Source organism: Pogona vitticeps, chromosome 4, assembly GCF_051106095.1.
Source record: "Pogona vitticeps strain Pit_001003342236 chromosome 4, PviZW2.1, whole genome shotgun sequence".
NCBI classification, from domain to species: Eukaryota; Metazoa; Chordata; class Lepidosauria; order Squamata; family Agamidae; genus Pogona; species Pogona vitticeps.
In genome coordinates, this window is record NC_135786.1 from 82,597,288 (window position 1) to 82,654,024 (window position 56,737).

Sequence of the window (56,737 nt, forward strand, 5' to 3'; positions counted from 1 at the left end):
TAGAGATCGTAGACCCTAGAGATCGTAGACTTGCAGAAATCCAAGTTATCTTGCGTAGACAGAACTCGATTTCTTTTGATGCTGTTTTTCCCCCCTTTCTTTCTCTAGGGCGAATTAGAGGGTGGCTAAAAAGTAAGAATGGAAAAACCCAGAATTTGTGTACCTGTGTATGACCCTCTCACCAAAGAAAGGGTGGCAATAAATACACCAGTAAAGACCTGTATATAATAATACTTCAGGTTTATTAGGTTATTCTGTTAATAATGCTGTCTCATTTCACGTTACACAACTATGTACACCGTGTAGCTATTATATCACATGTTTCTGAGGATGTACACTGTAAGAAATATCATGCAGGGAAAAAAATTGTGTCAGGCTTTAACAAGCCACAATACTTTGGTTTTGGTAGTCGAACAAAAACGTTGTACTCTTTACAACTGCAGATTTTTTTCCTGTGAATAATGGGGTGGGTGGATTGAAAATACACGGGGGGGGAGTTTTATTTATCTAGTTTATTTAAAATATTTTTATCCCACCATTCTGCTAAAAAAGGATCCAAGGGACCTTACATGATTAAAAATACAATATTAAAATTTATAATCAGTAAATTATTCAAATATTTTTAATTACATAAAGATTATATTTAAAATGTTAGATAAAAACATTACTAAAACAGGTTTAAAATACAAACCATCCCATTTTAAAACCTCTTAGATAGCTAGTCACTGAGGACAGGGTTACTGAAGAGAAAGGTCTTCACCTGCTTGTGGAAGGACAGCAAAAATATGGCCAGCCTGCCCTCCTGTGGGAGGGATTTCCAGAGTCTGGAATCGGTAACAAAGAAGTCCCTCTCCCATGTCCTGAACAAGTGTACCTGTAAATGTGATGGGACTGAGAGAAAGGCCTCCCCTGATGATAAACATTCAGGTAGACTTATAAAGGGAAAAGCAGTCTTTGAGATAGCTTGGACCCAAGCCGTTTAGGGCTTTATATGTTAAAGTCAACACTTACAATTATGCCCAGAAACACATTGGGAGGTTATGTGATCCTTGTAACCAGCTCCAGTTAACAATCTGGCTGCAGTGTTTTAGACCTGCTGAAGTTTCCAAATGCTTTCTAAACGCAGCCCCATGTGGAGCGTGTTACAATAACTCAGACAGGATATAACTAAGGCATGTACAGTATCACTATAGCCAAGTGACATCTCTCCAAGAATGGGCACTGGCACACTAGTTTTAACTGTGCAAAGGCACTCCTAGCTATTGCTGAAACCTAGGCATCCAGGCCCAGAGACAAATCCAGGAGCACGCCCAAGCTGCGCACCTGTGTTTTTAGAGGATGTGTAACCCCACCCAGCACAGTCTGAATCTCTTATTTCTTGATCTGTCTTTCAACTGATCAGGAGCACCTCTGGCTTGTCTGGATTAAGAGTCAATTCATTCACCTTCATCCAAGTCCATTACTGTTCACCAGACGCTGATATAGAACTGAAACAGCTTCCTCAGATTTAGATGATTATTAGAGATAGAGTTGGATGTCATCCACACACTGGTAGCACCAAACCTTAGAATTCTGAACAACCTCTTCCAGTGGTTTCATATAGGCGTTATACTGCACAGGGGACAAAACAGAGCTCTGAGGGGTACCAAAGGCCAACAGGAAGGGCCAGAGCTGCCATAAAACAGTGCCTCTAAGATCCATCCCAAAGGGACAGTCCAGAAGGATACCATGGTCAATGGTATTGAAAGCCACTGACAGATCTAGCAGAACCCAGGGACACACTCTCCCTACTCAGTTCCCAGCCCAGATCATTCACCAAGGCAACTAAAGCAGTCTCGGTTCCATAAGCAGGCCTGAAGCCAGACTGAAATTGATCTAGATGATCATCTCATCCAGGAACCCCTGGACTGAGGCAGCCATGACCCATTCTATCACCTTACACAAGAATGGAACGCTAGAGACTGACCAGTAATTATCTAATACCATGGGATCCAAGGAGAGCTTTTTTCAAAAATGGTCTTAGTACTGCTCCCTTTATGTGTGCAGGGATCCTACTCTGCGGCAAGAAGGCATTCACCATTCCTCCTACCCCACTCAACAAAGCTCTCTCTGGCAACTTTTGAGCCAGGAAGGGCAAGGGTCCAACAAACGTGTTGTAGCCTTCACCTCTCTGAGGGTACTGTTCATATCATCAGGCTGCAAAAATGCAAACTTATTAACACAGGATAAACAGGGCCCATAGTTAGATTTCCGGGACCCATATCAAGTACAGAATCCAAGTCAGAACAAAGGATTAGAACAATGGTCCAAACCGTTCGCGATCGGTGGGCTTCCTCATGGGTGTACTCCTCACCGTGCAGATGGTTCCATAACAAGGGTATCTGGCCCAGTCGCCCTCCGGTGATGGACTGTTGAACGAGGAGACCTGCCGGACCACCTTCTTCCAGCGACCTTGTCCTTGCGGATATACCACTACTGTCCATTCTAGGGAGTCCACTTGTATCTCTTTTCCTTTGGAGAAGTCAGGATTAGGCAACAATCCTTCTGTCTTCAGATTGGGGAAATCTTCCAATAGTCCTCTCATTCTATCATATTTGGCTTCTTTCTCCCTCTCTCTTTCTCCTTTTTCCTCTCTTCTCTCTGACATTCCCAGTATTCTAAATTGTCTCCTCCCACTCAGGCCTTTTACATCTTCCTCTCATAAAGGTAAAATTAACTTCTCCTCTCCTTCTCTCTCTTTCTCCTCTACCAAGCAAATCTCAATCCTTTCCTCTTTTTCCTTCAGTTCCATCTTTGTCTCTTCCTCTATGTTCACCCCTTTGTTTTCTAATGTCTCTCCTATTCTCTCCACTTCATCTCACGGGGGTGTCTTTTGTTGAGGGACAGCTCACTCTCCACTTTCTTTACTCTATCTCTCTTTCACATCCCCACACTCTGGCCCTTGACATACACACCTCAAGCTACTCTGTTTGGTCCTTCTTCCTGTTGAAAACAAGAAAAAAACAAACAAACAATCCCCTTTCTTGCCCCTCCCGCTCCTCCCACTTCAGAAGGAAGTGTTTAATTTCCCAATACAGTATTGTGAGATTCTGAAACTGTCTTCTTAAGCTACTTAACAGTGTTGTGAAATATTTAATTGTAACAATTAAATACTGTAACAATATTCTGGAAATTTAAAGCCACAAGCTCCACCTTAGTTCAGCAATCACAGGTGCTGGAAACAAACCAAAATGGAGCAATCCTACACCTACCAAAAAAAGAAAAAAAGAAAAAAAAAGAAAAAAGACAGTAGCCCTTAACAGGTACCCAAAAAAGGTGCCAGTAGGAACGGGCTGGTTCCCTTTAGTAGTCGCATCCTGTAGTCGCTGAAAAAGGAGCAAACCAAGCCCTTCCTGCTGCGGACTAAACAGCTGCACAAATGGCTGTCTAATTGTACCCTTAATACCTGGTACAATTATCTCGAATTTCAGATGGCACAGAGACTAATAAACTCACTCCAAAACGCTCAAGTAATGCCTTTAAGTAATTTAGAACCAAATGTACGGAAATATATATACAGTGCTAGTTCCTACTACAATGGAAATTATTGTACAGTACTCCTTCCCTTGCCTGGAACAGACACTATAATACAATATCTCTCACGGATCAATCCTACAATGTTCTGGGGAGCTTACTCAGTCCAGGATCGCGGAGGTTACCAATGAAAAGGCGCCCTATTTGCGCGCATGTGAATGGAGCAGCGCCAACGCGTCTGCGTCCGGCTGGAGTGTTGGCTTCCCACGTGCGTTATTGGTGGCGCTTCATGTAACGAGGATTACACCAGAAGTTTATTGGGGCATGTACTTATCAGTAGACCCTATTGTGTGAAACTCATGAGAAACTGCGCATAGGGTTGCCACTTCAGTTGTTCCAAGCCAGGAATGAAATCCCAGCAAAAATATATCTCCTGAAAAATAGAACCCAGATTATAAACTCTTTTCACAATCCGGTACCCTAAACCTGGACTTCTGCAGAACAGCGAGGCATGTGGTCTTCCTATGGCGGTAGAAAGACAGACGCAGCTCCTAAGGAAGCCGGGAGAGATGGAGCACTCTATATTTTTCTCTCTCTGTGGTCTCTCTCTCTTTCCGACTTCATTTTAGCACCTGCAGCAGCAGCAACCAGGGCGAAGGAAGAAGGAGCAAAGGGCTGCTGCTGGCGCGCCTGAGAGGCAAGGTTAAGCAGCTTTCTGGGTTAGTTCGGTTCTTTTTCTCCTTCTTTCTCTTTTCAGGGAGGGGGAAAGTGGCTTGGTCTTTCAGAGAACCACTTGCAGCCGATCTTAGCAGGTGATACCTTGTGATCCTCTTCGCAAACCCCAGCCTTGCAGCTTATCGAGGAGATCGGAGCCAAAAATAACGGTTTGTAATAATAATGATAATGATAATGATAACGTGGCGCTGTAATCTAGGAATGCAAGATCAAATGTTCAGAGAAGTGACGGCTGAAATCTGGAGAACCCGTTGTGTGGCATGGTATCCTTGAGATAAGGATGCTCGTGGTGGTATATAATGTTGAGCTCAGAAAACAGCTATATCTTTGAAATGAGATAGGGAAAATTTAACTGCTCTGTTGTAAGTGAAGTGCTTCAGCATCTCTGCTGTGATTGTGGGGTTCCTATTCGCATCCGTATACAGTATGCTGTAATGTCATATGTTTTTCACTGCAGTCATGCAAGCTGGATGCATCAACTTTCTCAGTTGGTCAGAAAATACTGTAGATTTCCACATGAGTTGTAGAGTTCCTGGTTCAGTGAGAATTGTTTCTTCGTGCAGATCTTCCTCTTTTAAAGCCAGTTCCTTTTAGAGGCAGTAGTGGTGGGAAGTTGCACCAAGTGCATCTTGGTTTCCTGCCGTATATTGCTGTGCGTGATATGAGGAATGGAAAATTCCAGTGGAAGTAATCAAAATACATTTGAAAGAAGAATACATTTAGGTGAATATCTACAGCTATAAAACATTCTCCTTTTGGTATATTTTTCTATGGAGAAAGATTATTTACTCAGACCTTTCTTTGTATGCTTTGAAATTCGCTAAAATCTTTGTCTGGAGAAAAGAAGCTTTGTGAGCTTTGAAAAAAAACCTTTTATATCGTGCTTATTCTAAAATGTCCTTCAATATATGCAGCTAACTCAAGTGAGAGTGTTAATTCTCTGGAAAAGCTGGCCTGGGGGTGGCGGGGGGGGGGAGGCTGACACATTTAAAGGGGGGCACAGACTGAATAATGTGGGAAGGGGATTTTCTATTCATCTGTTCAAGTTTTAACCTTGTTGGCCAGGGTGAAAAGAAAAGCTTGAGAATGGCTGCTCTAGAATAGCCTGTCTCCTCAGTTTTTGTTTTTATAATTTTGAGAACTGTTTATTGGTGCTTTACATGGCAACCCTCTATATTTCCTCAGAATTAGGTTCTGTTGTGTTCAGTTGAGGGTTGCAGCCTTCATTAGTTTTTGTAGAAAAAGTTAAGGGCAGGGAGCTAAATGCTTTTTTCACAACATCCACTGCAAACTGGCCTCTTTCAGTTTGGACTCTGCAAGGAAATTAATCTACCAACACAACTTCTAAAGGCATGAAAGTGTATAATTCAATACTTGTTCTCATTGGCAGACAGTATTCAGCGTCACATGGAAGTATTTTGACTTAATATCCCTTAACAATGCTGTGGGAAAGAAGGAGCCATGTCAGAAGACGCAGCTAGTGAAACACCGCTTTCCTTGAAGACAGTAGCTTTAAGAGTATTTGATTTTCCTCTTTCCTGGTATTATTCTCTAATCAAGGTTGGTATTGCATCTCTTTATTCCTGTGTAATACTTTGAGAAGACTGTTTATGCTTCAACATCTAACAGGGTTTTACACAATCAGCTACTATATATACATATTTCATTAAAGTGAAATGTTTGTACATAAAATTTTTGCATTGGCAGTTCTAACCATTACAAAACAGAGCATGTGTTCTAAGCATGTATTGCTAAAATCCACACCCTATTTTCTTATCAGCAAATGTTGTGGAATGCTTTAGCCAGTGTTTCTGATTTATTTCCACTCAATTTATGAATTTCAGTTTTGCTCCTTACATATGCGCTAACTTAAAGCAAGAATATGGAGGCATCATTTCATTTTTGATTATGATTAGTGAAATGGGGAAGGTTGAAGTAATTTAGAGCAGGCGTGTTTGGTGCAGGACCAAATGCCACATCTGTATCTAAAGCAGAGTAGGGTGGAGTCCTGACTGCTAAGAATATAGCTGCATTTAAAGAAAAGAGGGAATATTCAATTGTTATGATCATTTGGAGAGAGGACTGAATTTAGCCAGACAAATGGCTTCTGTTTCATTTGCCTCAATGGAAATTGTACTCACAATGAAATGACTCAGAAAAGCAGGTTCTGCTCACCCCTGACATAAGAAAAGGAATCCATAGGTGTCCAAAATATTAATTGAGAAAGTAAATATTAATGTGTTCAGATATGCATGTTGGGCTTTGATTGTTGAGGCTTTCTTTGTAAACAAAACTCATGTATAGTATTCTCACAGTACAGTACTATTTATCAGCAACAGGCAAATCACATGCAGCAGTAGAATGCTGTGTGATGGCGGATGACTATGCAGCATGCAGGAAAGATACTAAATCAGCTGGAAATCTTTTATATCCAGCACTCCAAGTTGCTTGTGCAGACAGGATCTTGATCTGGGGGTCCACAAATATAGCCCCTGCACTTCCCAGCTGTGCTCATAGAGACCAGCCCCCATCCTCAGCTGGGTAGGAAAAAGTGTATCAGTGGACACTATCAAATTATACAGTCTTACTTTAATGTATCAAATATATTAATTAAAACCATATGTGTACTGAGAACTATTTAAAATAATGTGATCACTAACTCAATTGTAATATGTTTGTTCATAATGTTCAAATATTATATGGCAACATATATCATGCTATGTTATATGCTGCCATACAATAATGCAAAGATATACCTAAGGATGTGTCTAAAATATGTTTACCATGTTATGTAAATGGATACGTGAAATACGCCCAGTTATGGAGCAGAGTTTGTGCATTTGAACCAAGTGCAGTAACATGCCTGCAGTGTGTGGGGAGCACCTGAGGTTTCACATTAAAACATCAAACACTGTTTTTAGAAATACATTCACTACCTAGATATCAGAAGAGTATCTGTGGTAGACTTATGAAGCAAAAGAGGACAAAGTCTTAAACATTGTTTTGTAGGCTTTTTTGCTTCTTATTCATGAAGTACACCGAAAAGGAAACAGGTGACCCTGACAGAAGATAAGAACAAAGTTAATAAGATATTTATTGAATGTTATCTAAATGTCAAGTTGTGTGTCTGTTTAGTAGTTCCAATGTGTGGGTTTTTACTAACAGGCTCTTATACAAGTAGTGACATAGAAGCAGTGAGTGAAAATCACAATTCTATTCATCTCACAATTGTGAGTTTTTAAAATTTGCATATTTTATTCATAAAATATATGCTATCTATATTATTATAGTAATACAGTGGTGCCTCGCTTAACGAGCGCACCGTATAACGAAGAATCCGTATAGCGATCCCTTTTTGGGGATCGCTATACGGAGCTGCCCCAATCGCCGCACTCGCTTTGCGACGATCGGGGCATCCGGCGGCCATTTTGGAGCTGCCGATCAGCTGATCGGCAGCTCCAAAATGGCCGCCGGATGACCCGAAATGGCCCCGTCAGTGTTTTCGCGCCCTCCCCTTGCTTACCGAGGTCGCGAAAACTCTGCGGGGGGCCATTTCGGGTCATCCGCGGCTATTAAAATGGCTGCGGACGACCCGAAATGCCCCCCCGCAGCGTTTTCGCGACCTCGGTAAGCAAGGGGAGGGCGCGAAAACACTGATAGGGGGCCATTTCGGGTCATCCGGCGGCCATTTTGGAGCCGCCGATCAGCTGATCGGCGGCTCCAAAATGGCCGCCGGACCACGAAAACATCGCTGGAGGGGTACGTTTTGGCGCCTGTTGGAACGCATTAAACTAAGTTTAATGCGTTCCAATAGGCTTTTCCTGCCCCGTAAAGCGATGTTTTCGCATAGCGAAGGTTAATTCGGAACGGATTAACCTCGCTATACGGGGCACCACTGTACTTTTAAATAACTGTTTTACAACATAAATTTACATTTACTATAAACATAGTAAAATCTCAGTTGTAACCTCAAACAGAAATTATGAAATCTCATCTGTCAAACTGAACTGAAGCAAAAGTACTTGATGTCTGAGGATAAAAACCTTATAAATGTGGTATATATTGTGTTTCTGATCATTGAACTTGTGTCAAAACCTAAGATTTCACAATGCATCACAGATGCTAGATTCTAGAAGATAGTGTCTTCTTGTCATGGCCTACAAAATGTGTACATGGAGACATACCCAATTAATGTTATAATTATGTAGCTACTGTTTTCCTGAAAATAAGTCCTGCCCCCCAAAATAAGCCCTGCCCCCAGTTAAGTGAAACCCCTGCCTCCACCACAGACTCATTGTGCAGCAACCAAAAGAAGATGACATGACTGTATTTGAATAAATGTAGATGGTTGTACATGAAAAAAAAAATAAAACATCACCTGAAAATAAGCCCTAATGCGTTTTTTGGAGCAAAAATTAATATGACCCTGTCTTATTTTCGGGAAACATGGTATCTGAATTTTGTAATGGGTTCACTGGATATTTATGTATGTAGTATGCAAACAAGAAGGCTATTCTGCTACTAGTCCTTTCTTGAAACTTCTTAGGCATTTATGCTGGAACTGCACACATTCTTCTTTTTACAGATGTCTTTTGTTTTAGAAACTCCATCCACTCAGCCGGTAATCTGTAGGGAAAGACAATGTTCAGAGATGAAACGGCTTTCTAATCTCTTCTTCTTGGGCCCTTTCCAGCTGAAAGTAGCTTTCCTTAAGCTGTAGTTAGCCTTCTTCAGCTATGGGAAAGATGTACTCTTTAAGTCATACTCTTTGTCTTGTTACTCATTTATAATAATTTTTGAGAGGAGGAACTCTGCCTATTCCAGTATGGTTTCTCATTTAAGCTTATAAAATTAAATCATTGCCAAGCTGGCTGGGAATCATGCCAGCTGTAGTCCACCAGATCTATCACATTGTGATAGGCTGAGGTAAACTAGGACATTTTGATTTGGTATAAAGTGTAGAGCAGGGGTGAGCAATTAATTTCTATAGGGGGCCACATGAAAAATCTGAATTGTGTTCGGGGGCCGAACCAACTTTACTTAAAAATAAAAGATAAGCAACTGATCAACTTTAGACAAAAAGCTATAAATGGTTTTGATGTTCAACTTGTTCAGTGAGAGAAATCCAGTCTGTCTTGGGCTTGAACAAGTGCTTGAACATCGGACTGGAGTGATGACTGGCGGGCCGGACAGGAGAGGCTCGCAGGCTGTATGTGGCCCTCGGGCTGTACTTTGCCCAGGTCTGGTGTAGAGAAAGGTCTTTTATTATGGTCTGCCAGTTTCTGTAATTAGAGTGCTAAACTGTTCTCTGCAATATGTGCATTACCCAGCTGTTCAGATTTGCAGGTGCAATTTGTTTTCTGTTTTGATCAAAATGTAAAAGTCACTCGTTCAGTATGATGGCTAAAAGAAGGGGCAATACTTGCTTATCAAACATGGTATGCAGAGATACCATTTTCTGGCCATATATTGAATTTGTTGTTCTTACAAAAATTCTCTGCTCTTTTTGAAAAAACAAATGTTTGTTTAACATGAGGCATTGTATATGGCTTTGATATTTCCCATGTAAATTTAAAATGTGTACCCTCCCTGACTGATTGGCTGCTGAGTGTTTTTTTAATGGATTGTTGTACAGTACAGTATCTTACAGCATTGAATTTGTTTTGGTGTTGCTTACTTTTTAGTATTGTATTTGATTCTTTTAGTATTGTATACCCGCTGTTGTTAGCTTAAATACTGTATTTAATTGTCTTTTTAAAACATTTTATTAGTTTTTTAAACCAACTACATTCAATTCATGCTTGTTAAACATCGTGTTACATGGGTTGCTTATAATTATTTGGTTTTTGCGTCTTGATGTCTTCTTACTTGTTTCTTCAAAATCTCTGCATTTTTTAAACATTTAAGCCGTTCATGTGTATATTTTAGTATACAATATTGCCTGCTATCATAATATTGCTCTCAGAGTATAAAATGTTCTCAAAATCCTCTAAAAACATACCTAATAAAAGTAATTCCGGTTCCAAATCTATATAATTTTGAGGTGATTTAACCGACGAACGTTGTATTTTATACCAATAATTACTGAGTAGGTTCCTAACACCATAATAGATGTTATCTAAAGCACTTTATACAGATTTTCTTTATATAATTGTTTAGCCATTTCTATCTCCACATTTTCTATCACGTCTATATCAATATCATAGCTAATGTATATTCATTAAGTACTATTTGTTTTGTCCCGTCCTATATCTAGCTTCAATTTACCTTAAAAATCACAGTGGTACGCAAGCGGGATCTGAAAGCCTTAGGAATGGACTGAAACAGATGGGAAACCTTGATATCTGAGCCTTCAGTCTGGAGGCAGGAGGTGCATCATAGCCTCTCCCAATTTGAAGAGACCCTTGTCCAGCAGGCCGAGGCAAAGAGGCAGTCCCGAAAGCAGCAAAATCAGGGAGCTGGACAGGGGACAGATTGTATTATCTTCAGTGTGGAAGGGATTATCCCTCTTGAATTGGCCTTCTTGGCCACACTAGACTTTTCCAAATCCTCTACACAGAGCACGTAACCATAGTCTCTCGAGACTGAAGGGTGCCTAATCTAAATGCCTTTACCCTGATTTGTTGTTGTTTAGTCGTTAAGTTGTGTCCAACTCTTTGTGACCCCATGGACCATGGCACGGCAGGCCCTCCTGTCTTCCACTGCCTCCCAGAGTTGGGTCATATTCATGTTGGTAGCTTTGGTGACACTGCCCAACCATCTCGTCCTCTGTTGTCCCCTTCTCCTCTTGCCTTCACACTTCCCCAACATCAGGGTCTTTTCCAGGGAGTCTTCTCTTCTCATGAGATGGCCAAAGTATTGGAGCCTCAGCTTCAGGATCTGTCCTTCCAGTGAGCACTCGGGGTTGATTTCCTTCAAAATGGATAGGTTTGTTTTCTTTGCAGTCCAGGGGACTTTCAAGAGTCTCCTCCAGCACCAAAATTCAAAAGCATCAATTCTTTGGTGGTCAGCCTTCTTTGTGGTCCAGCTCTCACTTCCATACATCACTACAGGAAAAACCATAGCTTTGACTATGTGGACCTTTGTCGGCAAGGTGATGTCTCTACTTTTTAAGATGCTGTCTAGGTTTGTCATCACTTTCCTCCCAAGAAAGCAGCGTCTTTTAATTTTGTGGCTGCTGTCACCATCTGCAGTGATCATGGAGTCCAAGAAGGTAAAATCTGTCACTGCCTCCATATCTTCCCGTTCTGTTTGCCAGGAGGTGATGGGACCAGTGGCCATGATCTTAGTTTTTTTGATGTTGAGCTTCAGACCATTTCATTAAGAGGTTCTTTAATTCCTCCTCACTTTCTGCCATCAGAGTGGTATCATCTGCACATTGGAGGTTGTTGATATTTCTTCTAGCAATCTTAATTCTGGCTTGGGATTCATCCAGTCCTGCCTTCCGCATGATGTATTCTGCATATAAGTTAAATAAGCAGGGAGACAATATACAGCCTTGTCGTACTCCTTTCCCAATTTTGAACCAATCAGTTGTTCCATATCCAGTTCTAACTGTTGCTTCCTATCCCACATATAGATTTCTCAGGAGATAAGGTGCTCAGGCACTTCCATTTCTTTAAGAGCTTGCCATTGTTTGCTGTGGTTGACACAGTCAAAGGTTTTACGTAGTCAATGAAGCAGAAGTAGATGTTTTTCTGGAACTCTCTGGTGTTCTCCATAATCCAGTGCATATTAGCAATTTGGTCTCTAGTTCCTCTGCCCCTTCGAAATCCAGCTTGTACTTCTGGGAGTTCTCGGTCCACGTACTGCTGAAGCCTATCTTGTAGGATTTTGAGCATAACCTTGCTAGTGTGTGAAATGTGTACAATTGTATGGTAGTTGGAGCATTCTTTGGCACTACCCTTCTTTGGGATTGGGATGTAGACTGATCTTTTCCAATCCTCTGGCCACTGCTGAGTTTTCCAAGCTTGCTGGCATATTGAGTGTAGCACCTTAACAGTGTCATCTTTTAAGATTTTAAATATTTCCATTGGAATGCCATTGCCTCTACTGGCCTTGTTGTTAGCCGTGCTTTCTAAGGCCCTCTTGACTTCACTCTCCAGGATGTCTAGCTCAAGCTCAGCAACCACACTATCTGGGTTGTCCGGGATGTCCAGATCTTTCTAGTATAATTCTTCTGTGTATTCTTGCCACCTCTTTCTAAGTAACTCCTTCTCTTTTTTTGACTTTTCCCAATTCTTGTTTCTGTCTCTCTAAACATTCTGCTGTCCATTGTGTCATCTGAAAACATTTTATACACTTGATCCAATATATCTTTATGTACTTGATCTATCTCCAATATATCTTTATGCACTTGATCTAGCTCCAATAGATCTTCCAGGCTACTTTTAATTAATTCTGCTGATTTTCTTCCCTTAACACAGCTAAAATTCTCCTTCACTCTAGGGTTAGAATTAAATCACCTAGATTTTCTCCTCTGATTTCCTCCAGCCCTTCTTTTGGTTGGCATACATCATCCAACACCCTCACATTTCCTTGTTCATTATTCCCTGTCTCCTGTTGAATATAGTTCTTCTTTAGTTGCTCTTTGAATGAGTTGACAGCCCTGTTCACTCAATGTTTATATTAGACTTTCCAAAGTTAATTGTTTATGTTTTAGTCAGTTCTCGGGGGTGGGGGAAGAAAGTTAAAACAGAGTTCCACGTTTGAGTATTCAAGGTCATGTTCCTGGCTTTTTGCCAACATGTAGATAGCCATAACAAACAGTTTAACTCCCAGCGTTGTTTGGCTAAAATAATTTTAAGAGGAAAATTTATTAAGTTCAATGTGAAAGTAATACCAAACTTCCTTCCTTGAAGTATAATTAAGTGTTTAATTAATGTCCAATTTATTTTCTTTGTGTCTCTTTGCATCTCTTTCCCCTTCTCCAGATCCACCACTGTTCTATTTAGTGGTGGGGCTAAGAGACGCTTATTTCTGTTAAAGGAATTATTCCGTCCAGGGATAATCATAGAGCAGTATAGTTAAGATTTTGTATCTCACCCAGTGCTAACTACAGTGTTAAATTGGCTTTTGCCGGCTGCCGACAACCTGCAAGCAAGCTGGTTCAGCTGCTTGTTTCCACCCGCTGGTTGATTAGGGAGTTTCCTGGATCAAACGTCAGTAACCGCCATCCCCCCGTGATCAACAAGTTTCTCCCCCATTTCACCACCTCTTCGGGGTGGTTTTAACCCCCTGGGGGGTCCCAAACAGGTTGGAATTCAGCCTGGGGGATGGAGCTCTCTCGTCCTGCTGCTGTCTTGTCACAGCGTCAAGCTGGAACTATATTTTAATTGTTGTAACCTGCCTTGAGTCCTTTTTTAAGGAGACAGGTGGAATATAAATATTATAAATAAATAAATAAATAAATAAATAAATAAATAAATAAATAAATAAATAAATAAATAAATAAATAAATAAATAAAGTTGGAAAACTAAACACAAAAAATCCCAAAACTAAACACATAATGTAAAACACCTAATGCAGTCTACTTGTTCATATATTTTTTAAGGTTAAGATCTCGCCAGGTCTGAAGAAGTTGTTTGTAGTGACAGCGGTGGGTGCAATATCTGTGCTTTTTCTTGCCCATCAATTCAAAAGAAAGCGTGGAAAGAAATCCAGGAAACTCTCTCCATGGGAACCAAGCCATCTGGTGTTAGATCACATGAAAACCTCTGCATCAGAGAAAGGCAAGTGACGTATGCAAGGATGGATCCTATTCTAAGAGTGCAATCCTATACACACAACTTGGAAACTGTACACATGTGCAGGAGTGAACTGCACATGTTAGAGGAGGCAAGAAGATTAGTTGAAGGGGGAATCAGTTATAAGTAATCATGTTGAGACTGGGATGGAGTGTTATAGGCTTGAAAACTCACTGTGGCATCTTAAAGTATAATGAGTTTTATTGGCACACATTTTTGTGGGCTATAGCCTGAAGATGTGGTCTACAGTCCAAAAGCTTGATAATCTTTAAGATGCCATAAGATTCTTTTTGTTCTTGTTGCAGTGGAGGTACCTACACCCTTTGAAATTTATTGTTGTCGTTTCATCTTACATACTGCCCCATAATGCTAGAGCAGTCTCTGGGTGGTTTACAACATAATTATACAAGGAACACTTTGTCCCCCATCAAGTTGAGTACTCATTTTACCTACCTCAGAAGGATGGAAGGATGAGTCAGCCTCAACCTGAACCCATCGGGATCAAGCTCTGGTTGTCAGCAGAGGCTTGACTGCAGTACCACAGTCTAATCACTGCATCATGGGGCTTGCTGTGCCAATTTATAGACTTTGATGCCATTTTGGGTAGAAAGATGGGTATATAAGAAAAATCACCCAGAACAGTATAATATACCACTTAAAAGAGGGAGAAAGATCCTATTTGGGTATGGTGATAACTTTACAAATTATGATTGCCATGAAGTGCATGGAGTTGATGAATAATAATAATTAGCAGCTTGAAATTCCTGGGCCGGATACTTCATATTAAGTGCTTGCTAGTTCCTCCATTGTCGATCTAAATCCAGAGAGGGTTTGTGACAGTGGGAATTAACAAAGCTGCACCTTAGTGTGCAAGCCATTCCATCATTTCCCTTCACTTCAACATAGTTCTCCATTAATACATGTGGCCAAGCGGGCTATTTTATGCACACCTTTCGTGTGTCCGTTTTCTACTTAACTGTGGCTTACTCCTTTTCTAAACTGGTGCTTTAACCAGCACGGAACTTAAAATACGTGGCGAGCTGAAGGTACATTTTTTTGTTGATTCCAAGGTGCACGACCAGAGCAGGTGTTTGAAAATACCTATTTTAGATGCATTTTGTTTTATATATGTAAATAATTTCTATCATTTATTGTGTAACTTTTAAGTTTCAATTGTATTTTCAGATTCCAGTTGTTCCAGCAGCAGACAAAACCTATCACTATCACTAAGTTCAGCCAAAGAAAAAGGTTTTCAGTCTTACATCAATGCAAATGGAGGTCTCTGCAGTAAATATTCGGGTTCAGCGCAGAGTTTGGCCTCAGTAAGTGAGATTTATGAAGCACAATGATAATGTACTTTGTATTCGCGAAGGCTTTCATGGCAGGGATCTAATGGTTGTTGTGGGTTTTTCGGGCTCTTTGGCCGTGTTCTACAGAGTGCTGTCCTCTGAAGATGCCGGCCACAGAGACTGGCGAAACGTTAGGAAGAATTTAACCTTCAGAACACAGCCAAAGAGCCCGAAAAACCCACAACAACCATAATGTACTTTCCTTCTCTTTCTTTCTTTATAGCTACTCACAGATGTCAAGTCTGGCATACTAAACCTTCTTCAGAATTGATGCCATTCCCTCACTGTCTTTCTGAGGAATCTTGGTGCTTTCTGCCAGACCATTTCATCTCTATCCTGCCATGTTTTAAAAGAGCTAGTATGTGATGGCTTTTCAAACACTGAATGCAATAATCATCCACCAGCTTTTCTGTGTGTACTGGCAACATGCTTTTGCTTCAGCTGCTAGCAAAGTAAACTCTAAAGCAGTTGATATACATTGCTTTACCATGCATTTCATTCTTCTCATGGACGATTCTGACAATTTCTCTTCAAAAATTCCACAAACCGGACAATTAGGAGACCGTTTTCTTGTGGTGAGCCTCACATATGGCGAGTATATTATAGATGACCAAGGACTGGAGGTGACACATGGAAGAGGAAATAAGCATTACACGTACAAGAGGATGGGTGCCTAAATATGTGGAAGACAGACATGAGGGGAGTAGCAGAGGAAATATGTGCCCAAATAGAGGGGAGAGACTGGGCAGCACTGATGAGGTTTTATAATGGAATTTACCACGAGAACCATTATCTAGTGTGTTCTAGCCACAATCAGTGCTTAAGATTGTATGTGATTTTTGTTATGTTTTTATTAGTTAAAACAAGTAACACTGCTAAATTATGATAACAACGAAAACTACTGAATTATATTTTTTTTCCAGTTAGGACTAACTAATCAGACAAAGGAAAGAGTTACAGTATCAGTAGATATGTAATTAACAAGTGCCTTGTGCTTACCTGTACATTTTTAAAAATCAGGTTCAAAGTGCCACATCATGTCCTAGCTGTGTTTGTGCCAATTCCAATTCTTGGGACAAAGGAGATGAAAACGATATGAAGCTAATCAATATCCCAGTAACTACTCCAGAAAACTTATACTTGATGGGTAAATGAGCGGTCTTTCTTTAATGTATTACTTTCTTGCCAATATTTTAAAACATTTAGAACAAACGATTCTAGGGTATTGTACAATAACTGCTAACACCTTCTGCTACCCACCCAAGTATGATAGCCCTTGTTTTTAACACCAGAAAGTAACCAAAAGTATTTAGTGTCTTTTATAGGTCATGTAAGCTCAGTCCTAAAACTGTGTTCTCCATTCACTAACCCATAGGCAGATATTAGGAACGATCAAAGCACAGCATTTTATATTTCTGTGGGTAGCAAAGGCATTTGTTTCTGTAAGCAGTTATTGTAGTTCATTGATTATCCAGAGGTTCTGGATAATCTTTTCCTGGTGAATGTTAGAAGCACGTGGAATAGTTCTATAGTACATGGAACAATTAAACTGGAAGTAATCAATGGCCACTCCTATCTTATCCCCTTTGCATAGCTCTTGTGCACGTCAGTGAACTACTGACACCTAGAGAAGAGGCATGTTTTAGAAATGCTCCTGGAAAGTAAAAAGGGCTCCAAATAGCTTCAGCACAAAAGCCAAGACACATAACTACCAGGACAGGCAAATTCAAAAATTTGATGAAGTTTGATGTGTTTGTTTTTGAAAAATGTAAAAGCATTGTGATCGTTTCAGGGATGGAGCTGTTTGAAGAAGCCTTGAGGAGATGGGAGCAGGCCCTGACCTTTCGCAACAGGCAGGTTGAAGACGAAGCCGACTGTAGTGTCATCAGACTTGGAGCTGGTGATGCTATTGCGGAAGAAAACGTTGAGGTGAGTAAAGGACAGTAGTGTATTTGGATGACAGTTTTTACCAAAGTACTTTCAGAGTTTTCTAGAAAGAGCACAACCGATTTTGGTTTCCATCAAAATAGCTGTTATTACACAGAAGAGCTTTCTCCAAGTATGTATTGTCCTTTATCATTCCCTCCCCCCCCCCACCATTATTCTAGTGACTACTCAGGTGTTAGCCTGAACTCATGGAGGGCTAAATGTGTGGTGGGATAGAAGGCGCACATGTAAGCCAGGTCTTCCCAGTGTCTCTCTGCATCCAGAAATAACTTAGGCCTTTGCATAATCTATAGAAACTCTGTAAGCACATTCAACTGAATTTGGTTACAGACTCTTCTGCAGGGCCCTCACGCTCAATGTGTTACTTTAAGAGCTGAGGATGGGGCTTATGTGTATGCCAACTGCCCAATATATATATGTTTATATGGAAGTTCCATAGGGTTCCATATGGATCTAAAGTCTGTATATATCTAGGATAGCACTTTCTAGTTTCCCCAAAGAGAGCTCCTAGAAGTAAACATGGTAGCACAGTCTTAAGAGCTTAGTTGCTATTAGCCATATGTCCTTTTCCAGATCCTGCTCTTCTTGTGTGTGGCATTATTGAAAGGATTCATAACTGGAGGATTTCTTGTTGACCTTTGCACATCTCAGGAGCACCGTTAGCTTCCCAAACTATTAGCAAAAGAATCCATTTACATGGTGCATTTTTTTCCTTTCCAGGATGTCATTAGTGCTGAATTCATTCATAAGCTTGAATCTTTGCTCCAAAGAGCTTATCGACTTCAGGAAGAATTTGAAGCTTCTCTTGGGGCATCTGATCCGGCTGCCTTTCCCAATGATATTGGTGAGTATTCTGTGTGTGTGTGTGTGTGTGTGTGTGTGTGTTGTTGTTGTTGTTGTTACGTTCCATGGTTCCATGTTTCTGGACAGTATACATGGTGCCTGAGGCGTCAATAAGCAAAACTGGATGACAAGAAATAATTCATATTTTGATTTTTTCCCTCACACAAACATCTGACACAACAGAATTTATTTAATTCCCACAGACTGTGGTAACACAAGAAGATGTAAAATCATTTGCTGTACAAGTGTATAGATGTTCAAACTGAACTTCTGTCATGAGTTTCTGATCAGACCACCTTAGATGTTTCTACTAGAAGCCATTGTTTGTTTGTTTGCTTACTTTGTTGGTTGTAGGAAAGCTTTCTTCCCACAGGGGACCCAAGGTGGCTCACAACAATTAAAACTACTGTATACAATAATCACAGATTTTAAAATGCCATTGTAAAAGTATACAAAAAATTTAAACATTTGTCAGTATTAAAACCACAATTAAATGTCAATTTAAAATTTAAAAACAAACCTTAGATCCCCACTTATTGCTTAAACGCCTGCCTGAAAAGGAAGGTCTCTGCCTGATGACGGAAGGGCAAGAGGAGGGAGCCTATTCTAGTTTCACAGAGCCGCACGTGCTTAAGCCTGGGAACAGCCACTGAGAAACACCTCTCTTGTATCTTCACCAAACAATCCTGAGGAGAGGGCCTCCTCAGGAGATCTTAAAAGCTGAGCAGGCCCATATGGGATGATATGGTCCTTCAGATACCCTGGACTTGAAGACACAAATTGTAAGTGAGGCATGTTTCAGCATGGCAAGATCAGACATCTCAATGAGCAGGTGCAACTTACATATCAGCTTTAATTGTGCATAATCCAGGCGCACATCCAAGCTGCAAAACTGACTTTTCAGTATATGCTGAATCCCTGTCCCCTGAGGTACATTTTGACTGAACAGGAGCATCTCTGCCTTATCTGCATTTTTTCATTTTGTTAATCATTATCCAGTCCATTACTGACAACAGGCACTGATCTAGGCACAGAACATCTTCCTTGGTATGAGACCCAAAACTCTGGACAACATCTCCCAGTGTTTCCATATAGATGTTAAATAGGATATGAGACAGGACTGAAGTCTGAGGTACACCACAAGCCCATGGCCAGGGTGTTGAACCCGTTTTCTCCAACATCACATTCTGACTTCAGCCATCAAGGAAGGATCAGAAGGCAAGGGTGTAACACATATGTGGTGGCATTCACCTCTCCAAAGATCCCATCCTCGAGCAAACGGGGAGATGTGGGAGACGGGTAAAATGGGTACAGGGTCTTGTACATGGAGCAGTTCATACTCACCAAAACAGGGTGTGGCTTATTGCTATCCCTTTCTTTCATTTTTCTTATTTTTTAACATACTATCTATCAGAAATCCATGCTCTATATTTTTATTAGAAATGTGGGGAACAATTACAGATACATCTGGGAATAATTCTGATTAAAAAAGAATCTAGCTACTGTTTCACAGTAAGTCTGGCGAATCCCTTGCCCAGATCTGACTCAGTGCTCAACCTACACTGATACACACAAGTAGGATAGCAAAATGTTTCTGTTGACATGCAAAGCTGATGTGTATCAGAGACGTGTCCCTAGACTAGAACCTATAAAAATACAAAGATCAATATTTGGATGGTCATGAAAGAAAAATAATACACATGCTTAGCTGCGCCCGTGGAAGGCAAAAGGCAGAACTTGCAGTGGCTAATTAACAACACACAAACCCCTTTGATTTTTGGGTGTGTGCTCTTTGTTTTCTGTAGGTATTATGAGGCAACAAGATTTGTCTGTGACCACAGCTGTAAACTAAACAAATTGTTTCATGGTATGATTTGCTCAAACCAGATGAAAAAGCCTTGAAACTGGGGAACCAAGAACATCACAAAAAGGTGTTGAATTCCAGGCTGACTGGTTTATTGCGCTTCACGTTTTTGTTTTTATATGAGGTGTGAACCTAAATTTTTAGCTGATTACTCAGCATAGTCTAAGGCGGCAGTGTGGAGAGTATGGCCTTCCAGAAGAGGTTGAAATCATCTCCCATGGGCCCTAGACAGACGAGCCAAAGGTGAGGGCTCAGAGGTACAGCCCAATGGAGGAGTTTTGTAGGGATTGTTGAGAAATTGTATCATGCGAAGCACTTTAAATGGCTTTTACAAATGCTAATGAAAATCATATAGATGCCCTGGAAATATGAATGAAGGTGAGATGTAATTCCTTGTAATTAACAGATGGAGTTCAGAAATGTGTTTCATCCGAAATATTAATAGGCTGAGAGCATGCATGCCAGTTATTGCTATTTTAGAGCCCTCATGGGCTGAGAAGCAACAAATATATACTTTTATTTTTAATTAATAGACTGTTTAAAAGCAGCAGAGCACCTTCACACGGTTAAATTCATAATACCAGATATACTTGTAAGTTAACCACCAGTATATCGTATATGCTAGCAATTAACTTAAGGTGTTTTAAAAATAATCATTTCTTTCTATTTTTTCCCCCTGTAAAATGCAAACATTTGAAAAAAAAATAGTTAAAAAGTACAGTAAATCTCAAAAGGAGAAGGAGAGCATCTAGATTGGAGGTAGGAGAGGAGAGATAAGGGATAAGGTCAGATCTCCTTGTGTTCTTCAAGCCCTAATTTAGTTCTGGTGTCTGTGCTATAGACTTCTATAATCTCACAGGCCCTAACTATTTTTTTCATATTCCAAGCAAATACATCTGTTTACAATGCTCAGATATGCTGATGTAGGCCTTACTAAAGTAGCCAGGAGACATAAGTGCATTCAAAGGATGCCAAAGTAGATCGGTCCTTGTGCCAGTTAATACAGGTTGAGTGCTCTCCTATTGCCAATTATTTGGAAGGTGCATTTTAGGACTGTCTCAACTGGTTAGTTCATAGATTTAATCTTTAGCATTAAGATCAGAGGCAGACATTTTGTTCCACAAGCTGCTATGTGAAATACAGGTAAACGTCTAATAATAAAATAATTATAATTTATATTTGATTTTATGTTTTCCATTTTATTTTGTTTCTGTTATATTTTATGTTTCTATTTGCTCATATATGTTTTTCTAGGTTTGGTTATATGTTCTTCTGTTTTTACAAATAGAAATGGGCTATCCCCTGAAATGTGTTGCTCTAGGACTAATTTTTGCATTTGAAATATGAATGCCACCAGGGGTCAGCAGTCCAATTATTATTTTTGATAATGCTCCATGCATACTTCCTTGTGACACACTAGTTTAAATTTAGTTAGTTTTCTGGCACATATTTTCAACACCTGTCACTGTAAGTCAGTATATAGAAAGGGGCTGTGTGTCAGCACTAACACTACAAGTCACACTGCTATATGTTGCCATTCGTGCACATCTGCAGATCAACAGTTGGACATCAGATTCCTTTTTAATTTATATTTCTTGATGGGGTCAACCAGCATCTATAATTGGCACAGGCTGCAGAGCCATCAGGCTGTCGATCCAAAGGTTGGCAGTTCGAATCCATGCAATGGGGTGAGTTCCTGCCAACCTAGCAGTTCAAAAGCAAGTACAGTGGTGTCTCGCTTGACGAGGATAATCCGTTCCAGCAAAATCGCTGTAGAACGAAATCATCGTCAAGCGAAAGTAAAAATATATTCGCGAAGGCTTTCATGGCCGGGATCTAATGGTTGTTCTGGGTTTTTCGGGCTCCCAGCTCTCAAAAATACAACGTGCAGAAGGTCAACAATTTCTACCCAGCCACAAGGATGGGATCACTACACACAAAAGACCAGCTAATGACACCCATCAACCACAGGAACAGCTAATCTCTTCTCCTTAGCACAACAATACACCCACAACAATACACACTAATCACCCATCTACAGAAAACGACAAAAGCCTATCTCACAGCCATAAATACTGCACTCCCAAGCCAACTACACCAGAGCACAGGTTGCTGTCCTCTGAAGATGCCGGCCACAGAGACTGACGAAACGTTAGGAAGAACAACCTTCAGAACATGGCCAAAGAGCCTGAAAAACCCAAAACAACCGAAAGTAAAAATCCCATTGAAATGCATTGAAAACCGATTCAATGCATCCCAATGGGCAAAATACCTCAGCGTCCAGTGAAGATCCTCCATAGGGCAGCCATTTTCCAGTGCCTGTAATGCGAGGAATCTATCCTAAAACACAGCAGGGAGCCATTTTGCACGGTGGGCGGCCATTTTGAAGACCCAATGATCAGCAGTTTTGATCGTCTTTAAGCAAAAAATCGGTTCCCGAAGCAGGGAACGGATCATCGTAAAACGGTTTTTCCCTATTAAAACATTGTTTTGCATTTGCAAAAGCAATCGCAAAAACTTCATCATAAAGCGATTTCCTCGTCTAACAAGGTAATCGTCAAGCGGGGCACCACTGTAGATGAAGAAGTACCACCTCACTGGGAAGGTAACAGTGTTTTATGTCTAGTCATGTTGGCCACATGACCACGGAAAGTGTCTACACACAAACACCAGTTCTTTGGTTTTAAAATGGGGATGAGCACTGGCCCCTAGAGTTGGACATGACTGGACTTAATTGTCAAGAGGAACCTTTACCTTTTAGTGTTATCAGGTTACTAGAAAATATGTAGTTAAATTACTAAGAAGCTAGCATTCAGAAAAGGTGTGTGTATTCAATTAGCAGCTTCACTTTTACAGTATATGTATTTTATATGTATTTTTGGTATCTTCGTTTCCATTCTGGAAGATTAAAAAAATCATATACACAGTGTAGCCACTTCTCTACAGATAATAAAACAAAACAGCTACTTTCTTCCTGGATGTTGGGTGCCATGACTTCTGGTGTTTTGTTTTGTTTTGTTTTGTTTTGAAAGCTGGTATGTGTTAGTTACCAGACATTTGCAGTCTAGTGCCAGAGAGATGTCTGATTGTGCCTCCTCCTTTAGGGAGCCAATCCATCTCCTATTTGATCTTCTTCTTTTCCTGCTGCCTTCAACCTTTCCCAGCATTATTGTCTTTTCTTCAGAATCCTGTCTTCTCATGATGTGCCCAAAGTAGGACAGCCTCAGTTTCAATGTTTTTCCAGGCCTGATTTGATCTATTAATCATTACATTCAAAACTTTAATGCAACCACTAGAATGATGAAGCTCCAATTGTCCTTAGGCCATGTTTATATGAAGAACCATAACATGCACAGGCAGGCACAGGCCTCTCCTTCAGCAGAGTCATTTGCTTTGGATTCCAAATTTGGGGGGATTTTTTTGTTTATCTCGCACGCTGTCTTGCCTTGGGGACTAAGTAGGGCTTTCAAGCTTGATGTTTTGAGCTAAAGAGCCCTGCCTACTAATTCATTTTCCAAGATGGTCTAATGGTGCACACCCGCAGAAGCAGTGGGGGAGTAGCAGATGGGTTGAGCCAAAGTGTTCAGAACAAAGTGAACCCTAATAAAAATGACACATGAGAGGGTATTTGGAGAGCCATCGTCTTCATGCTGCTTGCTTCAACGTCAGACTTCTTGAACATAAAAAAGGCACTTCATTAGGAAAGAACAAGAAAGATGGTTTGAGTACCTCTCAGTTTCAGTATTATTCTTGCAATTTTCAAACTGGTTAATATGAGAGGTAGAGACCCAGTTTCTTCTTCCCCACTGTCAGTGGCAAAGGGGCTTACCCTCTTTCCTGAACAAAGCATTATGGTGAAATTTTTCACAGGTCTTGTCTTGTACTTGCAGATGGGTGTGGGAGGGAGGCACCTTTAGCAATTTCCCACTGCTGTGTTCTCCGCCACTTTCTTCACATTGTATCTGTGCGCCTGTTTCAGCAGTAGTAGAATTTTCTGAATGGTGCAAGCGTAGCTTCAGACGTACAGAAATAAATTTTAAAAATGAGTTTTCCCCATTCTTTTTTGTCTGCTTAAAATGACTTAACAGCATGAGAAAGCCTTGCCATTCTTGAGCTGTGAATGATAGTAACATGATACATAAGTTATTTAGAACTATATTAATGCCTGGGTTTTATTTGAGCTCCTTATTCAGAGCATGTGCTTACTCCTTCTCAAACCATATGCTTCACTCATTGGCATTAGTCAGGGCTTAAAGATAGGCATATGAGTTAGGGGGTGAAGGGGGAAGTGTCATCTTTCATATCCTATCATGATCAAATGCAGACCTGCAGAGATAATTTTATATACATCCTGCAGATGCTTCTCTTTGTAGAAGAGAAGAAAACAGCCACAATAAACTAAGTTAAAGGATACAAAGTGATATAATATAAACAGATTCTTTCCAAAAAGCTCATTTCACCATAAAATAAATATTGGCATATAAAATGTTTCCATTCTCTCCATCTGAATTCACTTTAAACAATTTATGACTTGTGTTTTGTTGTCTGTACATAGGCTGCTTTCTAGCCCTCCATTCTTCTAGCATGCCCCATACTGTGTTGGACTGCCTTCTATTGTGTTTTCCAAAATTCCACAGGCAGCTCTGGTTTTCCTGAAAATTAGTGCAGTGCCAGCCCCAGGAAAAACCAGGAAAGCAGCAGACCCCTCTCCCAGACATGGAGATGGGCCGAGGTGCTGCTGTAATTCTGGAGATTTGCAAACACTCAGCTTGATGGCCTGCTCATAAAGACATTAAGGGAAAAGTGTGTCCTGATTGTCTCTTGAGGGTTAATGCCTTCCTACATCTGAGCTGCAGAGGAGGGCAGGGGATTCTCCCCCTCCTCCAAAAACCTTGCATCTTGGAATACACTGTGGCATGAACAGTGGTATAGGGGTAAGGTGGGGGGGTGGAAACTTAGTAGGGGAGTGGAAGGGATAAAGGTAAAGGTTCCCCTTGACAATTTTTGTCCAGTCGTGTTCGACTCTAGGGGGCGGTGCCCATCCCTGTTTCCAAGCCATAGAGCCAGCGTTTGTCCGAAGACAATCTTCCGTGGTCACATGGCCAGTGCGACTTAGACACGGAACGCTGTTACCTTCCCACCAAGGTGGTCCCTATTTATCTACTTGCATTTGCATGCTTTCGAACCGCTAGGTTGGCGGGAGCTGGTACAAAGTGATGGGAGCTCACTCCGTCGCGTGGATTCGATCTTATGAATGCTGGTCTTCTGACCCTGCAGCACAGGCTTCTGCGGTTTAGCCCGCATCGCCACCACATCCCTTCAAAAAGGGAAGGGATAAAACCACTCCTTAAATATCTCACTTACTTACCTTGAAAGTCCTATTAAATTTCTATAAGTCAGTTCCAACTTGATGGCACATAGCAACAAATAGGGGTAAGGTGGTTGTTGTGGGTTTTTCGGGCTCTTTGGCCATGTTCTGAAGGTTGTTCTTCCTAATGTTTTGCCAGTCTCTGTTGTCCTCTGAAGATGCCGGCCACAGAGACTGGTGAAACGTTAGGAAGAACAACCTTCAGAACACGGCCAAAGAGCCCAAAAAACCCACAACCATTAGATCCCGGCCTTCGCGAATACATTGAACAGGGATAAGCTTTGAAATATAGAAGCTCCTCATGACAGCTTCCTTAGACCCATATGCAGGAAAATCTATAGTTGAGGCCTTGGGAAATGGGTACAAAATTGATACAGTATTTTAGTGTCTCTATCCTGCTTTTCTATTGTTTATACTCGGAGAAGGTTACATGTTGCTTAAAGTATCAAGTAAAACAAAGCACCATGCTTACAAATACAGTCATGTTGATATATGTAGCGGGAAACCCCACAATTAGACTGTGCCTATATAGCAGAAGCTTGTGCCGACTTTTGCAGGACTGAAAAGAAGCTGAAAAATCTAAACACTTGGCCAGATTTGGTCAAATATATGCCTCCCAGATTCCAAGTTTCTTCCAGGAGTCCTTTACTGTGAGGGCCTCCTCTCCCATTTTTCCCCCTGTTTTCACACCCATCTTAATTCCTGCACCTCTCATCTTTGCCACTTGGCATGCCCGCTGCCCGGTATCATCCCAGACATCATGTCTGCTTCCACCCACTGAGTGATTTGCCCAACAATTGAAAGTCCTGATGGATCATTTGACAGTAGGGGGACCTGAGCAAACAACTACACACTGGTACAATCTGCAGTTACCTTTTTTTGTCTCTTTAAAAGCAATATGCAAAACAACCATCCCATCACAGGTCGTCACAGACCTCCATGGTGGGTGGTTATATCTGCCATTTAGATTGCCATTTGGAAAGCAAGACATTGGGCTGCCTTTTAGTAGGAGCTCACACATCACAGCCCCCATGTGGATTGACCGCCAATCTCAATATGTTCAGGCTGAGTTAGTTAATGTTTTACAGGTGTTGCACATGTTAGATTATATGTTGGTTAGCAATGCATTCTGAAACAATATAATGATGGCTGGTCCCCTAGATGAGAATTGTAATTGGCCTTTATGTTTCCAAAACGTAGGATCTGCAAAGAGGGCTGACCCTGCTCTGAAATTCTGTGGAGCTCTTTCTGCTCACTTGGGTGTCAAGTCATCCTGCTCCTTCCTCCGCAGTGCAGTTGTATATACAAGTTCTGATTGACTACCGGGACTGTCAACATTTGTGCATTAATTTCTAACCATCTTCTTCTGAAGCATCCCTCTCCCATAACTTTTCCCTGGAGCCTAACCAAATTTCTGCTTCCCTTGCTGGGGACTGTACTGAGTATTCAACACTTTGTCACTGAGGTGTCCCCCAACTACCATTGCTTTTATGTTAATGACCATTTCATGACATCAGAACAGTTTAACCAGTAGTTTGGGATGGAGGAATTGCAGACAGGAAGAGATGGTATTAAAAATAAGGCTAAAAGCTACATCTGTGTGTGCTTATCTGCTGTAAGATCCAAACCGAGTCGCGAATAAGAAGTAATAAAGTGGTGTTCTAATGGAGGTGGATGAATAAATGAGCATAAACAACCTTTTTATATTTAGTTGAGATCTCAACTTTCTGCCTAAGTTGAAATGTTTGTTTTTCTAAGTGCTAATCTTGCACTAAAATTGTTAGAATAAACATGACTAATTCATTTTTCTGTCTCTTCCCGTCTCCAAAGTTACAGGATATTCAAGAAATAGGAACTGCCTGTGCATCTTTACTTATGCCCAGTTTTTAAATAGAGCACCATCTCACATGTCTTGTTTTTGTTTTTGTAGGAAAGAAGTATTGCTGTATCACAAGTTTCTTTTAAAGTGAATTCTGTTTTTAAAAGCTAATTAGAATAAGATATTGATGGAGGAAGGTCAGAGTTTACCAAGTGGCAATATGAAATCATAGTAAAAAGAGCAATAGCCTTAAACTGTCAAAGCACAGGAAATTTACATTTTACATCTTTAATTTATTGAATACTTGCTGTCCAATGAGATTCATAAGATCACAGATGCTAAGAAGAAATCTCTCAGGGGAAAATGTGTTTCATATAATCACTTGTATCTTTTGGAAAATACCATTATCTAAATCAGTTTTTAGGTTATGCATCTAAATTTAGTATCAACTTGCAACTAAAGTAGGCCTATTGAATCAGTGAGGATTTAGTGAATTAACTCCTCTGAAAGTTCCATTGATTCAGTAGACTGACTCTGGTTTAGCTTACTACTGGATTTTACAGCCTAAGAGACACAGTGAGAGAAAACTATATTCTCTTTCCTTCCCCTCTTGGTCATGAACCACTATTCCTGTGACTCAGCCGTATGGAATTTATTTGTCCTGCTGTCCCTCAAATGTGAAGAATGTGAATAAAAGCCTGATTTTATTCACGCTCTGTGAAACACAGAGAAGGAAAACCCTGATTACTGTACCATTTTTGCTCCACTTCCTTCGGCTTCTGCAATTATTTTTTTAAATAAACATTTTTGTGAACAATCCTTACTCTTTTTACATGAAGGTAGCATGACAAAAAAGTTGGCTAAGCTTGTATGATGTACAATTTTTAATCAATAATAATACGTTACTATTGTGCCTTCTTCGAGAATTATCATAAAGTATATAGTGGGGGCAAGAAGAAGAAAGGGAGGAAGTAAGAGAGAGAGAAAGAGGTTGTTGGATAAATTCATGGAGGACAGACCTCGAGTTTGGAAAACCTTTTTGGATTGTAAATTCCCAGTTCTGGAGATTGTCGGTAAAAACAGAGCCTTAACAAACTCTCTTCCTAACCATCAAAGGCTATTAAGTCACAATTGTTTTATGGATCCTCCAGATTCAAAACCAATATGCCTCTTCAATAACAGTATTGAGAATTACAGTGGAAGAAGGATACAGTATAGGCTTTATATGTTGCATATAAGGTTCTCAAATGCATCTGGTGTGCTAGTGTGGGAGCCAGGATGTGGCCCCTTTTTGGTTTCAGTGGTGGCGCTGCGGGCTAAACCGCAGAAGCCTGTGCTGCAGGGTCAGAAGACCAAGCAGTTGTAAGATCGAATCCATGCGACAGAGTGAGCGCCCGTCACTTGTCCCAGCTCCCGCCAGCCTAGCGGTTCGAAAGCGTGCAAATGCAAGTAGATAAATAGGGACCACCTCGGTGGGAAGGTAACAGCGTTCCGTGTCTAAGTCGCACTGGCCATGTGACCACGGAAGATTGTCTTCGACAAACGCTGGCTCTATGGCTTGGAAACAGGGATGAGCACCACCCCCTAGGGTCGAACACGACTGGACAAAAATTGTCAAGGGGAACCTTTACCTTTACCTTACAGGGTTTTTTTATATTGCTAGAAAGACAAATTCCTCCTCAATCTTTATTCTTCCCCAGTTAGCCCTTGTGTGGAGCCATAACAGTTAACCTAGGAGGTGGTAGGCAATGGGCAATGTGGACTGTCTGCATAGTCTGTAGAGGACTGGGAATTATGGCTTTGCCTAGCATGCAGAGGGATCCTGTGCCAAAGAACCGGCTAGCTGCTGAGAACTGGTGATCCTGAATCAGTGATCTGGCTTACAGTTTCATGGTAATAAAAGTCATTAGACGAAAAATCTCCCCAGAGATTTGACAGACAAGGGGTGAAAGAAAAGTTAACAAGTGAGGGAAACACAAAAAAGAAACTTTTTGTACCCCTAATTTGTTAATACAACCATTTATGTTTTAGAGGATCCCATTTGGTATTCATTGAAAGAACATGGAAATGAAAGACAGCCTGTGAGGGTTCTGGTTCAGGCTCTGGTTTTTCTTCAAATAAATTGACAGACTTCCTCGGTTTAGAAATTGGTGTAATGTTTATTGGATTATTTAACAAACAGCCTGTGTCAACAAAGGTATTCCAACCATTTCCACCCTCTAACAACTGGTTAGATGGGGGCTTCCACTCTTCAACTTTAAGGGGGTTGCACCCCTGAGTGTTCCAGGGTCCCAGCCAGTCCCGTGTAAAGTCTGAGTTCAATAATTGTCCTGGCTCCCCTTCCAGTAAAGGGACTGTGTCTTCATCCCGGTCATCTGTCCAGACCTGGTCTCGTGAGGGGGAATCCTCTGGCCATAGTCTTCCGAGGGACCCCTCCGCTGTAGCTCCCTCATCCAGCATTCTAACCTTTCTCTTCCCCTCCCTCTCCACCTTTTCCTTCTCTTCCCTTAACTTCCTCTTCCACTTCTTGGTCTGTCGCTCTCCCCAATAAGAGGGTTTAGGGTTACTCTCAGTTCTTCTCCTTGCATCCGTCTCCTCCTTTGGGACTCTTAGTTTTTCTACCTTCCCCGTCCATGGATCTTCCAACCAGATCCACTCCCAACCATGAGGCAGGTACTCGTCCCCCCCCCTTTTATATCTACAAGCCCCGCCTCTATCTCTACCGGGGGGGGGGGGGGGCTGTTGTTTCGCTCCTGCCAAAACATTCCCGCTTGAACAGTCATTCCTTTCAACTTTTCTTCTATGATCCCCGGGCCTGTTCTGGGTGGTCTTATCTTCCTGGGAGGGGGAATAGGTGGCGTTTGCACTTTTTTGTCGGCAGAGGGCAGGAGGGATAGCAATCCCATGAGAGGAATCTTGCTCTCATCATCAGTCTTACAGAGCCTCTGTCATGTTCTTTTTTTCTCCTTTTTCCATGTAAACACGACAAGTCCATCCCTAGAGTCAACCTTAGAATTATATTATTTGTCTATTATTTCAAGTTATTGTTATAATTCTATGTGGTATGTGGTCGTATAATTTTTTTTAATTTAAAAAGTAGCTTGTAAATACTCAGAAGATATTATCTGAATTATGAAATCTACAGCTTCCCACATAGCCAATCCTATCTAGCCAATCTGAAGAAATATGGATAGAAAAGAAACACCTGTTATCTTTAAGGTCTGATCGTTGTAGCGTATTGGCTCAACCCTGTGGTGTAGATAACACTGATGTAAGTGCAGTGGTGTGAACCAGCAAATTGCTGCAGGCTAATGAGTTGCTACTTGTGTTGCAACTGAAGCGCGGTGATGGATGATGACATGGATGTTGCAGAAAGTGGAATATACAGCAGCTAGATTGTTAGTAGGTACACCTTTCAGAGCCCATATGACACTGCTTCTGAAAGAATTGCACGGGCTGTTATTGCATTTCCTGTCCAAGTCCAGGGTGCTGATGATGACCTATACAGCCCTAAATGACTCGGGGCCTGGATACTTGTGAGAGAGTCTCTCCTTATAAACTGAGCAAATCATGGTGTTTATCTGGTAGTTTATAAGCTAATTATACAGGGTAGGCATTGCTCCACTGCTCCCCCCCCCCAGCGAGCTGGGTACTCATTTTACGAAGCTCATAAGGATAGAAGGCTGAGTCAACATTAGCTGGCTACCTGGAATTGAACCCTGGGTTGTGAGCACAGTTTTGGCTGCAGTACAACAGTTTAACCATTGTGCTATGCCTTATAAATACCTGATTGATCAGTAGGATCTGCCGGCAGGACCTTTTCCTGGAGGACAATCCATTATTTGAGAATCTGAGAGTTCTGTTTTGGCTGTAGCACCTAGTTAGAGGCTGGACTGGCATCAACACTAACCTCATGTCAGTGCCAAATCAAAACACAACTATTCACCAAAACCTTCATGGATTAAAGACCACAGATTTAGTAGACTTTGGAGGCTCTTCTGTTGCTCTTTTTCTTAATGTACATAGCTTTTAATGTTTTTATATGGTTCACTGTTAGTGCGTGAACACACCGAAAAGTTTTTAGCAGAGTAACTTCAAGGTCCTTGTGGCAAAATGACTCACACAGACACGATCAGCTTCTTCCACCACCAGACGTGTATTTACAGGATATTTACAAGTATACAGAGTGACAACATGACACCATGAATTCATCAGAATAGCAGGAATAAATATTCTCTGCACAGTCCACATATATACATTTATGCATCTGGCTGTGTCCAGTCAGCACAGATGTTGCATCATCTTTGAGCCAGCCCTCCTGAGTCACAGTGACTCAACATTTTGACACACCTGAACATCATGGCTGCTCATTAGGACATTTGTTCTGCTCAGGCCTGTAAATTTTATACTCTTTGACATTTACAAAAGCTGGATTCTTTTTTGTTTTGTTTTTATTATTATTAAAATTTATTTTATTTATATATTGCCCATCTGGCAGCCAAGGCCGCTCTGGGCAGTTTACAACAAAAAACAACAAAATAACAACATTAATACATAGGGGTGAAAGTCGAAAATCATAAAGTGATGTGAGTATAAAATTATAATGCAATAAATACAGTTAAAAGTGTAGAAAAAATAAAAACATGGAGCATGGCAGTATGATAGAAGTTATATTATTGGACACTATTATATCAGAGTATAGTTTGTTCAGGGAAGGCCTGTCTAAATAGCCAGTTTTTAAGTAACTTTTGAATGTGCCCAGTGAAGGGGCAAGGTGGACTTTGGGAGAAGAGAGTTCCATAATGGTGCTACCGCCGAGAAGGCCCAATTTCTAGTGGTTATTTTCCAGGCCTCTCTTGGGGTCAGAACTCTGAGCCGCCCTGCCTGCGACGATCTTATAGGACGGGCAGACCTAACTGGAAGGAGGCTCTCAGCCAGATTATTGAACTCTTAGGAGTTCTTAGGAGGGTGGCAAATAAGTGCTCTAAACCAGTGGTTCTTAACCTTGGGTTACTCAGGTGTTTTTGAACTGCAACTCCCAGAAACCCCAGCCAGCACAGCTGGTGGTGAAGACTTCTGGGAGTTGCAGTCCAAAAACACCTGAGTAACCCAAGGTTAAGAACCACTGCTCTAAACAAACAAACAGATAAAAGGAAACCCAGTTGTTAGCTGTCTTAGTGTTAAAATTTAAATAATTCCATATTTTGATAATTTCATTTTTGCATGCCTTTCTTTAAAAGATATGCTTCCTTGCTACGAGAGGGTAAGGAACCAACCTCAGAAAATCCATCAGAATTTGAAGACAAGAATAGATCTTAAAGAAGGGTTGCTGCTAAAATAAGATAGCCAGCATATCAGGCTTCTCATCCCTGGATGTCTTGAGAATCTGGGACTAGCTGCCTCGGGTGGATGGGTGGATCAAGCAGCTGTGCATTCCTAGAGCTTTCATTGTGCTGGTGGCTCCTGCCTAAATCTCTTGTAAGCATTTATATGTGTCTCTAAAGAAAACTACTCTGTAGCAAAGTGTTTCCTAAATAGCACTTGTCACTAGGTCTTTTGGATAAAGGCCATGTAATAAATGAGAGTTTACAGTCAGAGGACCCGTTGAAGCCAAACTACCAAATGAGGTTTGGGGCCCTGTCACACATGCTCTTTTCAAAAATAGGAGCTTTCAGGCAAGGAAACACCCTCTCCTGCTGATGCCTGTTCTCCTTCTCTCCCCTTCCCTAGCTCTTCTTTCTGATGCTCTTCACCCACCCCCTGCAAGGTAGGAATACCATTTCTTTCCTTGTCTGTCTTTTAAACTTAGAGCGTGGAGATGTGACCATGTCTCCCAGATTCTGGCCCTTCTGCATTGACTTCCTGTTTGCTTCTATGGCAGATTCAAAGTGCTAGTCCTTAACTTATCAAGCCCTTAACAGTTTGGGATCTCACTACCTGTTAGCGCAGCTTTCCTTAAGATTGTCTACCTGGGCTACCTGGTCTTCTCAAGCTTTGCAGTTATGGCTGGTCACCCCAAGTGAGGCAGAAATCTACCACCAGGAACCAGGTGTTTTCTGTGGTGGCTGCAATGTTGTGGAATGTGTTGCCTGTGGGTATGCATCAGACTCCCCCTGCTCTTGGCCTTCGGGGAATGTGTAAAACCCGTATTTGGATTTAGTTTACTGTTGTCTTTGGGGAGTTTCTCCCCCCCCACACACACACATATTTATGATTTGGATGTTTTCTGTTGGCGGGTGGGCGCCTAGGCATGTGTTTATGTGTTGTGAGCTGCTCGGAGTAGTCGCTTGCCACTTAATAGGCAGGAAATTAAATAAATAAATACTCAAGTTCACTGCCAAAGAAGCTGCAGTCCTGCCCCCATGTGGTTATTTCTCCATAGAGACTCTGGGTGGCTCTACATGGCCTCCAAGACATTCTAAGAAAATCAACATGCTTGGTGCAGCTGCAGTTTCTGCAGAAGGACACCTTAAAAGACAGAGAAGGAAAAGATGCTGCAGCCTGGTGGGGAGAGGAGGAGAATTAATGGGTACAGGTGAGGGCGCAAACAGGGAGGAGGAAGAGCATCCAGAAGCCCTGAGAAAATCTATTGCTTTGTATTTTATTGTTTGTTAATCCAATATCTGTTTGATCTGTATCAAATATTGCTACAGCTTAATAAAGCAAAGTGTGCTGCTTATATAGCACTTAAAGCCCTCTTTGGGCAGTTTACAATTTAATTATGAAGACTACACATCCCGACCTCACCCCACTCCAACAACTGGGTATTCAGTTTACAGACTTCAGAAGGATGGAAGGCTGAGTCAACTTTGAGCCAGAAACATGTCAAGAACTTTTATGCTAAAAGTGTGGGGGACTTTTCTCTTAAGAATTTGTAATGAAGTGTATTGAGGGTTTAGGAAAGCATTTATTCATGCTAGTCAGCAGAGACAGCCATATATACAACAGACTGGATGTAAGGACAATCTGTTGAACCAAAGATAGTACATACCTGTGTTTCCCTGAAAATAAGACAGGGTTTTGTATTAATTTTTGCTCCAAAAATGCATTAGGGATTATTTTCAGGGAATGTTTTATTTTATTTTTTATGTATAACAATCTTGTTGTTTAGTCATTAAGTCATGTCCGACTTTTCGTGACCCCATGGACCAGAGCACGCCTCCTGTCTTCCACTGCCTCCTGGAGTTGTGTCAAATTCATGTTGGTTGCTTCGATGACACTGCCCAACCATCACATCCTCTGTCGTCCCCTTCTCCTCTTGCCGTAACACTTTCCCAACATCAGGGTGAAACAATCTACATTTATTCAAATACAGTCATGTCATCTTGTGGTTGCTGAACAATGGTGGAGACTTAACTGGGAGTTATTTTGGGATAGTGTTTATATTACGAGCATCATGAAAAGTCATACTAGGGCTTATTTTCAGGAAAACAGAGTAGCTGTATGGGAAACACACAAAGGGCTATAATATAAGTAATTTAAATTGGTATTCCTTTCAAGTTCTTTCCTAAAGGAAAACATTCCTTTCAGGCATCGTTTAGTATCTGTTTGTCTGTCCTAAATGATAAATTATTTCTTCCAGGAGATTTGAAAGGAAGTTTTTATTTGTTTTATGACACTAGGGGTAAACCAAGGGAAAGTACAGGTCTCTAAGTACTGTATTTCAGACAATGGGTCTATATACTGGGCTTTGCTATATGTAGAAATACATTGACTATATGTTTATATAATTGCTAAATCCTAATATATATGGTTATACAGTGCTACCTCGCTAGATGATTACTCTGCAAAACGATGACTCCGCATGACGATGAGGTTTTGAAATCGCCATTGCACTTCGCAAAACAGTGTTTCCTATGGGCAAATTTTGCTGGATGATGTTTCGGTCCGTGCTTCGTAAGACGGGTTGTTGTTTTTTTCGGGACCAATGCTTTGCAAGACGACGATTTTTACAGCTGATCGGCGGCTCCAGAAAATGGCTTCCCTATGGGCGATCTTCACAAAATGAGTGTTTTCGGGACCGATGCTTCACAAGACAGCAATTTTTACAGCTAATCAGCGCTTTGCAAAATGGCTTCCCTATCGGCGATTTTCGCAAAACGACAACTATTTTCCCCATTGGAACGCATTAAACGGATTTCAGTGCATTCCAATGGGAAAACACTTCGCAAGATGATGTTTTCGCTGAATGCAACGGATTAACATCGTCTTGCGGGGGCACCATTGTATTTCAGAGGCGCAATGAGGGGAATCTTCTCAAACTCGTTGAGATTAAACTTAGGTCATGAGCTGAGTCTTGGTTTGAGTACTGTAGTTTAACCACTGTGTGACATGGCTCTTATAATTAATTAAAGCTGCAGTCACACAAGAGAAAGGCCACCCTTTCTTGCATCTCTTGCTTTCTATATAGTCGCATATTGTGGTCATGTGGCATATATCCTGTGATAGTTGTTCTGTGAATTTCATTGTATGGGTATACTGTGTATATACTTACAATGACAATAAATAAATAAATAAATAAATAAATAAATAAATAAATAAATAAATAAATAAATAAATAAATATGTTTTTTAAGCATTGTGGATTTTTTGGGTTAATTAGATGTGGTACATTCATCTGTACCCCTAGAGTGGGACATATCCCCTTCCTTTTCTTGCACCTTTCTCTGCCCCCTTTCCTTTTTTAAAAAATTTGTGTGGGTACATTAGTGCGTCAGCAAAACACCCTTGCTGACCACGTACTGATCTGGGCCATTTCTTCCTATTTCCATGTTTCGTTACCCACTCTGGAGGAGAACTCACAGCACACTGTAGTGGTGGTCAAAAGACAGTAGGGGGACTAATGCTCTGTATTTGACAGAAGTCTGCCAACCATTCCAGTTTGAAAATTAATTAAAAAACAAAATTAAGGGAATTGAATGGCAGCCCGTGAGGGAGGTGGGACTGCATGCCAGATGCATAGGAAATGAATCAGCTTTAGAGTACACACTCAATGGGATGTTTTACTGTGTGATGAAATGCAGAACAAACATAGTCCATAGCCTCCCAGTGGGCTGGATTTGATGCGGAAATAGCATGGAGGGGAAACAAAAGAATCGATAATGGCTTTGCGTCACCTGAACAGCCCCGAAAAAAGGGCTGAAACTCACAAGGAGTAATGTGGAAACATTTTGCTGGTGTAACTGCAGCCTCAGTTCACTTTTTCTGGGTACTTTCTACAACCATATTGGATAACTTGCCAAAATATGGTTTGGACAGGAGGCTTTGTGACTGGCAGACATTTTACAATGCAGTTCTATAGTTCTTCCATAACATGAGACTGAAAATTGTGTACTATAGAACTGTTTGAAAGTAACAGTTGGTATCTGTGACAGATACGTCAGATATATCTCACCTATGAAAATGTACACTTCCAAACATTTGAATATAAATAATGCTGTTCATGTTGGAAAGCATGAGAAGTCTGTTCTCCCACATAGGTTAGATGACTAAGATCCTGGATTTAGTCATTCCAGATATTACTCACAAATAGATCTCCCCTTCATCTTTCTAAATTGTCTGTTCACATGTTTAACACTGGACTTCCACTGGCAGAACAGTGAAACTGAACAGAATCAGAAGGAAAGACCCTCTCTTTCCCCCTGCAGTTGTCTACAAGCCTAATACCTGCTGTGGAGGGCTAGAACAACCCTCTGGGTTTTCAGGAAAAGTTAAGTTTTAGTTTACATGCTAAATGTTTAACATAGATGCAGGTTCTCTGGACAGATAATATAGTAGAAGTCATAACAATAGTAGTATTTAAAATAAAAACCGAGCAAATTGAGAACAGACAAATACAGCAGCACTCCATTCAAAAGGCATAAAATCAAAACTGCTCTACATAAAAAAATACCATCATATAGTGGTTTTTAAAACTCAGTCACACAGAAGTGTTTTTGCTTGATGACTGCCTTCCTTGGTGTGGAACCACCACTGTCAAGATCATGCAGGGCCGCGTGAAGCTCTTTGTCAAACTGATTCACCTTTCAGCTAACCAGTTACACTACAGCTCTGTATCCAGATTATGATTTACAAAAAGAATGGCTTTTTTGGTTGTAGATGGAAAGGACAGATCGAGTTGAGTATCATCAGCATACTGATGACACTGAACCCCCCCCCCATACAGGCAGACAGCCACTCCTAGTAGTTTCAGTTATATAGTATGCTCCATTCTGAAATGCTGTGAAGGGTTTTAGAATATGAAGCTGCAAAACAGTAAAATTAAATTTGACCAAATTGAGGTACCATTTTAAACCTAAAATGCAGAACTTTTCTAATATTTTGGTAGCTACTGTTTCAAGCCACTGGAAAATTTAAGGCACTCCCTAAAAAATTCTAGCTTTAAATGAAATAATACTTCATAAAAATATAAGTGCTGTGAAGCTTTTCCGTTAACATTTAAGTTGAGAAATGTTGTAGCTCTCAATGAAGAAAGCCTAAAAGTTAGCCATTGGAGTGGGGGTATCTTGTGATGTATAATCACCTGATACAAAGAATTTGTTTCTTGAAAATCTTCATTGAGCTCTATGAGCTAATAAAGTAATTTATGTGTGTCATAATAAAACTAGTGTGGTGCATTCTGTTGTGCTAAAGTTTCATTATGGAATACTCAGGTTCGCTTCACATGACATGAACTGGTTATAACAATAAAATTAAAATGTACAAGGCAGGGAAGAACATATATCATTACATGTAATGGTGACGCTTTTAAAAGAAAATGCAAGGGTCTTTTTAATCAATTTTTATTTCCTTCTTAAGATAAAGATACAGATATCACTGTAAAGGATAATACAGATGATACCAGTCTGCGGGATACATTAAGCATTGGATCAACTGATTCATTTGTTTCAGCTGCTGAGGTATGTTGAGTCAACATGTTTCAACTTTATTGTATCTCTGTCATACCACGGACTTCTCTTAATTGATTCTCAGTAGTTTCTATTGGAGAGTGTTTCTCTTAGACTGGGATGTTCTAGGAAAATGCACAGAAGCTGAAGGGAGTCTTCAGTTTGGATGTAGCTTTTTGGCACTTAAACATTGTGTAGATGTGCTGCTGGATAGCTTATAGTTTATGTATCTAGCTGCAGAGCCAGAGGTTGGGAGTTCAATTCCCCACTGTGCCTCCTTGACAGGAGCTGGACTTGATGATCCATAGGGTCCCTTCCAGCTCTGCAGTTCAAAGGTGATTATTATTATATGCTGTTTTAAAAGTGTACATGCATCAAATGTCATGGAATATTCATTGGCACGAAAACAGCATGCTTTTTCCTCCATGTGGGAAGCCTGTAATGAATGAATTATCAATAAAGTGACAAGTCTATGAGCATTTACGTAAATGAATTGGAAAAGCAGAAGGATTGCTTTAGGTATGGTGGTAACCTCTTAAATACATGTATCCCAAAAAATATGACAATTTTTTGAAACCCAGGGGCATCATGCTACTGCAGTTTGTAGTCTGTATCTGACTAAAAAAATATATTTTTAGTCGGGGACAGCTGCATGATGGATTTCATCTGCCACTTAGTCTGTAACATCAGTGCCTAGATTTACTTGCCAGATGACAGAGGGGGAAGTATCTTAAGGATCAAGTTACTTTTTATTCCACCTAAGAAGCATTGTGTTCTTTTTGATTTTGTCAATTTTCTGTTTGATTCATTGAAGAACATCCTAGATCTAGCAGAGAAACTCTTCATAAGAGGAATGCTGGACTGAGACCTGGGTTTTCCAATTTTTGCTGTGCAAATTTCAAGGCCAGCTGATCAGATCTGAGATAGGAGGAGTTCATGTGTAACAACAGGCAGCAAATTAAGCATGCTTCAGTGAAAACAATGGCACAATTTTCCTTTTGTGTGATACTGCTTAACAAATATAGAAACAGTTGGTTTTTGTAGAGGGAACATGATAGATACCCATTGGAAATGGGGGAAAACCCCAAAAAGCAAGGAAACCCCTCAAGACCCATGGAAATGGGGGGAAATCCAAAAAGCAAGGAAACCCCTCAAGACCCATCGGAAATGGGGGGAAACCCCAAAAGCAAGGAAACCCCCCAAGACCCATCGGAAATGGAGGAAAAAACAAAAAAACAAACAAACCCCCAAAACCCATTGGAAATGGGAAAAATACCAAAAAATAAACCCCCCAAGACCCATCACAGCACAGAAACATAACCCCCCCAGCCCAAAACTATGCTGCAAAACCCACCCAGAACATTTTTTAAAAGCAGAAAGCGGCACCTTACTAGGCAATCTGAAGCCACCTCCGATCGCACTCACTGTTTTGGGGCAAAAGAGCTACAGAGAAGCAGCCTCTTTGCCTACCAACGGTTAGCAATTTGAATTTCCCTCCTTTTCCCCCTGTCATTTTCTGTTGGTAACTGGAAACTCTGGCTGCAAGCCGAAGCAAAATTGTGTGGGCGGAGCTGGTCGTAACTTGAAATGGTTGTAAGTCAAGACATTCGTAAGTCGAGGCACCACTGTACTTCCTAAACGTAAAGATAGACGCAAATGGAGTTTGCCATTGAACTCATACATTTCTGAAATTTGTGATGCCATTTGTAAAAAGCACACAAAAATATATACTTGAAACAATGCATTAAAAAGTGCTGCACTGAAAAAAAGCTTGAAAAGAAGCACACAAAAATGCAGACTTCAAAAATGTTTTTTTAAAGGTCCATACAAATGTGTACAAATATTTGCACAGATCTTTTAAAAGAGGGGGTCAAGCAACATTGAGATAGATAGACTTGCCTGTCCCTACCGTGTGGTTGTTTTCCTTCTGTAAGATCTACTTCCAGAAGATAGTTTGTATTGTGAACTTTATAATTACAAGATTGAACTTGATGTACAGTGGATGTAGCACGCTACAGTGGTGCCTTGCTAGACAATGATAATCCGTTCCACTGAAATCGCTGTTTAGCTAAATCATTGTCTAGCAAAAAGCATTTCCCTATTGTTATGCATTGAAGCCTGTTTAATGTGTTCCAACGGGGAAGAATCTAGTGAAGATCGGCCATAGGAAAGCTGCTTTGCGAACCGCCGATCAGCTGTTTAAATAGCTGTCTTGCGAAGCTTAGGTCCTGAAAACACCCGTTTTGCGAGCGCGGAGGGAGCTGTCAAAATCGTTGTCTAGCGAAAATCGGTTTGCGAAGCAGGGACCGAACATTGTCCAGCAAATTTCCCCCATAGGAATCACTGTTTTGCGAATCGCTATAGCGATCAGAAAAAGTCAATGTCTAGCAAAAAAACTGTCATGCGGGGTAACTGTCTAGTGAGGCACCACTGTACTTAGAAAGTCTGGGATTGTTACAACCTTCCTTTCCCAAGTACCCCGTTTCTGTCAGCAACATGACTTTAAAGTACATGACTGCATCCAGTACATGTGAATCACTCTATAAATAATTTGTATTAATGCTGCTACTGGTGGATCTAAGAGCAAAACCCAAATAAAAAAATGAGAGCCAGGCTGAGTCAGAGGTCTGTCTAATCCAAAACCCTTTGATGGGGAGTCTGCCAGCTGTACAAGACTAAGAGATTAACATAAGTGATTTTTTTCATTAGATTAGCATACATTGATAGGATAGAATATTAACTTTGGAAAGACACATCTTGAGACACTCAGAGTTCCCCAAGAAACCACTGAATCTCAAGGAGAGTGTTCTGCAGTGTCCTGCTTTTGGAATGGCATTATAAAACCAGTAACAACTGTGGTTTTACTTTTGTTCTCTGCAGCCTTAAATAATCTTCCTTTATGAGTATTTTTCTTGCTGTGCAGTAAGTGGCTAGGCTACACTGGGAATTAGGGTTGTTCTGGCTTTTTGATTTAATCTGTGCCAGCAGGATATACAGTATGCAGTCTCTTGTGTTTCTTGCTGATGTCCAAGAACTTCATTGCCCTGTTTGGGAATGCTTCAGTTCCTTTTCTTTCTGCTTTTAATCGCTCCTTTGGTAAAAAAAATTAGAAGATCACTAGTAAATTATCCTGGCTCCCTCTTGCATGACTTCGCTCAGCTTTTCTGGAATGTGTCACAAAAGCAGTTGGGCATTCTTAGCAACTCAGCTGTTGTTGCAGGCTGGCAATCCTGTGACCCAGCATGTCACTGTAGCTTGTTATTTGTTTTGGTACTGTCTATTGCTGTAACTTAAAGTGATGTTGAAAAGGAGTTGTCTATTAAATACCCCATTGTCAGGTTGTTACCAATCTTGAAAAATGTTCAATTTCTAGCTTGCAGAACACAAAGAGAGCCGAAACCCTTACCATTTGGATTCGCTTTGCCATTACCCATTATACGAAGAAGCTCTGTATTTGGCAGAAGAGGGCAAAATTTATTCACGAGTCTTACGGTACTGTTTGCTTCTCTTAATACTACGTACTGTACAAATATTCTTAAATGTAAATAGAGCTTGTGTTTCTCTTTTATGCTTGAACTAAAGCCCATGTCTGAACTATTTCCAGGCTTGTTCAAGCCAAAGTGCAATTCAAATGGTCTAAATCATTTGATGTTTTTGTATGTAGGACTGAAACGTTGGAGTGCTTGGGGGATACGGATTTTCTGGCCAAACTCCACTGTATCCGACAAGCCTTTCAGGTAGGAATTCAATTATTTAAAGTAATGTTTCTCGATCTTGGCTCACCATTTTTTCCCCTACAATATGCACTGCCACAAGGTGACCATTGGCCATACTGAGTGGGATGTCAACTGATACCAGGCTTGAGTGTGGGAGAAGGTGGTCCAGAATATACTTTTTCTGAGCTCTGTATTATGTAACAGTAAAACTGCTGGGATGGGAGGATATTGTAGGATTATAATTGGGGCCAATCCAGCTGTATAAAATATCAGGAAAGGGTGTGCCAATTATATTGTTGTTGTGGCTTTTTTGGACCAAGTCCCAGAATTTTTCTAGAATTCCCCAGATAGAATTGTGGGAGTTCCTACCCGCAGACACCTTCACACACAAAAAAGAAGCCTGTTCCAGAGAAATGTAGGTGGGTGAAAATGTCTGTAGGTGTTTGTCTTTGAGCAGGAACTCCCAGGATTCTGCTTGAGGGATTTTTGGAGAATTATGGGAGTTAGATCTAAAAAACCCAAAAAACAACAACCCAGGAACAAACTCTCTGAATAGCACATTTCTGTAGCAGGCTCATAAGCTTTTTACAAAGGTTGTGCCATGCACCTCTCTGATGGCATGGAACACGTTTTCAGGTAACAGAATATATTGTTGCATCGCTAGGGAACTAAACACCTTCCTTTTAAACCTCATGATTATTTATGCCTTCTAATTATACCTAATCTGTAGCTCAGTTACAATGTCAACTCATAAAACTATTTTTTTTTTTTGCAAGAATGATTTGCATAGGATTGGATTCCCAGAATATGTATACTGCATGTCTTCTAAAAAGACATTGATTCTGTATGTGTATTCTGTGCTACAGGGCCTACAAATTTAGCTTGATGGAAAACTTAGCCATTATTTATAGTCCATCATTAGTAATGGTTGACCTCCCCCCACAGTTCAGTAGTAATTAGCTCAGTCTTTTAGAACTTTCTCTCAGATAACTTTTGCAGCAATTTTAAAAAATGATCCAGCATTATCCACAAGAGGTATAAAATGTCATCATACCTTCCAGTCCCTTCCTTTCCCAGCAAATTTGCTTTTTAAAGTATGGAAAGAAGCAACAGCAGCAGCTGTACAGGTTTCCAACACCACTATCTTTAAGGCCTCCCCACTGATGGCCAGTGCTTCCTGCCATTTACAAAATAAAATTTTAAAACCACCTTGGAATAAAGGATGTTTGCAGAGGCAATTGGTTGGGAGTGATCTCTAGTATCATATGGACCAAATTGTAGGTGACCTTTTGCTTCTGGTGGGTTCCAGTGTGGGACAGGGATTTGAAATGTTTAGTTTTTTAATGCTTAATGATTCTTTCCAGGTGATCCTTTCAGATGCTGCAAATCGAACATTTCTTGCAGAAAGTGGCAGGAAAATTTTGTGTGCGTTAATTGAGAGATCAAAAAAGGTGAACTTCATTTATTAACAGATGCAATATATTTTATCATGTGGTAAATGCAATGTGATACCCAGCGTGGTGTAGTACAGTTGTTCTCAAACTTGGATCTCCAGATGTTCTTGGACTGCTACTTCCAGAAATTCTGGCCAGCACAGCTAACAGTGAAGGCTTCTGAGAACAGCAGTCCAAGAACATCTGGGGACCCCAGTTTGAGAACCAACAGTGTAGTGGATAGAATGATAGACTAGAACTCAGGAGGATTCAAATCTGAACTCAGCCATGGAGATTCACAGAGGGTATGGAGCTGGTAAAATCACTCCTTAAAATATCTCACTTAGCTTGACAGCCCTGTTAGGGTCACTAGACATTGGTTCCGACTTGATGGTACATAACAAGATATTTAATGTGGAAGACGTCATAGATGTTGTCAGTGGTTACTCTCAGGCTTTGGAATGCACTTCTTCAAGAAGGCAAGGTGCCCTCCCCCAGTCCTGTCATTAGCAAAGACTTTCTTTTTCAAGCATCCTTTTAAGCAATAAGTGGGAGTCCCCACAATGCTGTATTTATTAACTGTAGAGATTTTGAAATGTTTTTAAAAATGTTTTAAAATTTGTTTTTAATAATGGTTTTAATATTGACAGATGTTTTATTGTTTTTAGTATAGTTTTTTAATGACAGTTTTAAGTCTGTGATAGTTCTCATTGTTGTGAGCTGCCTTGGGTCCCCTGTGGGGGGAAAGGTGGCATATAAACAAGCAAACTTAAGATAAGAAACAAATACAGAGATTTTTCATTTGGAGAACTGAATATTAGAGATATTGGTCTGTGTAAGAAGAAGAGTGTGCCAGATATGTTCTATAATAGTTTCTAAACATGGATTTTGATATTACCAATGCAAAAAGACACTTAAACACATAGTGAATGTTGTTTTAACTGAAATATAGAGTTCCACAGGTATAGTGACTGGGATGTCTAAAGCACATTGCAGTTAGGGTCATAGAGGTGCAGAGAACCATCATATACACATCGGAGTGCATGTAAGGCATTGTACAACAGCTAGTCTCTTGCATTAGATTATTCATTGTGTATCAAATGAAAATCATCTACTATTTGAATTTAAGTACAAGGAAGAATTATACATAACCTGCCTCCTACTTGTATTTATTTCACAGAACCCCAAAAAATTCGAGGAAGTATTTGATGAAATGATCTTCTTTTTAGAACAGATAGATCATTGGGCTAATACTGAAATGGAGCTTGCTGCTTGTGGAGTAAGTACATTTTGTCACTGGATGGCAATTAAGTGGCTTGTACACGTTATTTGCTGTGCTCTGGCCAGACTGTAATTTCCCTGTTGGTCCTTATTCTGTCAATCTTGCTATGTAGCCATTCTGTCATTTGTAATGAGTTTGCTCTGTTTAAATGGGTTCATATTTAATGTCCACATTATATATGTTAATACATATAATTATATAGTATATGTATAAATATATAACTGTTACAGTGGTGCCTCGCTTAACGAGCACACCGTTTGACGATGAATCCGCATAGCGATGCGTTTTTTGCAATCGCTAATGCGATCGCATTGCGATGTTTTAATAGGCAAAACATTGCATTGCAATGTTTTGGGAACAGCTGATCAGCGGTTCCAAAATAGCCGCCGGGTGCAGAAAATGGCCACCCGCAGCGTTTTCGCGCCCTGCCCTCGCTTACCGGGTGGCAAAAATGGTGGCCGGATGGAGGATTCCCCACATAGTGGTGAGTTTTTTCCAATAGGAACACATTAAACGGAGTTTAATGCGTTCCTATGGGTCCCCCCCCGCATAACAATGAATCAGGATAGCGACGTTAATCCTGGAATGGATTAACGTCGCTATGCAGAGCACCACTGTATTTTAAATTACTGTGGCAAGCTGCCTTGGATTGTTCAAGGGAGAAAGGCAGGATATAAATTAAATAAATTCACTAGTATCAGGTTTTTCAGTGCAGCTTAGAGGATAGCTTTATTACTGAACGTACTCAGTAACTTTTAAAATATTTTGATCATAATGCAGGTGAAGCATCTGAACTTCTATGATGTTGTTCTGGACTTTATATTAATGGATTCCTTTGAAGATTTAGAAAATCCACCTATGTCTATACAGAATGTGGTTAACAACCATTGGCTGAATTCCTCATTTAAAGAAACGGCAAGTGTCTTACTTTGATGCTTCCATGCTTTGAAAGTTACTATGCTCCCCTGTGCACTTTTACATGTAGAAGAAATTGTCTGTTTCTGATGCCTTTGTTGTCAAGCAGTTTGTAATATAATGATTGGTCTTAGTCCTTTCCAAGATTGCAAATCTGTTCAAAAACTAAACGTAAAACTTGGTTCTACATACCTGCAAGGATTAATACTTTATCTAAGAAAAAATAACGTGCACATGTATAGAAATGTTTCAGTCCTTTTATCAACATGGCAAAATAGCTTTAAAAAGGAAATCAGCACAGTCAGTTTGACTACCTGTGCCCGTATTATCAGAGAGTGATATATATCGTAACTGGGCCAAGCTACTTTTTCAGAAGAGAAGAGATCATTAAAATCTGTAGGTTGATGGTTGACATTGAGGCTTACTTAGTGAGCCAGCCAGTATCAAAGCGCAGATACAAATTTCTGCAGGATGTGTGCTACCTATCTCATTTTGTGAAGCTTGTAGCTGTACTTCATTGTGTGTTTTCTTCTGCTTTTAAATGTTTTGCTTTTTTCTACTGATGTTTTGAATTTGTGTAGATTTTCAAGGGTTTTCAGTGCCTTATTGTAGATCACCTGAAGAAAAATTTGTTCTTCCTCATGATCTTGTTTCTCTGGCTGCCGTTGGCTCTATAAGTCTTCTAGTTATGGCAGGATCCCATGTCATGGGGGCTCCTTTTGGATTGGGGATTTTAATACAATATTATGAATAGAGATGGGCACTTTGTACTTCACACAAATTTGTACATTTTTTTCCTGAAGTTGGAGTGAATAGGCGAACCCTGTAATTGGCCAAAATACTTGCTCCCCACTTTAGCAATCCCACATACACCCTCAAAACCTATTCCAGTAGGCTGAGAAACCTTTTGGAACAGGGATAGGGTGAAGCAGCATAATCCTAGCAAAATAGTTGCTAGGTGTCAAGGAATAGCACAATTTGGACTGTAGAAACATTAGTAGTATTACAAAGATTATTCTGTATCTGTATTTGTTCACCATCTGTTTACATGTAGAAACCTTCTTGAGGAAGGCAGCACTGGCTATGGTTATGTTCAGTCGCAGCTTAAAGTACACAGATACTGCAGATAGATTTTTTTCTGGCTTTTTAAAATTAGCTTCATTTGTGCCTTATACTTATTGGAAACCATGCAACTCAGATCACTCTTCTGCCATTTTTATATTTCACCGTTTAAGCACAGGAAAAGGTAGGGGTCTTTAAACATGTGAGCCAGTATCTTCTTGAAATTATCATGCATGCAATTATATTCCCACAAGCAGTTCACCATTTGGTGCTGTGTCTGGTGTGCAGTTGCATGACCAGCACTACACTGCAAATCACTAGCATAATCACTTGTTGCATGTCTGGTCATTTCAACAAGATACTAAGCATGGGATTTTTCAGATTTTTGGACTACAGATCCCATTATTCTCTATTCTGGCAGTCTCATCTAACAGACACCTACAGTACCTAAATATGATCCACCTGAGAGAAGCATCTAACGTGGAAAGCTTTGTGTCCTAGTTAAGCTGGCTCTTTCTAGATTTGTGCAAAAAGAAACCTGTCCTGTTGCTAGCTCAGAGCTTCTTGCAAACTTGGGGAAGCTGAGGAAGATAAAGGAAATGGGTAGGAGGATCTAAGATTTGTAGGAACTGCAAGGGATTAGGAGACTGATAGATTTTTAAAAGGCATCCTTATGGAGTCTAAAGGGCAGAGACGTTACCAGTACCTAAACCCTTGCAGCTCCCATGGAATTTAGAACCTCCCACCCATTTTCTCTGTCTTCTTCATAGGAACACATTGGCTGGCGGAGGCTTCATTCTTCAGATGCAAGTAATTGAAAACTCATGTGAGGACTTTAATTTCTTGGCTAAAGCTCTCCAGGATTCTGGCTGGGGGGGGATTCCTGGAGAATTCTGAGAACTGAAGTCCAAGAATTCCACAAGTCTCATGCCTATGTCTTTCCTTTGTGAAAAGAGAAAAGAAAGAAAAAAGTCTCTCAGTTTGTCTCTTTAGCTTCTTATATTCATTCTCTGCTCCCCACTCCTGCATAACGTCTCCTCATTGTGACCTGTACTAATCAGTTTTGTATGTGTGATCTGGGTTGTGCATGGTGGCTTTCTTCCTTCCATGTGCCAGGCTGGGGAGCAAAACAGAGACCAACCCCTTGGATGACTTTGATCCTTTCAGCCCAGTTCCCAGTCTTTCACAAGTGGCCACATCCAGATGATGCATGAAATGCAGTACAGCTTAATTCATTAATAGTCAACAATGGCTGTAGCTATTCACACGAGAAAGTGAGGTCACTCTATTATTTTACTTATCAGAATAGTAACAATTATGTGTGGCATAGTGGAAATGTCCTGTTCTATTTCCACTGTTACAGCCTTATGGATTGCACTTGAGGGTACATCCAAATCCAGAAACTCTCTGTGAATGGAAGCAACTATGTCTGTCCTTCCTTTACTACACAAACCTCTTTTCTTATGCACTGAAGTACATCATTGTTTCATTTACCGTATGTCGTCCCCCCCTCTAGTTTTTCTTAGGAGAAATTAAATCTGGCAGTTTGGCAAAAGACCCAGCTCTTTCATGATACTGTCTTACTTTCAGTAAGTGTGTGTGGGGAGGAGGGAGGGAAGTAAGATTTAGGGAGGGCTTTTTAAAAAACAGTTTATATTGTAGAAAATAGTGTGTGTATAGGAAAAGATACACTAAGGATTGTATGAGGATTTATTCAAAATCTGATCGTTATGCATGAGTTGTGCTTGAGATGGACCTCACAACTTCCGCATTTAAGTTCGATTCCTACAAATTAACACTTGCTTTCACTTAACACTGTTGCACATGGCTGCTGTGGCAAGTATGTGTGGTGAGTGCACAGGTCTTTCCCAGTTTGTCAGCATATTACTGGGAAAAAAAGGTGTGAAGAAAATTTATGTGATTAGTCTCACACACCTAAGTAAAATATCCACACAGGTGTTTCTGACAGTATAAGTAGTAGCTGCTATAAGTATGTATGAAATGTATATACGCAGAACATGCATGGCTCGTTGCACCTGCAAAGCTGCCTTGGAAGAGAGTCACAAAACCTGTTCTTGTCAAGAGAAACTGATGTTTACTGAATGTAGAGCATGCGTAGCCATAAAATGAAATGATGAAACAGAACATTGAGAGGAAAGCTGCCATAGGATGCTCTGAGCCCGTGGGTTACGGCACAATGTGAATGGAACCAAATAATTAAGTACATCACAGCGACAAATGTAGTTCATTTCTTACAGTTGTGTTATATAATACCACCAAAAGAAAAAGAAATAAAGGAAAAGATAAAACTCCCATGATGAGGCCAGTATTCTGCTGTTAGTCGCAATTAGAGTCAACCCACTGAATTAGTGAAGTTTATGTCAGTGTCGATGCATCATTCAGCAGTTGATTTAGTGGGAATATTTTAGTTAGGAGTAGCAATAGGATTTAGGCCAAAATGTTATAAAGTGGAGAGAAAATATTAGGTAGTTTTGTATTACAGTTGTATATAAACAAGAAATATTTAAGGTGGGCTTTTTTTTGTTCCTATTTAGGCTGTGGCTTCCAGTTGCTGGTCAGTCCTAAAACAGAAAAAGCAAAAAATGAAAGTGAGTAACATTTGATTTTTATATTCATAGAAATAGTGGTCACCATCAAGTGCTATAAATTATGACATGGACTTCAGTTGCGAGGAACATATTCGATTGTGATAAACGATAGACATCAGCAACGTGAAAAGAAAGGTATAAGATGAATTACGGTATTATCAAGGTGCAATGAAGCAACTTTGCATTCACTGTAAAATAGTTCATGGTTAAATTGGGGCTACAGTGATCAAGATCAGGTTCCCACTGGTGGTACTTAGAGGGTTTGCTGGTAAGTACCATGAGTTTACTAGTTAATATTCCACCTAGTTACATGTTTGCCAACAAAATAACTATTGGTCTGTTTCCTGTCAAATTATACTATATTAAATTCGTATGTTATCCATGTTACAATGACTTGATGAGGTCATGTATAGAAGGTCTTCTATTTATAATGTTATGGGAAGGATGCCCAAATATTTAACATATTTATGTAAGTAATACTTGTGAAAAGGAAAACATGGTGTTATTTTAATCCAAAGCATAAATCAGTGTGTGTAGACCTATATTTATACAAACATCGGTTGGGAAAAGAGTAAAACACATCCAACTTGTCTTATTGCAGGGACAGGCAAAGTGCAGTCCGCATCTGCCTACATCTCCAAATGTAAGCAGCTCCCCTACCCCCTTTTTCTCCTTTTAATTTTGGCACCTAAAGTTCTCTTATTCCTTTGAACAGTGCCAGCCCACCAATTGGCTTAACCAGTGCAGTCGCCTCAGGTGGCAGAACATCAGGAGTGGTGGCAAAGCTGCTGCCATCAGTTTTGCTGCTACAACCAACTTTTTTTTTTCTTCTGTTTTTGTTTGGAGGTGATTTTGTCGTCTTTGGGCCATTAAACCCTGTCCATTTGTAGTTGTTATTAAATCTGGCCACTGAGGAACATGGGGGTGTTTTTCCACAAAAAAACCCTTTTAAAAGCAAAATGTTTTGGGTTGGCCAATGTGCAAGTGTGGGCAAAAGGTTCTGGGGTCTAGGATGGACATGTGTAACCCTTGGACTTTGGGAGATTGCCCATCCATGCTTTACTGAATCACTTACTTTGTAGAAAGTGGGGGGGGGGGCTATAATACAGCGAAATAGCAGAAGGTTTTTTGCAAGTAGTCCTCTATATATCAGGTGTTCTCAAAGGGGGGGGGAATATGTGGTCCCCCGGGGGGTCCTGCCACACTTGATGGGGGCTGGAAACAATTCCTCACACACTACCTTAAAAGGTTCACTATGCAACTTATACAATCCAGATTCTGCCTATATGTCATTCATATTTTGTTTATGGCCATGAGAAGGTTCAGAATGGCTGTTATATGACTACTTAGAAATAAGGCTCACTCCTTAATGGGACTTATTCCCAGATGAGTGGGTATAGGATTTCCATCTTAATTGTCTGAATAATTAGAAAAGAGACTCTTTTAAGTTTTGTGGTATTTCTTTAAGTTAGTTATAGGATAGCAGCTTTAGGTCTAAATCCTATATTGCAGTAACTCTTAGTATTGGAACATTCTTCCCAACTCAGTTACCCCAAACATGTTCTAGAGATTTCCCCACCTCTCTAGAACAGATTTCAAAGTGCAGAAGAGGGCTGTGGTGTTTGAGGAAGACTGCCTTCACATGATTGATTATGCTGTCAATTATTAGCAGTCATCACTCTTTGAATTTAAGCCAAGATGGCTTTCTTTGGTGTAACAATTGTTGACATTGTTCTTAATCAGTCATTAACAATTGCTAATTTTATTTCTAGGTTCCTGATGGTTTCTTTGCACACTTCTATAGTATTTGTGAGCACATTAGTCCTGTTCTGGCATGGGGCTTTTTGGGCCCTAAAAATTCTCTATATGAGTTATGCAGCTTCTTCAAGGTAGGTTACTTCATTAGGTTAAAAAAGCCTCTTGTGTACCAGTGAATGAATGAATTAATGAATGTGCAAAATTACAAATAAATTCTTCTGTAATAACTTTCTGAACCTGCAGGTTATAGTAAATAACTGAGTTTATTTTGCATTTCTTTTCTTTTTAAACTAGGATCAGGTTCTTTATTTCCTGAAGGACATTTTCGACTTTGAAAAAGTACGATATTCAACTCTAGATCATTTAGTGGAAGACCTTGTGCAGTTGCTGATTCGTCATACTGAACTTCTCCTGGCTTATCTTGGAACTGACTCCCTAAGGCATGTCAGTGGCTATGTTGGTGGATGTGAACATCCCATGTCCAGTGGCCTTTTGGAAGCAAAAGTGCTATAGGCCCCTTTTTTTGCTCTTAACACAAGCACAATCTTTTGCCTTTTTCTCCCTCAAGGAAAGCTGCCGTTGCTTCTAGTCCTTTTTGAGGAAGTACATGAAAATCCACAATGTTGTTAAATATGGTCTCAGGGTGGTTTAAAAATATGGAAATCAATGCTTAAAATATTACTGTAAATATCTACAAAGGGCCAGCTCCGTTGTCATTGGATTTATATGTAATATATGCTAACTTTTTAAAAGTAATTATTATGTTAAATTTATTGGTAGATCTTGCCACAGATAAATTGTCACTGAAAGTGTGATTAAGGATATACCTTATAGAAAATATGTTTATCTCAAAGGTTTACATTGTACAGTATGACTCAGTACAAAGTATCAAAAGCTCTACCTGGCTATGTGTTTGCCAAGTTATGCAGCTTATTTTGTTTTTGTCAAGCGACATGTGCAATAAAATATCATGTAGAATGGCAAATGAATCCAGTTCGGCTTGACATTTTCTGTCCATTTTCTATCATTTGTAAGGTAGCAAAATTAATGAATCCATTTCATTGTGAGGCAAAAATGACATTCTTTAAAGCATTATAACAAAATGTAAGTGCTAATTCATATGCTTTTATGTAAACTACTCTTCACTGATGTCTTCTTTTGTGAAATCAAGAGTCTGGTCAAGCCTTAAAATAGTTTTACATTTTATTTGGTTGTTAGTAATTAAGACAATTAATTAATGGTTTAATTCCTTCCCTGTTTGGAGAGCTTTTAAAACTTTATACTAGCTATGAATAAGCTATGATAATGTCTTGTTGATTGTAGCATTTAAAAAATATTTTTAAGGAAAAGAATATATGTCAAAAATAGTGCAACAGAACAAAAAAACACATAAATATTTGTTCCTTTGTTGTTATATATTTGTCTTTTGTCTTTCTTCCAAAAATCTGGGATTCTATCTGGATGAGTACTCCAGTGCTCTGTGCAAAACAAAAAGTTGTCCCTTAAAGTACTTCTGAAAGCTTCACACTTGAATCGTGTAATTATGGATTGCTGCAGGGTTCTACAACAGAACTTGATCATTCGTAACAGAACACTTCCTGCTTGTCTGGTCTAGTGTGCTGACTTGCCATTGCTCTCTGGTGCTGCATGTTCTTACAGAAAAGCCCCTATATGACCAGCTGTTTTAAAAGAATCTTCTTTGTAAAGAAGATGGGATTGTCAACTGTTGCTTGCAAAAAGCGGGAGGCAGCCCTTTCTGGTTTATTATTAATACTGCATTGCACTGTTAAATTTGTGCAAGAAGGACTTGAAATAGTAAAGGGAACAGTGCTCCTGTAGGTATTCTGCTTCTCTTTCACTAGCATCTTGATTTAGTTTTATGTTTTAGAATATTCACACCCCTCTTTTTATTCTCCAAATATGGGCCATAGCATCTCCATAAATTACAGCCAAAAACAATAAAACATATTTGCAACAAATTTTCTTATCCATAATAAAACCAACAAACTTTTCAAAAGCCAGCTAGTAAAACCAATTCAAAATGCCTGTTAATCCATCAGTCATCAATATGCAAGCATCAGACAATATGCAAGCAAATACCATTACAAAAAAAATATCTGATCAGCAAATCACCATAAAAAATTCTCAGAAGAACGGGCTAACACACTTAAGCCATTGGAAAACAGGGTGACCAAAATTAGGGAGGAAGCTCAATGCATTTAATATTCAACCTGAATGATTTGTTTAGCTGCTGCTTCTTAAAATTTTAATACATCATACTTTGTGTTCTCAAAGGCTTTCACGTCCAGGCCCCAATGGTTGTTGTGGGTTTTTCGGGCTTTTTAGCCATGTTCTGGAGGTGGTTCTTCCTAATGCTTTGACAGTCTCTGTGACCGGCATTTTCAGAGGACCGGAGCTAGACTTCTGCCAGCCTCGTGACGCAGTGGTTAAACTGCTGCACTGCAGCCAAAACTGTGCTCACAACCTGGGGTTCAATCCCAGGTAGCTGGCTCAAGGTTGACTCAGCCTTCTATCCTTCTGAGGTCAGTAAAATGAGTACCCAGCTCGCTGGGGGGGGCAATGTATAGCCTGCATAATTAACTTGTAAACCGCCCAGAGAGTGCTTGAAGCTCTATGGGGCGGTATATAAGCAGCACGCTTTGCTTTGCTTTGTTCTGGTGTACTGTGTGGGATTGTTGTTAGGTGAAACGTTAGAAAGAAAACCCCACAACAAACATCATACTTTGTTAGCACATATTAAAAGGGTGATAAAGCTCACTTTAATCTATGGCATGCTGATCAAATATTAGCTGGATTAAGATGGAGATATCAAAGTCTCATTCAACTGAAAACTGGACTACATTTTATTAAAATGTTAAAAAACACAAAAGTAATGGTTTGGCACAGAAACACCTTAGTTCGAATAGGGTGGCTAACCCTACATCCTGTGTCCAAATAAGTAGAGTCAATTAAGCAGTACTTGTGCCTAGTTTTATAAACCCTAAACTTTCTATGATAACTGTTGTAAGTTCAATACATTGTTTGGTGTAAGTGTGGGGAATCCAACCCATGGTCCTGATCAAGCCTACACATTATTCCCTGCTAGTGCCATGAACTCTTTCAACCAATGTGTGTAGTCTTCTTTCGAGGCTGCCTGCTTGGCAGGTTATTATCAGTAGCAGATTTTGTTCGCTAGTTTAAAACTTGGCTTCAGCTTGATAGAACATCAATAGCACTGAAGCACGCAGTTCCATTTTGAAGGATCTGAAATGCCACTCCCTTATTGTGAGAAAACTAATCAAGCACCTTGGAGTAGCTTTGGGCTCGATCACATGTGAGAAAATAATTATATTGATTCATTTTATTCCTCTGTTTTACTGATACTTTTTTGCAGTCATGTATATATATATATTGGTGGAAGCATTTTCATTGTTTTTAACTGTATTGATTTGTTTCTTTCTATTTGAAACATTATTGCAAACTACACTGCTCTTTAATTTTGTTTTGATTCATATTCTCTACCATTTCTTGGGGCAATTAGGACCCCATTGTCCTTTTTAATAAAGATGATATATTGATGAAGCTTCTATCCTCCCCTTTTTCCTTCCCTCTTTTATTCACTCTTCCTCTTTTTCATTTTTCTCCCTCTTAGTTCTTGGCTTTCATTTTTCTTTCCCCGTTTTTCTTTTCTCTTTTGAACAGCATGAGGAGGAAGCAGGTTTTAAAAGGCTTGCAAAATATTGTGAAGAGCAGGGTTTAAAAAAATCCAACACTCGTTTCCTTATAGTTCAATGCAGGAAATCTCAAGCTCTCTTTCACCTGCAAGGTGGGGGAAGGCTGTCTCCCTCTGAACAATGTATTCATGTTGTTTTTGTGGCTGCAGTGGTTGCAGCTATGGCTGCTACTAGTGATTTATCAATAGTTCTTTTTTAAAAAAATTTAAAAGGTACAAGCACTGTGGCCATGAAATATCCATTGTGCCCAGAAATTCAATCCCTTTGCAAAGGAAATAAATGGACAGCAATGTTCACACACACTAAAACGATAAGGAATGAAGTGATCGTTGTTGTAGGTTTTTCGGGCTGTTTGGCTGTGTTCGGCTAAATAGTCCAAAACAACTGCAACAACCCTCAGATCCCCACCATTAAAGCCTTTGAGAATACAATGAAGTGATACATCATCATTACAATTTAACACAACCCTCCTGGTGAGGGGGAAATAAACTGATTGTTGTGGCAAATTGATCGATGATGGTCATGCATCATGTGAATGGAAAATTATGAAACTATAAATAATGGCCAAATTGGTATAACTGGGGTTCTTTTGGCAGGTGTGATTGAGCTTTGTTAACTATGTATTCTGAACTCAAGGATCCATTCAAAACTTACGTTAAAGTTTTGCAATGCAAGATACTTGTTTGGCAGCACAAACCAAAATAGGATCAATGAGGGTCAGACCACACTGCAAGACAGCAGAGTATTTCTGTCTTCAGGCTATGCATGATTTTCAGTGCTATGTACCTAAGACAACAAATACTCTCAACAAAATCTTGCCATCTTGTAACTGACCAGTTAGAAAATAAAAGCTGACTAAATAGCCAACCTTGACTTGATGCAAGCTTGTGTTAGAGCAAATATTTTATGAATGCACTGCTTTCAAATATAGAATTGGCATCTCTAGTCAGGCCCTTACTGTGGCATCCCACTGTTAACGCATGATTCATTATTATCCTTTTCACTTGAAACCTATGCTGATGTTTTGCAATGGCACTAGCCGCCCTGTGCCTTGCTCAAAATTGTGCTGCTGAGAACTGTGTGACTGACAGCTCCAATTAGGGTTCCTAATTAGCCACACACACACATCCAACTTTGTCCTTTTAATTCAAAATGAGATGTCAGATCTGGCTACAGTGACACATGCCTCAGTTACATCCTGTTTGGGTTACTGTAACACGCTCTATGTGGGGCTTCCTTTGAAGACGGTTTGGAAACTTCAGCTGGTGCAAAACTCTGCAGCCAGACTACTGATTGGGGCCCAGCTACAGGTAGTAAATAATGCACGTGTTACAAGAACTGCACTGGGTACCAGTCTGGTTCCAGGCCCAATTCAAAGTGCTGGTCATTACCTATAAAGCACTATACTGTACAGCTTGGGTCCAGGCTACCTGAAGGACCGTATCTCCCTTTATACGAGCCTTCTTGGCAATTAAGATCAGCAGAGGCAGCCCTCCTCTCTGTCCCATTGCCAGCACAAACACAGCTGATGGGGACACGGGAGAGGGCCTTCTCTGTGGCAGCTCCCAGGCTATGGAACACTCTGCCTCAGAAGATCAGGATGGCCCCTTCCCTGTTATCCTTCTGAAAAAAGCTAAAGACCCATCTCTTCAGGTAGGCTTTTAACAGTTATAACTGAATCCCTGAACATCATTTTAGCTGATAATTTTAATCTTTTTTGTTTTCATGTTTTAATCTTTTAAGTGTATTTTAAATCATATATTGTTTAATTTATCCTTTAATATTTGACTTACTGTGTTTTTAAATTGTGTGAATTTTAATGTTGTGAGCCACTTGGGTCCCTTGTTGGGAGAAATGCAGCACATAAATAAAACTAATAAAAATAAAATAAAATGTATGACAATGTTTTGTGCTGATTATGCAGCATAAACCCTGTGTTTTATAGTACCACTCAAAACTACAAAAATGACACGTGCAGGGCATGGAAATTGTTAATCCCAAAATCCAAAAATTGTCATTCGTTAATCTTAAAATGGCATCAATTTCACTCCTCTCCCCAGCCCCCCAAAAAAGTTGTTATGTGCTGTCAAATTGGAATCAATTTAGAGCACCCTAGCAGGGTTTACAAGGAAACTGAGATATTTAAAGAGTGTTTTTG

The 56,737-nt window shown here is 40.2% G+C and overlaps 1 protein-coding gene across 12 annotated transcripts; it reads left to right on the forward strand.

The window, feature by feature from the left end:
• Positions 1-3,785: 3,785 nt before the first annotated feature.
• On the forward strand, positions 3,786-54,427 carry MIGA1 (mitoguardin 1). Of its 12 annotated transcripts, none has more exons than XM_078393003.1 (17): positions 3,786-4,232; positions 5,639-5,808; positions 13,803-13,980; positions 15,181-15,317; positions 16,365-16,491; positions 17,137-17,273; positions 18,012-18,135; positions 37,982-38,082; positions 41,444-41,562; positions 41,735-41,807; positions 43,151-43,237; positions 44,400-44,498; positions 45,282-45,416; positions 49,034-49,087; positions 49,689-49,730; positions 50,860-50,976; positions 51,140-52,259. In XM_078393003.1, exons 2-17 carry the CDS (start codon positions 5,710-5,712, stop codon positions 51,356-51,358), a joined length of 1,848 nt encoding a protein of 615 aa, XP_078249129.1. In that variant the 5' UTR covers positions 3,786-4,232; positions 5,639-5,709; the 3' UTR covers positions 51,359-52,259. The 12 variants fall into 12 exon arrangements, with proteins under 12 accessions (XP_078249129.1, XP_072853922.2, XP_078249135.1 ...); XM_078393004.1 differs by having other exon boundaries at positions 3,822-4,232; positions 5,643-5,808; XM_078393005.1 differs by having other exon boundaries at positions 4,130-4,397.
• The last annotated feature ends 2,310 nt before the right edge of the window (positions 54,428-56,737 follow it).

Excerpts from the sequence above, each read along its gene's own strand:
- MIGA1 (XM_078393003.1), top strand. The coding sequence starts at position 5,710 with ATGTCAGAAGACGCAGCTAGTGAAACACCGCTTTCCTTGAAGACAGTA. Across the intron at positions 17,274-18,011 it reads TTGCGGAAGAAAACGTTGAG|GATGTCATTAGTGCTGAATT; the intron begins GTGAGTAAAGGA and ends TTTCCTTTCCAG. Across the intron at positions 18,136-37,981 it reads TGCCTTTCCCAATGATATTG|ATAAAGATACAGATATCACT; the intron begins GTGAGTATTCTG and ends TTCCTTCTTAAG.